Source organism: Pecten maximus, chromosome 11, assembly GCF_902652985.1.
Source record: "Pecten maximus chromosome 11, xPecMax1.1, whole genome shotgun sequence".
In the NCBI taxonomy this organism is placed as follows: Eukaryota; Metazoa; Mollusca; class Bivalvia; order Pectinida; family Pectinidae; genus Pecten; species Pecten maximus.
Genome location: NC_047025.1, coordinates 35,036,091 through 35,108,179, shown reverse-complemented (window position 1 = coordinate 35,108,179; position 72,089 = coordinate 35,036,091). Strand labels below are relative to the sequence as shown.

The 72,089-nt window shown below is 37.4% G+C and overlaps 1 protein-coding gene and 1 long non-coding RNA gene across 2 annotated transcripts; one reads left to right on the top strand and one right to left on the bottom strand.

Annotated features, from left to right (window-relative positions):
• The first annotated feature begins 12,551 nt into the window (after window positions 1-12,551).
• LOC117338141 (acid phosphatase type 7-like) lies at window positions 12,552-21,398 on the top strand. The gene is made up of 8 exons (XM_033899360.1): window positions 12,552-12,760; window positions 14,197-14,289; window positions 14,899-15,054; window positions 15,262-15,337; window positions 15,744-15,861; window positions 19,580-19,783; window positions 20,120-20,310; window positions 20,495-21,398. The coding sequence occupies exons 1-8, from the start codon at window positions 12,608-12,610 to the stop codon at window positions 20,899-20,901; spliced, it is 1,398 nt and encodes a 465-aa protein (XP_033755251.1). The 5' UTR covers window positions 12,552-12,607; the 3' UTR covers window positions 20,902-21,398.
• A 16,389-nt stretch (window positions 21,399-37,787) lies between these two features.
• LOC117337699 lies at window positions 37,788-66,977 on the bottom strand. Its single transcript, XR_004534900.1, has 4 exons — window positions 66,799-66,977; window positions 48,665-48,892; window positions 44,686-44,768; window positions 37,788-40,287 (listed from the first exon to the last, which is right to left on the bottom strand). It is a non-coding gene; the product is annotated as an uncharacterized LOC117337699 (long non-coding RNA).
• Window positions 66,978-72,089: the final 5,112 nt, after the last annotated feature.

Here is a 72,089-nt window from a genome sequence, read left to right as displayed (position 1 = left end):
CGTCAGACGCGACCTTACAAACAGGACCGAAGAGCTTTGATATAATACTTGTATTTTAATCTTTGGACAACGAAGTCACCTACTTGTAAAAAGGTATTGTCAAAAGAACAATGAGATTGATATATATGGGGTATTCTGTTGTAAGATTTGTTAAGTGACTATCGGTCATGTAATGTATCGTATTTAACATCCTAATCATGATTGACAGCAATGGTCGTTTAAGGATGTGTCCTCCATGTGTCGGCATTACTTGCATGCGTTCTACCATTTGTTACAGTTTGGAGTGTAACAGGGTGGTCTGTTATGTCCCATATTGTTCAACAAGTTACGTGGGCGACACACATCAAAGCCAAATACAATATCAACACTTTGCCGAATGGTAAATATTTAATCTTTGGGCAGGATTTAGGTACGTGATAAAGCTCTCCATACGCTAAATGATTTTGAATGGACTGAATATTAATGATGTCGTTTGTTATAAAAAATTTTTTTTTTTTCACAAAATGCTTAAAAATAAATATTATCGGTGTTCTAATTACTGTTTTGTATTTTAGTATTTAGTTTGCGGTTCAAAATTTTGTCAAAATAAATAAATATTATTTATCTGTTTCGTGAATATCTGCGTTCTTAGTTTACTAATTAAGTGACGCGAAGTAATGTATCGGTGAGTGGTCTATAAGTGTAAAACCCCACCTTTTTGTATTATGGAGCTATTGCAACTCTCCTTTCAGATTTCATTTTGACTTTCCTTTCCATTTTTCCTCAGGCGCCTCCTAGATATCAGAACTTTAGGCACTAAGCATCATTGAGGTGTACAAGGGAGACAAAACGTTGGCTCTACTGTACTTACTCTGAATTGGTATTGAAATGTTTTTATCTCTAATCTGCCTTTTACGACTTCATTCCCTCGGAATGTTCATCTTCAAGACCTTTCGAGACTCCAAAGAGATGTGGGCTGATTAACACCGAGGCATATTAACGACTCAACAGAGAAACATATCAAGCATACTAATAAAATTTATCAACTCTTTGATAGCTATATCCTTCCACCAACTTATATTACTCCCGACCAACGGGTCCCGTTGCTAGTGCAGAATATTCCTGATTCACCGGTCGCTTGACGTGGATTGACTACATCCGATCTATCGGTTCCGTACCAATTACAGACTTTTCCTGATTTACCGGTTCCGTACCAATCACAGACCACTCCTGATCTACCGGTTCCGTACCAATTACAGACCACTCCTGATCTACCGGTTCCGTACCAATTACAGACCACTCCTGATCTACCGGTTCCGTTCCAATTACAGACCACTCCTGATCTACCGGTTCCGTACCAATTACAGACCACTCCTGATCTACCGGTTCCGTACCAGTCACAGACCACTCCTGATCTACCGGTTCTGTACCAATTACAGACCACTCCTGATCTACCGGTTCCTTACCAATCACAGACCACTCCTGATCTATCGGTTCCTTACCAATCACAGACCACTTCTGATCTATCGGTTCCGTACCAATTACAGACCACTCCTGATCTACCGGTTCCTTACCAATCACAGACCACTTCTGATCTATCGGTTCCTTACCAATCACAGACCACTCCTGATCTACCGGTTCCGTACCAATTACAGACCACTCCTGATCTACCGGTTCCTTACCAATCACAGACCACTTCTGATCTATCGGTTCCGTTCCAATTACAGACCACTCCTGATCTACCGGTTCCGTACCAGTAACAGACCACTCCTGATACTACCGGTTCCTTACCAATCACAGACCACTCCTGATCTACCGGTTCCTTACCAATCACAGACCACTCCTGATCTACCGGTTCCATACCAATTACAGACCACTCCTGATCTACCGGTTCTGTACCAATCACAGACCACTTCTGATCTATCGGTTCCGTACCAATTACAGACCACTCCTGATCTACCGGTTCCGTACCAATTACAGACCACTCCTGATACTACCGGTTCCGTACCAATTACAGACCACTCCTGATCTACCGGTTCTGTACCAATTACAGACCAGTCCTGATACTACCGGTTCCGTACCAATTACAGACCACTCCTGATACTACCGGTTCCGTACCAATTACAGACCACTCCTGATCTACCGGTTCCGTACCAATTACAGACCACTCCTGATCTACCGGTTCCGTACCAATCACAGACCACTCCTGATCTACCGGTTCCGTACCAATTACAGACCACTCCTGATACTACCGGTTCCATACCAATTACAGACCACTCCTGATCTACCGGTTCCTGATCTACCGGTTCTGTACCAATTACAGACCACTTCTGATCTACCGGTTCCTTACCAATCACAGAACACTCCTAATCTACTGGTCCCACGTTAAGTGCAGTCTATTGCCTGTTGATATCCTCAATATCATCCCCTCGTAACGATATAGGGATAGCCTGGTACGTGCGTACATAACTAAACAACTTCCTGGCTCTACAGACTTCATTAATGGTCCAATTGTCATGAATCTTCTTATATTGACTCAAAGTCATCACCTCTTCTACAAGTTTGCATATCAACCACATGGAATCACAAATAAGGTCACTGTTGCTTTAAATAAATTTTTGAAATCCCTCATCATGAAACTAAATACAGTTAAGTTCAGTTCGCTATCATCCACTGGAATGATGTAATTCGATTGACTATTTCTGTATTCACCCCCTGGAACATCAAAGTAAGCTGGGCATTCCATGGTGTGACAAACTAGGGTACATACGTATTTTGATAACAATGTCACAAACTCAACGTTGTACCACCACCTGTAGTCAAAAAACAACCGTGCTAGTTGTGAGTGTCGTAGGGTCGGTTCTACCTAAACTTAAATCGTAAATTGACACAGCGATATCTGATGACGACTTGTTGTGTGTACACTTTGATGTATGGTGGCTTTACACAACCCATGTCAAAGAAAGTACATTTGTTTATAATCAGAACCTAAAAAGATTGGTATGACGAACATTTAATAAAACACATTGTCCTAATTCTAGTTCATAGACGAACATCTATTATATCAGATAGTTACAATGGCTTTGTAACCATAAGTTTAAAATACAAATTTAATAGACATTATTATATAAGTACCACCACGGTCACTGGAAACGTCGCACAAAACTGGTGTGGTGGTGTTGAGGAGTGGTTAGAGTTATCTCAATTAAAGTGCATGATAACTCTAGGTAGAGATGGCTCGTACTCGTGTTTAACTCATAGCAATGAGGCCATGGCCAGCTCAAATAACCTGAGACTTTTTTTGTAAAGAACTACCGTGGATCTATAAAGTAGGTCACACGGTACTTCAGTATGTCGGGGTTATTTTTTTTTATTTTTGGCCTATTGTTTACATGACCTCCTCTCTTTACAACTATTATAATGTATGCTGTCACAGCATATAACTTTAACACCATGACGCTTGGTAGTTCAACCTCAATAACCAGTCATTGGGATACGATCTGTGACTTATACAATGAGTTTTACATGTGTTACGTACATTATACATCTATTCTCTTGTTTGCCCCCTTGATAGCTATCAATAGGTAATGGGCGATGACGATCATTAGGTCATACATTCAGGACACAGTCCCGAGATAACTAGCCTAGAGCTACACCCGATATACAGTGATTACAAACAACACATGCTATAATGTAAAGGTTTATGTTTTTCGGCATAGCCGTATAATATTCTTTTGGCCCCGGATATTTTAAGATTTAAGATGTTAAGATTTAATGCAAGCTGAATAAGTGGATGTATCTTTTCAAATGACACATTAATAAAATTATATTCATGATTCAAAGCAGTCTTATTATCACCAAAAATGATTCAAACTGATATAATTTCGTTATCCGTGCTGAAACGCATTAGTTCGTTAATTTGTTTCACCAGCAGTTTTACATTATAACCACCAGCATTAAAACTATGCCGTTTATCTTTTTTTTTTTTGTCCTGGTTACGTTGGCTGTTGTGTGTCATTTGGTTTTTCTCCACAAACTATTGACAATAACGATTATCACCATCTTCACCACTTTCTCCTTTCCGTCCTCTGCCTACATAGACGTGTCTAACCTTCTGCTTAAATTTTGAAAGAAGAAAAAGGTGTAACAGATTATCACGGGGCAGAGGGACTATTTAATTCCCTATGAGGTGTTTCCTTATGGCTGACTTGACTGCAGTTTCAGCGGTCAATCTGTGATTGCCAAGAAATAATTGTCACCTTGATCAGAATGTATCCGATACGTGTTGTAATACACAGTTCTGACGGCTAGTTCGACCGCTGTCAGTATAATGTGACCAGATGGGGTGTTCTGTCGGATGCCTTCGGCAATATGCTTCAGTGAGGTAGCACTCTAAAGTAGGAATCACAAAGAGACAAACATCATCACGAGTGAGGTCCTTAAATGGCCATAGCTGTGGATAGGACGATTACCAATACCTAACCAAACCGACGTGTCTAAATAGTTATAGTTTCTGTGTCGAGCCATGGTTTGCTCTCCCAAACAATATACTCCAGACGGTTTTCGATAGTGTCCCGCTTCATTGCACCGGTGACACTGTGCTATATAGTCACCGGGGGTGCTGTATTTTATAGTCTCTCGGTTTTAGTACACAAACTTACTATCACGGCATGCTCTACTTCATCTATGAAGCTAAGCAACATTGTTTATTTCTCCAGAAAGGACAACGGACCAATTGATATTTAAAGGTAGGTTGTAATTGGTGACAGTTTGTCTCTGATGCCAGAGCAGTTTCTACAGGTGTGTCTTTAATTTAAAGGGGATTTGATCGATTAAATCTAAATCTGACTTTAGACAGGATATCACGTATATAGTCCTAGCAGTCCTAACACTGGAGACTGGACACTTAAACGTCCCGAATTTTCTCCTCTGATGTGCTGTTATATTTATTTGATAAGAGAAATATAGGGAAAAGTAGTTTTCTGTACCCAACAGAAATTGAAACGATAATCACACCTACATGTAAAAATGCGGGATTTCCGTACTTCGCATGTAATATTTATGTGACACATGATTTGACGGCTTTGATTGATGAGTGGATATAGTGACTACACATATGTGGATGGATAATAAACTACACGTGTGTGGATATATGATAGACTACACGTGTGTGGATAGATAATAAACTACACGTGTGTGGATAGATAATAGACTACACGTGTGTGGATGGATGATAGACTACACGCATATAAATGGATGATAGACTACACGTGTGTGGATGGATGATAGACTACACGTATGTGGATGGATGATAGACTACACGTGTGTGGTAGATGATAGACTACACGTATGTAAATGGATAATAGACTACACGTGTGTGGATGGATGATAATCTACACGTGTGTGGATGGATGATAATCTACACGTGTGTGGATAGATGATAGACTACACGTGTGTGGATAGATGAAAGACTACACGTGTGTGGATGGTTGATAGACTACACGTATGTAAATGGATGATAGACTACACGTGTGTGGATAGATGATAGACTACACGTGTGTGGGCGGATGATAGACTACACGTATGTGGATGGTTGATAGACTACACGTGTGTGGTAGATGATAGACTACACGTATGTGGATGGTTGATAGACTACACGTATGTAAATGGATGATAGACTACACGTATGTGGATGGTTGATAGACTACACGTGTGTGGTAGATGATAGACTACACGTATGTAAATGGATGATAGACTACACGTATGTAAATGGATGATAGACTACACGTGTGTGGATGGTTGATAGACTACACGTATGTAAATGGATGATAGACTACACGTGTGTGGATAGATGATAGACTACACGTGTGTGGATGGATGATAGACTACACGTATGTGGATAGATGATAGACTACACGTGTGTGGATGGATGATAGACTACACGTATGTGGATAGATGATAGACTACACGTGTGTGGATGGTTGATAGACTACACGTATGTAAATGGATGATAGACTACACGTGTGTGGATAGATGATAGACTACACGTGTGTGGATGGATGATAGACTACACGTATGTGGATAGATGATAGACTACACGTGTGTGGGCGGATGATAGACTACACGTATGTGGATGGTTGATAGACTACACGTGTATGAGAGATGCATGTTTGAAAAATGAAAAATGTAAACTTTCTTTATTTTACAACAATTGCGGAATCAATTATATCAACTTAGATTAATCACGCTTGTTTGTCCGAATGGAAGTGCGCGAGGGGTCTTACTGTGGGAGGAAACTGGAGTACCAAGCAAAAACCCACGTGGTTGGCCAGGGGACCCCATACCTTTTCACGTCCGATCGAGGAATCGAACCCCGGCCGCGTATGTTAAAGGCAAGTGTGTTTCCACTGGACCACCCATGCATCCGTCTGTATAGTGCAATTCTAGGAGCCCGCGGCATGTTCATGTTTTGTCTCCTTGTGATAGCGCGAAATTCATGCCGACAATATAGTGCTACCTCACGCTCAACCAAAGAACAAAAGGCTGACATAACGGAGACGACAGCTAATTAGAAAAACAAAACCATATAAAATGATAAAGATAGTCACTTCTCATGAAACAATTTGAAAGACTGGGAGCAACAAGTTCATTTTTTTCAATTCCAAAACAAGCTGATATACATTTTCATTTCTGAATTTTGTGGCCAAAAAAACTAAAACTGGAATGCACAAAATGGCAAACGATCAGCCACATTCGCATTTAACTTATAAGAAAAAAAAAAGGATATCGAACTTTTGGAGGTTGGATGAAACGGATGCAACGTAAATGAACCGCCAGTGTTCTCGTATTCCTGAATTCTTTAATTTGAATGTATCCCTTATATTGCCCTAATATTATTATAATTAACACAGGTTTTATCTAGGAGAATTCTGTGTGGTTGAAGAAGCAATGACTACATTTTGGTAACACTGTTCAATTTCGGTTATAAATGTATACGTAAAAACAGGGCACACACCATAAGTTGTCCTTGTTTATTATATATGAGTAAAGACAGAGTCCATACGTTATAAGTTGTCCTGTTTATTATATATAAATAAAGACAGAGTCCATACGTTATAACATGTCCTTGTTTATTATATATAAGATGTCCTTGTGTATTATATATAAGTAAAGACAGAGTCCATACGTTATAAGATGTCCTTGTTTATGATATATAAGATGTCCTTGTTTATTATATATAAGATGTCCTTGTGTATTATATATAAGTAAAGACAGAGTCCATACGTTATAACATGTCCTTGTTTATTATATATAAATAAAGACAGGGTCCATACGTTATAAGATGTCCTTGTGTATTATATACAAGTAAAGACAGAGTCCATACGTTATAAGATGTCCTTGTGTATTATATATAAGTAAAGACAGGGTCCATACGTTATAAAATGTCCTGTTTATTATATATAAGTAAAGACAGAGTCCATACGTTATAAGATGTCCTTGTTTATTATATATAAGTAAAGACAGAGTCCATACATTATAAGATGTCCTTGTGTATTATATATAAGTAAAGACAGAGTCCATACGTTATAAGTTGTCCTTGTTTATTATATATAAGTAAAGACAGGGTCCATACGTTATAAGATGTCCTTGTTTATTATATATAAGTAAAGACAGAGTCCATACGTTATAAGATGTCCTTGTTTATTATATATAAGTAAAGACAGGGTCCATACGTTATAAGATGTCCTTGTTTATTATATATAAGTAAAGACAGGGTCCATACGTTATAAGATGTCCTTGTTTATTATATATAAGTAAAGACAGAGTCCATACGTTATAAGATGTCCTTGTTTATTATATATAAGTAAAGACAGAGTCCATACGTTATAAGATGTCCTTGTTTATTATATACAAGATGTCCTTGTTTATTATATATAAGTAAAGACAGAGTCCATACGTTATAAGATGTCCCTGTTTATTATATACAAGATGTCCTTGTGTATTATATATAAGTAAAGACAGAGTCCATACGTTATAAGATGTCCTTGTTTATTATATATAAGTAAAGACAGGGTCCATACGTTATAAGATGTCCTTGTTTATTATATATAAGTAAAGACAGAGTCCATACGTTATAAGATGTCCTTGTTTATTATATATAAGTAAAGACAGGGTCCATACGTTATAAGATGTCCTTGTTTATTATATATAAGTAAAGACAGAGTCCATACGTTATAAGATGTCCTTGTTTATTATATATAAGTAAAGACAGAGTCCATACGTTATAAGATGTCCTTGTTTATTATATACAAGATGTCCTTGTTTATTATATATAAGTAAAGACAGAGTCCATACGTTATAAGATGTCCCTGTTTATTATATACAAGATGTCCTTGTGTATTATATATAAGTAAAGACAGGGTCCATACGTTATAAGATGTTCTTGTTTATTATATATAAGTAAAGACAGGGTCCATACGTTATAAGATGTTCTTGTTTATTATATATAAGTAAAGACAGGGTCCATACGTTATAAGATGTTCTTGTTTATTATATATAAGTAAAGACAGAGTCCATACGTTATAAGATGTCCTTGTTTATTATATATAAGTAAAGACAGAGTCCATACGTTATAAGATGTCCTTGTTTATTATATATAAGTAAAGACAGGGTCCATACGTTATAAGATGTCCTTGTTTATTATATATATAAGATGTCCTTGTTTATTATATATAAGTAAAGACAGAGTCCATACGTTATAAGATGTCCTTGTTTATTATATATAAGTAAAGACAGAGTCCATACGTTATAAGATGTCCTTGTTTATTATATACAAGATGTCCTTGTTTATTATATATAAGTAAAGACAGAGTCCATACGTTATAAGATGTCCTTGTATATTATATATGAGTAAAGACAGAGTCCATACGTTATAAGATGTCCTTGTTTATTATATATCAGTAAAGACAGGGTCCATACGTTATAAGATGTCCTTGTGTATTATATATAAGTAAAGACAGAGTCCATACGTTATAAGATGTCCTTGTGTATTATATATAAGTAAAGACAGAGTCCATACGTTATAAGATGTCCTTGTTTATTATATATAAGTAAAGACAGAGTCCATACGTTATAAGATGTCCTGTTTATTATATATAAATAAAGACAGAGTCCATACGTTATAAGATGTCCTGTTTATTATATATAAATAAAGACAGAGTCCATACGTTATAAGATGTCCTTGTGTATTATATATAAGTAAAGACAGAGTCCATACGTTATAAGATGTCCTTGTTTATTATATATAAGTAAAGACAGAGTCCATACGTTATAAGATGTCCTTGTTTATTATATATCAGTAAAGACAGGGTCCATACGTTATAAGATGTCCTTGTGTATTATATATAAGTAAAGACAGAGTCCATACGTTATAAGATGTCCTTGTGTATTATATATAAGTAAAGACAGAGTCCATACGTTATAAGATGTCCTTGTGTATTATATATAAGTAAAGACAGAGTCCATACGTTATAAGATGTCCTTGTTTATTATATATAAGTAAAGACAGGGTCCATACGTTATAAGATGTCCTTGTGTATTATATATAAGTAAAGACAGAGTCCATACGTTATAACATGTCCTTGTTTATTATATATAAGTAAAGACAGAGTCCATACGTTATAAGATGTCCTTGTTTATTATATATAAGTAAAGACAGAGTCCATACGTTATAAGATGTCCTTGTGTATTATATATAAGTAAAGACAGAGTCCATACGTTATAAGATGTCCTTGTTTATTATATATATAAGATGTCCTTGTTTATTATATATAAGTAAAGACAGAGTCCATACGTTATAAGATGTCCTTGCTTATTATATATAAGTAAAGACAGGGTCCATACGTTATAACATGTCCTTGTTTATTATATATAAGTAAAGACAGAGTCCATACGTTATAAGATGTCCTTGTGTATTATATATAAGTAAAGACAGGGTCCATACGTTATAAGATGTCCTTGTTTATTATATATAAGAAAAGACAATTTCCATGCGTTATTGAAAAAATCTTTGAATGTGTTGACTTGAGCAGTTATGAGTTTAATTTTGGCTTGCAAAAACTTATATTGTATATATGTTATTATCAGAGACATTATTATGAAAAAATCTGTATAACATCCCTGAATTAAAATTGACGAATGGCATTTGGTGTCCCAAACGGGTAGAAATCGATTCTGAGCTGGCATATAAAAATTGTATATCATCAGACATTGCTTGAATTACTTCGAAATATCTTTTTGTCTGGAAGGAAACGATTTTATCCGCGACTTGAGAAACATTGAAATGACATTTTTGTTGGATTGGCCATATATGTATTCACACAGAAACATCAAAGTAGGATGATACTGCGGTTTAGTCCGTGGTGTGATTGAGTCATGTGCATTATAATCACAATGTCTGGGCCCAAGTTAAACATGAGGCCATGGCCGTCTCAAATAACCCGAGCCGTTTTTTAAATGGAACACGGTCGATCTATAAAGTAGGTCACACGGTACTTCAGTATGTCGGGGTTATTTTTTATTTTTACCTATTTACATAACCTCCTCTCTTTACAACTAATATAATTGCGGCTGTCACAGCATAGAACTTCAATGCCATGGCCCTTGGTAGTTGGATTTCACATTCAACCTGAATTCTATCAGCTGCATATGTTCGGTGACCTATACAATGGGTTTTAAATATGTTATACACATGTCATATGTATTTTATCTACGTTTTTGTCCCGGTGCTTGTTGATCAATAGACCTCCAGTGAGGCTATAACCACAGGTACTAGGGAGAAGGACCAGTAACAACCAATCACTCTCAGGGGATCATAATTGATGCTGATGCTGATCACGTGCTGATCCGAAATTGTATTGTCTTGATTTATCTATTTAAGTCGCTTACAGTAGTACATGGACAGGGTACATGCTAATTAGTAATATATATTAACATATTAATGACCATATACATATCATGTAGATATGTAAATGGTCCTACGGTCGATTTACATCTTGGTTGATAATGTCATACCTAACTGTTGGTCTAATGAAAGGTACCAATTGTATTATAGACTAATGACCCATGTGACAGTGACCATTCCCAGATCATCTCTCACCACACCATACCAAACCCGGGTAAGAGAACAGCAAACAAAATAAACAACGATGAGAAGGCAGACGATTTGGGCGATGATGTTTGTATATATTTGTAAGTAGTGTGATGTTTAAGATTTAACAATAGCTTACTCATAAAATGTGATTCGAGTGGCCCTGTTTTACCTGTAGGATATAACAATACTGTATGTTGTCATTGTAGGATTTGATAATACTGTATGCTGTCATTGCAGGATTTGGTGACATTGTGTTTTGTCACTGTATGGTTTGGCGACATTGTGTGCTGTTATTGTAGGGTTTGGTGACATTGTGTGTTGTCATTGTATGGTTTGGTGACATTGTTGTCATTGTAGGGTTTGGTGACATTGTGTGTTGTCATTGTATGGTTTGGTGACATTGTTGTCATTGTATGGTTTGGTGACATTGTTGTCATTGTATGGTTTGGTGACATTGTGTGCTGTCATTGTAGGGTTTGGTGACATTGTGTGCTGTCATTGTAGGGTTTGGTGACATTGTTGTCATTGTGTGGTTTGGTGACATTGTGTTGTCATTGTGTGGTTAGGTGACATTGTGTTTTGTCATTGTAGAGTTTGGTGACATTGTGTTTTGTCACTGTAGGGTTTGGTGACATTGTTGTCATTGTAGAGTTTGGTGACATTGTGTGTTGTCAGTGTAGGTTAAAGTGACATTGTGTTGTCATTGTAGGGGTTGGTGACATTATGTGCTGTCATTGTGTGGTTTGGTGACATTGTGTTTTGTCATTGTAGTGTTTGGTGACATTGTGTGTTGTCATTGTAGGGTGTGGTGACATTATGTGTTGTCATTGTATGGTTTGGTGACATTGTTGTCATTGTAGGGTTTGGTGACATTGTTGTCATTGTAGGGTTTGGTGACATTGTTGTCATTGTAGGGTTTGGTGACATTTTTGTCATTGTAGGGTTTGGTGACATTGTTGTCATTGTAGGGTTTGGTGACATTGTGTTTTGTCATTGTAGGGTTTGGTGACATTGTGTGTTGTCATTGTAGAGTTTGGTGACATTGTGTTTTGTCATTTTGTGGTTCGGTGACATTGTGTGTTGTCATTGTAGGGTTCGGTGACATTGTGCGTTGCCCCTTTAGGATTTGGTAATGTTATGTGTTTCTCATTTAGGTTTTGTGACATTGTGTGAGTCTGTTCGTTTGATTGTTTTTAGGACATTAAGCGTTCTGTGGATTCTAATGGTATATGTACTTAGACGTACACTGTACATGTTATTAGAACTCATGTGGCGGTTATGGCCTCTCGTTTGATGACTTGTTAAACATTGCAGGGACGGATTAAACAGTTGAATTATTTTTGTTTTGTTAGCTTACCAATAAACTTCTCAAATGGAGTTTACAATTTACAAATAAATGTTGATATTATTTCAGTAGGACCCGTGATAGGGAAAATATCCCAGATTCACTTAAGCTTTGGCTCAACGATTGACGCCATGAAAGTCACGTGGTCAACTAATGATGATGTCATATGTCATGTGGAATATTGGACAACAAATGAAGAACGCATGCGCACAGAAGCTACTCAATCGGAGTTGCTAAAGGACAATTGGAGAGCTATGAAATATATACACATGGCAGAAATGCTGGTGAGTAGTTTCCTGAAGGAATTTCTGCGTAAAAGCTTAGAATAACATCACGATTCCTCTCTGTCGTGATGAAGATGATTATGATATATATATCTTTTCTTCGTTCAAAAACTATCTATACGCCTTCCATGTTGTATTCTGGCGTCACCCTGTCCATTCGACCGTCAACATTTATCTTGTTTTAACATATCAATAGAGGTACTTGATTAACTATGATGAGGCACCAGTAAATAAGCGAGTTGATTTGTCTGGATTAAGGTTTGTATTGTTTAGCGTGCTTTCAACAGCTATGGTTATTTAAGGACGGGAGCTTGGTCAAAATTGCAAATGCATGACAGCGTTTAATTTGTAGTCATGTTTCTAAGCTAAATTGCTGAACTGGTAAGCATTGTAAACACCATGCTGAACGAAATATTCTCCGGTTACACTTTGAAGTCGATTTTGAAATTTTGATACAATTTCTTTATTGGGTCTGTGAATTTCAGATGACTGACAGGGTTTAAGCAAACCTGATTACCATTATTTCTTACTGATATGAAACTCTTTTGTTTTGTTGGCCTTCCAATGACGTAATGTAGTTAGAAATAACCAACAGCACATGATGTATGGTTTTATGTGCATAAATAAGAAAATGACCATAATTTCACAAGGATTCTAAACATCTCAACTTCCGGAAAGGACTGTACAACAACACTTCCACATCAGGAATCGTGTTAACTGAGGCGCTTGTGTTACAAGATATCGACTATTCTTAACAGAAGTGACAGATGTGGTTGTACGTGCTTTTATGCAAAATGTTAACATGCAGAGTAAATGTGAAAGGTAGTTGTGTTATTCTCTTCTCACCACTCACCACTAGGGTATATTCATTATCATTTATTCAAATGTATAAAATTCTAATCGGCAGGACAACGTTTAAGGTTTATTTTCTTTTTGTTTTAGCAATTCTGATGAAATTCTGTCATCCCCGTTTTTACCATAACTTCTCTATCGTGAGTAATGTAATTTTCGACTCAGTGTTTAATTTGATGGCAAACTGATCTGAGGTAGGTATTCGTACGCTCGTGAACTCTGATGTATGCATGTGTGTTCAGAAGTTAAGCGATCGCCTGTGACCGCTCTGTATTCTAGGCACACATATAAACGTTGTTAACGAGCGGTTTTTTAACATTCGGTTAAAGTATTACTATCAAAAAAGTATCAATGAAAGTCAAAATACGTTTAAGCTACCAACCCTGACCCTGTGACCCTATCTATTAGTATCCCCTTGGCCATCCGTCCTACAATGACCCTGGCTGCTGGTATCCCCTGGGATACCCTTTCTACAATGTCCATGACTGTTTTTGGGCGTAATATTAAGTAACAAATTAACAAAAACGTCCAGTTGTGTTCAAGGGATGGCACACATTCTAATGATCTATTTGATGTTTTTTTAGGGCCTGTTACCTCAACAAAGTTACAAATATAAACTTATCTGTACTAACGAAACGAGCGAAGAATGGACCTTTACAACGCAACCCAGAACACATGTAAGTTTATACACACGAAGCTTAGGATTCTTGAAGTCAATCTTAAATCTAGTTTGTTACGTTATTGACTTTCTTCCTTGTTTGTTTTTGAACGTTTTTGATTCCTTCTCTCCTGCCGACATCTGTTTTGTATGTTATTGACTACATCTGATTTGTATTTTATTGACTCACTCCCTTCCTCCCGACATCTGTTTTCCTTCCTTCCTTCCTTCCTTCCTTCCTTCCTTCCTTCCTTCCTTCCTTCCTTCCTTCCTTCCTTCCTTCCTTCCTTCCTTCCTTCCTTCCTTCCTTCCTTCCTTCCTTCCTTCCTTCCTTCCTTCCTTCCTTCCTGTTTTATACGTTATTGACTCCCCTTCTTTTTTCCGACATCTGTTTCATAAGTTATTGACTCCCTTTATGTTTCCGACATTTGTTTTGCACGTTATTGACTCCCTTTATGTTTCCGACATTTGTTTTGCACGTTATTGACTCCATTTCTTCCTCCCGAGATCTTTTTTGCACGTTATTGACTCCCTTTATGTTTCCGACATTTGTTTTGTACGTTATTGACTCCATTTCCTGCTGCCGACTTTTGTTTTGTACGTTTTTAATGATATTTCCTGTCTACAGGATCGACCTGTAAAGGTAATCGTTTACGGCGATATGGGGTACGGTTATAGCCAGAAAACAATCGACGTTCTTGAAACGGAAGTGATGTCAGAATACTACGACGCTATTTGGCATATCGGAGATTTTGCCTATGACTTGGAGGCTCAAGGTGGTTGGGTAAGTACTTATAATGTATTTAATTTTCTCAACCGACATAATAGTGGAAGTTATGACATGAGATCGGTGTTTGAAAAAGTCCCAGGTATTGTGTAAAGTAGCTAGTACTGGATAGCGTAGAGAAACCATGTTTTGTTAAATCACTATAAAACGTCTAACTGGAGCCTAATGGTCTCATTTTGAACACGGCCATGTCCTCTTTTGTAGATTGGTGACAGATTCATGGAACTTATTCAGCCAGTAGCAGCTCGGATCCCGTATATGACGTCACCCGGAAATCACGGTAAACATATAACAAGGTAGTAACCCTGACAACAGAACAGTTTCATAGATCTTCTATTTATCGACTATGTTGTGGATCATTGGCTTATGTCAATACATTGGTGTTGTTGATTACCCTATCAAGATTTTATGTATAAACTTGCTAAACTATTTTGAGGCTTGGAACTTTGAACAAGCATAATCAACTACCAGTCCTCACAGTTTCAGCTCGGTTATTACTTATTCCTGATCGTACACTGGGGCATCCCTATAACACAATTTTCTAGTGTGAGGAAGGCTGTCACAGACAAAGTACAAACTTTCAGTTCAAAATTTACCATATTCACAATATATTGAATATAATTGAGTATCATCGTATTTGTAAACATATATTGGAAGTAGTTTATTTTTCCTTTTGTTTTATACAGAATTGAAAAATAATCTCCATCACTACCGCACTCGGTTCTCCATGCCGGGTGTCGACTGGCCTATGCCTCTTGATCGCCTTTGGTACAGCTACAATGTCGGGCCTGTCCATTTCATCAGGTCAGTTGACTTGTTTCCTGAGAGCATATTCATGTTTATCTCATGTGGTTTTTTTAAGAAGGAAGAAATAGAGTGCAAATGAAAACCTCACGGTGGCCTGTAAGGGGTCATGTTCATATGACATTTCAACCAATCAGAATCCAATAGAAAAAAGCCAAGTCAAGTTCCCTGTCAGTACCCATTCTTGATCGTTATTCAATCAATTATATCAGAATGTGCAGAGGGACATCCAAATTAAGATGGCCGCGCCTATTGCAAAAATAAAGTAATGACTAATTAACATATATGGTCAAAAAAGTGATGATCAAGATTCTTAGAATTGTTTTTTTTATTTTATTATGAACCAATAAATAATGATAAATACGATGTAGATCTGGATAATTTTTTCAATGGTTTTGATTTTGTTAAACTAAGTGACACTCAGAAAGTAATATTAGAGGGGGAATTAACAGAAACAGAAATATAATGTGCTTTAAAAACATGAAAAAATACAAATGGCAAGGTTCAGACGGTTTTACAACCGAATTTTTAAAGTTGTTTTATTGTTATATCATTAAATGTTGGTAACTAAAATGAGGAATGATCTACAACACAAAGACAGCGAATCATCACTTGCTTACACCAAAGGGAGATTAAGCTAGACATTTCAAAAAATAAAATTTGAGACATATAACTTTGTTAAATGTTGTATAGAAATTAGCATCAGCATGTATAGCAAAAAGACTTAAAACAGATCTAGACTGTTTTATTTCTGAAACACAAACTTACGTGGAAGATATACATGTATTGGTGAAAACACTAGACTAATATATGACATAATGAATTACTCTGAACTAAATAATATACAAAGTCTTCTAATATTTATAGATTTTGAAAAAGCATTCGACTGAGTTCCATGGAATTTTCTACATAAAGTTTTTTTTTTAATTTTGGAGAAAGCATTAAAGATTGATAAAAAACTTTACATAGTAAAACCTTTTCTGCTCTCTACAAGGGGATCCTGTCTCTCCATACCTCTTTTTGCTTGTTGCTTAGAAGATTATTGGTATAATATCTGGCTTAAAAGGCAATAATGAAAAACTAATGTTATTTGGATTGGACAAAAATATTTTGGTGCTGATGTGTACCATCACAGATGGGAAACTCAAATTGGGAGAAACACAATTTACCCTGCTAGCAGTTGAGTTTTTAGTGAATCTGGATGAGATTGTAATGTAAACTACTCTTAAAAAACTAAATGATATAAAAAACAACAGTTTAAACCATTGGTCAAGAATAATTTTAACACCTATTGGAAGGATAGTAGATTTGAAATCAATCATTATACCAACACATTTATCCTGCAACTGAATACTTCATTTTATTTTTCGTCTATGACCAGTTGACAAAACCAAAAGAAAAAAAAAAGAAAAATGTCCATAGATGTCTCAAAATGATTGATATTTACTTCAAAATTATAAGAAAGGTCGGATAAATATTTTTAAAGCGGAACACTTCACAATAAGTCATTTATCAGATATAGGTACTGATTTCATTAAATATTTTAGAACTACAGGTGTAATAATACCTTTTGAAAACATGTTTTCGAGGCATGGGTTATTGTTTCAGAAGCAACAAAGGTGCAGACTCCATGTAAATTTCTTTGTCTTCCTATCTGGTACAACCCAATTTTTCGCAATGGGAATAATTCTCTTTTTTTTTTTTAACAGAAAGTGGTTCTGTAAGTGTGTCAGAAATGTATCTGATTGCCTGGATCATGAAAACAAATACATGTCTTTTATCAATTTTAAACAGAGATCTGGTATTGAGTCAGGAAACTTTTTACTTTAACAAAGTATATGTCGTACAATCAATCAAACAGAGTTGTAAAAACTTAAATGTAAGCATAAGGGCAGCTAGTATTATAGAAAGACCCTGATACCAGTCATATTCATTTTCTTAAACAAAAAGGGTTGTAAATATATGTATTTATGTTTTATTATAATAAGTAAATGTGTGACAACATCAGAGCAAAAATGGAAACAACACGATGCTTTTAGAAACATACACTGGAAACAAATATACGCAATTCCTTTTCAAACCACTAATGAAACAACAATACAATAGTTTAAATACCGACTACACTATCAACATCACTGACAATAACATTTGTAATATCTGTAATACAGAAATTGAAACTATAGAACACATTCTTTCGGAATGTCCGCAATCTCCTCAATTATGGCAAGAATTCAAATAAAAAATACATGAATGGAAACATTATACAAGTTATATTAGAAACAGTTTCCTACAACCATCTAATTTTCTGATTCTTTATACGAAATTCTATAACTATTTACATCAAGGAAAAGGCAAAGACTAAATATAAATAGCTTGAATGAGTTTTTGGTTTCTAGATATGATATTGAGAAAAAAATGAAAATCAAAATTCCACGTACATGTATTGAAAAACTTTATCTTTAATGAGTAGATGGGAAAGCGATGTTTGGCAACTTTTAAAAAAAAATGTATTTAATGCTGTTGTAGTTCACATGTTGATAATGTTTTTAATATTGCATGCATATCTAATGATAAATTGGGAAAAAATGAATACCAACCTTCTCTATTTTCGTAGTATAATACAATTTCCACATTGCATATAAGCATAGGTATTTGAAATAAGAAAAATAAGTATGTGCATCAGTTGTGAATTACAACAGCAAGATAAATAAAGTTAAACACAGGTATGTGTATTAGATTTAATTGAAATACTTGCCAAATTGACCAAATATGAGGTGTTCATTCCTGTACCTGTATTTGTAAGAAAGGCCGTGTGTCTCTATTATTATTTTTTTCTTTTCTTCTTCTTGTCTATGATGTTTGGAGGTCTATTCTGTTAGAGTCTTGTTTTGTTTTTGTTTTTTTACAAATATTTTGTTCTCCGTGCATGTAGGAAAATGTCGAATTATCAAGATAAACATTCGATTTCCCTACTTTTATTTGTCAAAATTGATTGAGCAAATAATTAGAATCCATACCTTTTTACCGAATTACTTCCCTTTGTTTGATTACAGAGCCCAAAAAAGTTGCTATTCTTTAAGCATAATAGAATTCATTTTTCCAAAAGAGTTGCTTCCCTCTGGTACATTTTAGATGCACATATATATAATATAGTGATATTATTACAAGTATAGTATGCTGTGTGAGAGCCCGTCTGTGTTAACAGTATTGTTCGGGAAGATGAACCCAGAACTCCCCAACCCTGGCAACTCAATTAATGATGTGTGTATACAATTATTGCTTAGCCATAATTGTATAGACATATTTATAGTTTTCCAGCTGGGGGAATAAAAAATATGTACAAAAAAAGTGTTGCTCGAGTATTATTATCAAGTGGACTTAATTTGTGTTAATCTTTGTTTTAGCGAAAACTACCCCCTGAGGAAATAAATAGCAAAACGCAGATAGAGGCTTTAACGTTTTCAACACTTTTTCGATTGGCCGTTCCCGTTGTGTGTAGTAATCATTAAGGTCAACTTAACATGACCCCTTACAGGCCACCACCAGATCTTCATAACGTATTGTATGATAATGATATGTATTTAAATGTTCTATCTTAAATGTTTAATCTGTTAAGCCTGTGTTGCAGTGTAACTCGATAACTATAATGCGTTTATCTCACTTTCTGTGAGTGCCGCTGAATTGCGAGGAATACCACTGAGTATGTTGCTCGTTTCAGTTTCTCGTCGGAAGTATATTTCATGCATAACTCTGAATACATCTGTATGCAATTCTATTGGCTATTGGATGATTTAACGAAAGCCAATCAGAACAGAGACAAACAGCCATGGATAGTCGCCATGGCCCATAGACCGATGTACTGTTCTAACGACGACGTGGATGATTGCACTGGTGGGATATTCGGTTATCGGGTAAAACATGGGTAAGTTACCGAAACTTGCTGTCGAGGTTATGTTCAAACACTATCTGAACGACACCATAGTTATGCTTCATCCGGGCAACTTGTTTACATAAGACAATCGAAGTCATTTAAAATGATAAGAGATTGTTTGAACATCAGAATAAAATATGTATTCTGTCCCTTTTCCATTTGTCCTCATGGTAAAAACTAAATGTTATAACATAGTATGCCACTCGGAAACACGTTAATTCACATTTTCGACGCAAAACATAGGCATTGATGATGATATTTATATGCAAAATAATATATTACACTGAAATGAACTTGCACACATATCTGTCATGTTTGTGTTTTTAGACTTGAGGATCTATTTTACGCACAAGGTGTGGACCTAATACTACAAGCACATGAGCATTCATATGAACGTCTTTGGCCTGTCTACAAAGACAGAGTGGTTGCCAAGGACTACAATCATCCACAAGCCCCAGTACACATTATTTCCGGTGCTTCCGGAAGTAGTGAAGGAACAAACCCTATGGGCGATAGAGGTAAACAATCTACCATCCATAATTTCACGTCTGCAATATAAATAATATGTGCTTGTGAGTTTTTTTGTGATTTTTGGTCGTAGCAACACAAATTCCGTGCTCAAGTGAGAAAGACATTTGCTGTTAGGGTGGTACTATTTTGTGTTCAATCCGTTCTACCAATCTGTATTCATTTTTGTTACAGAACCATGGTCAGCGTTTGCATCAGCCGAAGGTAGTCTAAATTCCTTCGGACGTATCCACGTGTACAATTCCAGTCATCTCTATTTCGAGCAAGTAAAGGTAAAAGATGGACAGCCACTGGACAGTGTATGGATTGTCCAGTCTCTTCACGGACCAAACGTACCAAATCTGAATTGCAATAGTGAGCATGCGCACTTTTCATGCAAATGTCCAGTGCTGTTTCCTGCTTTGGCAGTGGTAATTGCGAGCGCAGTAGTTCTAGTTATCATTATACCAATAAGTGTTTACTGTTGTTATTCGTGGAAGAGGAACAAGAGACCTGTTTGTTTCAAATTTTTTTGCAGAGATACAAATTCGCATCGCGTACCCTTCCGTAGCCTCGATGAAGACGATGATTTTTCCATCTGACCACTCTGGATAGGTCTCCAACTGTTCATAAAATATTCAACGGTATCAGTTAGTCACATCTGTTGCTGACATGTAAACAGTCGGGATATTTGCATTTCCAGTTAAAGTATATTGAAACTTACGAAGAAAATATGTAAAGAATAAATCATTTTTCACGTACTTAACAAAATATTTAATTTTCCAATATATTTAAGTTAAAGTTAAAATAAAAGTCAGTGTAAACTGGTCTTGTTATACATTCTGTATACATTCTATTGTTTTTGTGATGTTATGTCAATTCCGACGTGATAGAACCAGACAGACTGAAAACATGTTCGGGTATTGTCGGACATCAAAAGACTTCTGACGATTGTCTGTAACAGGGTCGAAGTAATCGTGTCTAAGACATTATTTAAAGTTTGGTGCTATCAGAACATGCCCATGTGATGAAGAAATGAGAGATGTACCTGGTTATCCAGAAGCGATACTGTTCTTAGAACATTGGATCAATACAAATATAGAAACTACCCAATGGTCAAAATCTTACGGTATTTTATGATTGGTATATAACACTATTAATTCTAATGAGATCACATGGCATCAATTATTTCCTTGGAAATACCTCGTGATACCACCGAGGAGTCAATATAATGTTTTGACAGGTCCATGGAATCTTAAACTGACTCCTTTTTAAAGGGGCATTCCTTCGTTCAGACATCAGAAACGTGCACACTTTCTATTGATGAAATCTATGTCCGAAGAATGATTGTATAAATGTCTGTGCCTACATGTAATATAATTAAAATAGATTTAAGAGTTTGGGGTTCTAAGACCTTCTAAACTGGCTAATTACATTGATTAATTATTGACAAACCCAAACATAAGGACTGGCGGCGTTATCACGCCTTATGTTTACTTGATAACCGCTAAATAAATATAAGTCTTTTCTCGGCGAGTGGTACACGAGCAACAAACTAAAGTTCCACCCGACGGACTGCTAATAAGTTCTTAGTGGTCAGAAGCATGCAAAACCTGTCAAACAATTAGATGTTGGATGTTTGATTTGATTTGAAATGTGTTGCCTGAATCACATAACAGGGTGTTAATCGCTGTTTTACAGCTTTCTTAAAGGCGATACGAGAACGCCAAGAAAGGTTTGGTTATAACATCACTCCAAAGTATTCCAATCGTTAAGCATGATCAATACGCTTGTTTCCTACATAGAGGTCCGGTGTATACCATCTTGAAAAAGACATAGATACAGTTTTATTTTTGAAACGTTAAGATCCTCATTCATCTGGTCATTAACCACGCCCGATTATCTATTGACTGGTAGGTACTCTTACATATATTTACCCTTACTTGTATTTTAGGTCCTTTAGGAAATGAGTGATAAATTCATATTTTCTATTAGTAAACGACCTTCGTGCAAGATTAAATCTATACTTTCTCTAGATCTAAAAATACAGTTGTTGCTTCGATTTCTTTGTTAAATGATTTTTGATTTAATCCTTACAAGTGATTCTAGAATATATCTTCTTTTTCTGAATCCCCTTCGATTATCACATTTCGTTTTTCTAGATAATACTTCAGCCTGTTATTTATCATGGTTTCTACGGTTTTGCATAGTTGGTATGCCTATATCTAATCTGGGGCTTTCAACCAGAGTCGCATGTAACATGAGTGAACAAGTTCCATCTACGCCTCAAAATACCATGTCTATGAGAATAGTCCTAGACGGACCAAGGCACTCATGAACATAGTTAGATGTCGCCGTACGATATTACGAAATGTCTGGGTAAATTGGAGTCAATAAGTAGATTAACATCTTCCCCTGCCACGGGAGTCAGTGTGACAAAAATTCTCAACCCGAGGGGAATTTCATAAATGTCCAACCCGAGGCTTGCCGAAGGTTAGACATTCATGAATCCACCCTCATCCATCGCCGTCAAAATCTGAGACTTCTTCACTTGTGATAGCTATAAACACGAACACTTTTTATTTTTGAACATTGTAAAATACCTGTAGTTGTTGACACTGTTACCAATGAGTTGTTTTGCCCGAGTGTCTGGCACGTCCATTAACTTTTGACACAGATGCTTTCTGACGCTGGTGTTCGCCAGTCACCAGTTGGCAATTCCCGCTCACATCAGTTGACAATACTTTCCAATTATGTCGACCAACATGACTCCGTAGTAACCACTGCTTATTAGGATTAGGTTTGGTTCGTTACAAGAGCGAGATAAAATGAGTGGCCATTGTTACAATAGTTTTATCGTCTTTTGTTTCTCACTTTGTAGGTTACAACAGGGCGATTTATTCTATTTTTCGGTGTAGCATACATTGTACGTAAGATAGGGGGGGGGGGGGGGGGGGGGGGGGGGGGGGTCATTGTTGTAACAAAGCTCATCCCTCATGGCTGCACCGGAGTCCTTCATTTGTACCTTAAGTATCACCTATTTACCAATAGAGCGGGATGTTCTAATAATGTTGCCTTCTCTCATATTTCAAACGTCATCCTTAGGGATATAAATAACTAATTGGTATATTTTCGCTCTGTAGACGACGAATTGTAAAGAAAGTGTAGATTTCTGTGCGTTTGAGGAACTAAAGATATAGTAGACCTACTATCAGAGGTAAAGGACGGTGTAGAGTACCTTAGCTTTGGAATCTGAAAGTCGATCTATCAAATAATAACCATACTGCAAAGCTTGGTCGACCAAGAATAATTGGATGTTTGCAAACGAGGCTGAAAGTCCAGATGATACTCCGGAAACAGATAACTACAATTTACCACACGAAATAGGGTTACCCAATTCCAAACCAAACTAACAATTGATTTTGATATCTATACAATATTAACCGTGTCCAATATTATTAAGTGGAAATATTTGATTTCCTTGTTTTTTTATCAATGGTTCTCAGTTATATTTGAAACGATTAGCTGATAAAAATTGTTATATATCGTAAAAAAAAAGAAACAAAAGTAACAAAAAACAAAACAAAAAACCGTTAGTTGCACGATCTTATTTGGGGACATGCATATGATCATAAACTATATCAATATGAGCCTACATGTATATTATCAGAGGGATCAAAACATTTTTAAAATTGTAGAAATACCGATTGCAATAGTTAAACATCCTTACCTTAAACAATATACGCCCGTCCAAACGGTGAGTCGGCCAATCAGTTTAAACAAAGTTAATTATATGCAAAACTGTCTATACTGTTTTTTTTCGAATGACCAACGAAAATAAAGGCTTTCATTTAAATATCCACGCCAATGTCTAATACCGCCGGTGCCGCGATAATAAGCATTCAGAATGCCTCTACATTCTACCTCATAATGTAGAAGCATACAATATTCCTCTAGATTACACAGATGAAAACAATGGATGGATGAGTCTTCTCATTGCTGTTTAATTTGCCAAAACCTCCTAGGTACTCATCTGGTACTCATAGAGTCTGTCCCCTTCACTGGGGTCTACATGATTCTGAAAATAGTCATATACCATATGCCCGTCATAAACGACCCATTTTTTTCTCAATCCTTGGGAAGCGTCGGAGAGAAAAGTCAACAAGTTAAATCCTCGTTTGCACAGTTTAACAACAAAGAAATCATCTAGATAAGCACTGAACTGATGCGATGTGGGCACAATTACCAGCTAGTCTGGTACTAACCTTACACTGACCATACCAACCTGGTATTGGAATTAACACTGAATAAAGTAACATGGGTTAATAAGTTCATTCTGACCGTCCTCACACAAATGCTCTGCAATACACAATTTCGCTTGTTTCAACCGATAGATTCCAATTGTGATTTCTCAACTCAGTTTTTGTCATTTTAGGGGAATCAAGTAAGCTAGCCTCATTAAGCTTTCCTATATGTTCGTTTCCTCGCACAGCCTTCATGTTCAAATTAAGCTCGCAGTTTAATAGGGGTCCTTGCTTTCCATTTAGTACTATACATGTTTAGAATAATTCCACAATCATAATTCAGTTTCAAATATTTATTATTGCAAACGACTAGAATAATTTAAATTGCCCTAAAACAGTTCTGAACTCTATCAAATCACATAGTGATGGCAAAATGGCGTCGGAGCTGGACGTTCGGTTTGTCGCTCTGACTTTTTCGTCAGATTTTTTTATATCAGATTTGTCAAGGCCTCAGAGATTTATTCTTCAATCAATCATTGAATTCTCTCAACATATCTGACTATATTCTTAATAAGAATTGGGAAAATGAAAGTCCAGGAGGTGTGAAATTCGTTCTGCATAAACTTTTTTTCGATCAAAGTTTCTGCCAAAGGTACCATGGACTACAAGCACTGTTGTAAACAAGGTGGAAATTTCCAGGCAACATTTATTGTGGCAATCCTGCCGCCTACAACTAGTGGTAACTGTTCATCTGTGAACTGTTTTTGAGGTGGAAGACGACTCCAATGTAAACAAGACGTTAGGTGAACTCCAGGAGATGAGATAAAAGTTAAAAAAGCAACGTTTTTGTTTTTCTTAAACATTAACTATCCCAAGTCAAAGTTTTGCGAGGTTTCTGATGTTTTAATGACAAACTCATTGATATTTTCTTTATCGTAAAAAACAATACTGAACTCAACACAGCCTATACGTCCGATATACAAGTCTTTTCGGAAGGAAATGACCTCAAACAGCGGTACCTTAAATAAAAACTAACCTACCGGTTAGACAAAGAGATGACTGTGAATTTCAAAATCCTATTGAATCTATTGTTTTAGATGTTTTAAATGACAGAAAATGTGCGGTGGTTGGAGCATATATACCTCCTTTCAAGGACAATGAACCTTTTAGAAATCAAGTCACCATTGGGCTTAATACGTTTGTAAGGAAAATCGGTTTTCTGTTGGAGTTATCTCCCTTTTACATACAATTGTTAAGCGCTGTTTTATCTCATTGATTATCGGATGATTACTCATTAATGGTTGGATTGTATAGATTGAAAATAATTCCTAAATATACCTTGATTGATAAGAAAGATAATATACCATGTAAATGTGTTTGACTATAAAGATGATACAAGGTTTTAGAGCGAAATGTGCAATATGCAAATGAATGGTACCACTGGCTCGCCGAATAGCCTGGCAGATAAATAGCCAGCTACAAACTATGATCGGGGGGAGAATATGCCGCTGAAGAGTGGGCGTGATTCTGACTGAAACTGACACAGGTTTCAAACCCCGGTAGCTACGAAGGCTGAGTAAGTCTTTGTGGAGAGACTGAGAAGTCTCTCATGTAGCGATTGGTGGTCGCTGAATAAGTGCCCATTAGTCGTGAGGTAGTGTGTTGTTGCGCTGTACGAGGCAGATGCACAAGGTTACAGTGCCGGGAGCACTTGTATTGCTGTGGGAAGCTGGTGCGCAAGTTTAACCACTACCAGGTTCCAGTGTCGGGAGCAATTGTATGGTTGGTGCGCTGAAGGAAGCTGGTGCGTAAGGAAGCCACTGCGAGGTTCCAGTGCCGGGAGCAATTGCATTGCTGTTGCGCAGGGCTGGATAAGCCAGTGCGCAAGGTAGACACTGGGAGCACTTGCATTACTACTGCGCTTCATAAGCTGGTGCGCAGGTAGCCGGTGCGCTGTGCAAGTGCCGGGAGCACTTGTAATAGGCACGCACGACAGCCACGGCTTGTACCAGTGCATGGCGAGAGCACATGCGTTAGGCATTTGTGGGCGTCAGTGCCTACTATAGTTAAATTTGTATGGTAGTTTTAGAGGTCCGTGGCAAGCAGCACGACCGTTTTATCTGTTCTTATATGTCATATATAGATTAATCATTTGTAAATATTACTGATTCCATACCGATTGAGATTGGACTAGTCAAGTGCGCTTAAGGCACAGCGTATCCCAGAAGACACTTGGGACGGACTAGGTGCACGTTACACGTTTAGCACTACCTTTGACAATATCTTACTTCTGAATTAAAATATAAGCGTGATACTATTAAGTGTCAGGTGTTAAATGATTTATGTGACATTTAAAGTCTTTTAAAGTCAGCTACTTGGAATGTTTTAATCTGTATACCATCTTTGATTAATGTTATTGCAACAAACAGACCAGAATGGTGTGTTAACGCATTTAATTGTAGATGTGGTATAACGATTACCATGATCTGATTGGTGTTGTGACCAAAGGTCACACACCAAGATTCGAAAACAAATCCTGTAAATACCGTAGTTTTTGAAATTTTTTTTGATGAGAAAGTGTTTGAAAATGATGACCTGTTTACTGGGCTCACGAATAACTTCTTAACGACATCATAGAAACGTAGGAACGAAGGGCAAGGCCAAGCAAATCACCGTACATGAACGGGGAGCTCCGGCGTGCTATATATGGGAAATATAAGAAAACATTTTTGAACAAATACTGTAAATCTAGGATAAATGAGAGTTGGGAGCTTTATCGAAAACAAATGAACCTGGTCAATTAGATTAAAAACAGTCCCCATCTTTTTACCTCCAGGAAAGGTGCAGTGGTGGACTTAAATCCAAGGACTTTTGACTCACTATAAAACGTTTCCTCGCAAAGAAAGCAGTTAAGGGCGATAACTCTCTCTTAAAATGGACAGGTTCAATCTGACCATAGTAAAGTGTGGGAAACTAATATTGCAAATGATATAGGGAAAGTCATTCCGATCTTAATGATCAGCCTAGTGATCAAAAAATGGATGAAAATTTTGAAACACCAGGTAGTTTTCTCTTAACCCAACAAACAGTACTGAGATTACCGAGGTAATCGAAATTATCAGAAGTGAAAAACAACAGGTGCTGATGGAATTTCTGCCAGGGTGCTAAAACTTGCTTTAACACCCTCGGCTTCGTTTTTTCAAATTTCGTATTTTTTTCAACTTATAGGGGTGTCTTCGAAGATCGCCTAAAACTGGCTCAGGTAACATCTATTCAGAAAAAACGACACCATAGACAAAAGCAATTACATACCTGTTACCATTTTTCCATACTTTCGAAAATCCTTGAAAGTAAGCAGTAGTACAAAAGTGAGGGTTCTGGCGCAGTACCTCCCCCATATAATCCTTACCACCTCCCTGGCACCTCCCTAGTGGCACCCCCCTTGACAGGGGGGTACCGATGACGTCACAAATGGAGGGTTATCCAGTGCAGTAGTAGGGAAAGTGGGGTTTCTGGCACAGCACCACCCACTATATATCAATAGTACTGGCTGGAACCACCCCAGGGTGGTTCCAGGGTGGTTCCTTATGTGACGATGACGTCACGGGATTTCCATTTCAGATCTATATTTAGACGGCGGATTGCATGAATAAACAAACATGTTTTGACATGTTGTAACATTCACACAGCCTGCCACGTTACTACATATCAGGAGAAAAAATAATAATCTCCCTGTGCAACCGTTTTATTTCTGTCGTCGAAACAAGTTAATTTCCTGCGTTGTATATACTGAAATCTTACGCTATGCTTATCAACACATACAACTCGAGTCGAAACTAGGTCAAACACTTTCAATGTATATCTAAACGTATAGTATACGTTATATTTCGTTAACAGAGATTAAACAAACGACAGTGTATACGATAACCTATCGTGTATCTGAAATAGCCAACCTTTAATGGCCCAAATGATTATTCCTCCAACGAATATAACAAAATACAAAATGTAGTATATACTGTAGGCCTAGTCCGTATGTTGGACATACGTATGTGTGTGTGTGTACATGCGTATAAGATTTTAAATTCCTTAGTATACACACATGTGCTAGCCTTGCGGGTTAACGCTGGGTCTATAGATAATAGAATAAAAAGACTGGGTTTTTTTTTAATATGTACAACATTTTATTTTCCCCGTCGCGATGGAATGAATATAGGTCGGAGAGCCATCCCACATCCATCCTTACAAAGAATACCTACTCTAAAATGGACAACGTGATTTATTTACAACTAATTGAGAGCCATCTATCACCCATATTATGGTACTCAGATGATCTGTGTCGATTGTTCATGCAGAATATACAAAACCTTAGTAGAATGTGCCAGAGGAGAAGATGTTTTTCAAAATAGTTTAATAGATGCCTCAACTAGTGTAAAATGTATGCATTGTCGTTTTCTAAAAGATTGTGTAGTCCAGAATCTATTGAAATCTCAAAAAAATGAAACAGCTCTTGAGCTTAAAATTATTGAGGGTTTAAAATCTTGTGTGGAATCATTTGTGACTTTGAAGGGAAGAAATAATACAAGGAAGTTTTCAGTATCTAACCTACCAGATGGAAACCCTTCTTTTGTACACATAACTTTTAATGCATCTACAGGTAAATATGTTATTTCTTGTTTAAATGGATACTGCAAATCTATAAAAGGGGCTAAACGAAATATTGAATTATTTGATAAATCTGATTCACTATGTGAGCATTTGAAATGTATTCACGAGTCTCAAGAATGGCAGCAATTTAAAGGAGAAAATTTTGAAGACTTTAATGAAACAACTTTTGATGACCCTCATGGAGACCTTCCAGAAATTGAGCTATATATTGGGTCAGAATTATTGGCAGGCACCAGCAACAACACGGAATGTTTTGATGTTTCCTCTGGTTTATGGAAATTTAATTGTAAAAGTTCTCATTCTCCAAGGAAAGAATGTTCTGAAGAATTGGCTGCTGCTATCCAGTCAAGGGATTTTTTAACTGATAAAAATGAATATTGTGTCCCTCGTGTGGACGGATGCCTAAAAGGTCCAATACTGGTTCCGTCTGTACCATTAACAACATGTGCTTGTGGTGCAGGTTGGACTAGTTCTCAATATCCAGATGGCATAACCATATTTAAAAGACGCATTCGTCTGTATACCGAGATTGCCCCAGTTTTATGTAACATACATGACCGTACATGTACAGCTTCTTGTTGTCTGTTACCATGGGATGAAGGGGAATCATCATGCATCCATGTGTACAGCTCTGATACAGCTGCAGGTGATGAAATTGGTTGGATGTTTGTCCATCAAGTTTTGAATTCAAAAACAACATTTTCAGGCTTTTGCAAAAGTATGACATCTACTTATATCAGACGTTGCCCAAAATCTCGAAGTTTTATGGACCCAGGAGTGTTTCTAAAATGGTGGTTCAGCTGGGCATCAAACATGCATATAGACTTCAGGAAACCATGTGAGGTTTGTAAATTTACACCAAGCCAGTTAGCTTGTGATGGAACCAAAATAGGAATAGGATTTCGAAATGCTGTTTTTGAAACTATTGAAAAATCAACAGAACCCACAATTAATCCAACATTACATCGTAGATTAGATCGTTGTTTCTTAAAAGATTCTGATATTAGCCCAGCAAATATGAAAGTGTGTAGAGAACACCTGTTTTTCCTAGCAAATAAAGTTATAGGGGATGGAAACAAAATAACAGATGATCTTGATGATGAGGTTATTATTGCTAGGACAGAACTTCTCCTGAGTGTTTTACCTGAAGATGTGAAAGATTCATTTGAACGCTTCCTCAATGATATGCCAGATGTTGAAAAAAATGCCTTTGGAAAGTTGTTAATTATGTTATCAACGACTGCACCATTGTCTACTATTGTTCCTAAGTGTATTGTGGCATCATTAGATGAACTACTTGATCATATAAGTGGTAATAACCCTAATGAAAATGGTGATAGATATTTCAATGCTGCCATGCAAAATTTAAGGTTTTATTGTCCCGAGGTAAGAGATCTAATTGCAAATTCTATGTATTGCAATTTGAATTACAACTCTTTACCCCAAGACATTGTTAAATTCATTAAATACATAATAACGTGTGTTGATTCTTTGGTTTCTTTCCCATCAGAAGAAGCAGTAGAACAGATGGGCACTTATAACCCACCAAAATATGGCCGGGCATATTACTTCACACCAAGTGGAAATTCATTGAGAAGTATTCGTAAATTTACTATTTTTATAGTTTTGTCCATCACACGGACATTGCTATGGATTTCACATGGCTTATGCTGAGGGTAGAAAAGACCCGTATGCATCTCTATATAGTCATTTAAAAATCCCACCGAAAGACATATTCTATGATTTTGGCTGTAATTTGCAAGAATATTGTCTTAACAGAGAAAGTGGATATTTTGAAAAAGTGCGATTTTTTCATGATATATTTCATGGATTCTCCCACAAATGTTCGAAGGGTTATAGATCCTCGAGGCTTCTTGGTTTGGATACCATAAACTCTGAAATTTGTGAACAGTTTAATAGCTTTCTACAATGTATTAAGCCAGCTGCCCGCCAAATGAATCAAACCAATTTCGTTTTTTACCTGCAATTTTTCTTGCATATCTGGAATGAGCAGAAACATGAACGATACAAGAAAAGACTTGCTGTTGCTCTTGCTGGCTCCTTTTGATGAAACTTTTTTTTTCATGTTTGTGTTTTATGTCCTATAACTACAATGTATGGCAATTTAAGGATGTGTGAGAGACTGTGGTCGTAAAGTCAGAGTACCTGGTAAATACATCAATTCAGTAAGGGTTGTTTAACATAGAATAGGTCAAGAAATATAAAGCTTTATTTGGAATTTTGACTTGAGCATCTTGATCAACATGACATATGAATGTGTAATCTGCATTAGTACCTCCTGGGCATAGGGTCGAGGAGGCCTGCTGATGTACTAGTTCATTAATTTGCTCCTAATATTGTTTATGATATATATACCCCCCCCCCCCCCCACCCCTTCATTATTGGAGACTTATTGATTATCTTCGGTTCTAATCATTTTTGATATTGATCTCAATCTATCCACTTTACTCATATTGCTTTATAAAAGATAAAAATATCAGTGTTGTCAGGCTAATGGATTTACATTCTGTATCATGATGATTTTGTATCTTTACGGCCATTTTAAAAATGGTTCTTCTGATGACAGGTATTTACAGTAATTGGTTTTCAGATTGAAAATGTAACCTTTATGCCCTGTATGCTTGAAGAATGACTCTATAATGATCACTGTTGAATATTCATTAAATCTATTATACAGTTAATTAAGTAATATTTATGATAGATAAAACTTTCTGTATTATGTTAACCTTGTTACTGGTGATGAAATATGTTGAATTGAGAAAGGTTCAGTTATAAAACTTCTTATTTTACAGATATCTGAATTAAACAGCAATTATAGATTGGACCATATGCCATTTTATCAATGTAAGAAGTTAAATAATTTTACTTTTATTACATTTACATTTATTTTTTGTAAAAGTTTTGTTTGATCAGTAACTGTGCTGGTACAACACATCTATATGTACAGTGTACAATATATATACGTACCTTCCATCAATTGAGACATTTTAGAATCACTTTGAACCAAACAGAATCTCTGTTTTATAGTGATTTTGTATCATGTGTTAAGAATATAACTTAATTAGTTTATGTTGTACTATATATTGTATCTTTGTAGTTTGCTGTAGATTCGCCAACAAATGTATTTTGGCAGTTACATTAAGTATGTACACTGTATGGTTTCAGATGTATCGTTGTCAGTTGTATATCTTGTTGTTTAGGAAAGGTTTTGATATCTAATTATTTTGAGTACTGGCAATATGGTCTACATCTGTACATGTCTTATATTTATATGTAGACTTTTCCCTCCTGGTTCTTTGTGTATATTACATTTTTGGATGGATTGAAAATCATGATGGTCGACAGGCAGCCATATTGTAATTTGACAATTGAATATTTTTACTGATTAAGAAGGGAGAAATAGATAAAGTATGATTATATATCATTCAATGATGGGCGCCAAGATCCATCTGATTTGAAATTTGATATGGAAGATTTTTTTTGAAAGTGAAGAGTAAATACTTTATTACAGAAAGTATACTTATGTATATAGTTGATAAGCATAAGAACCTAGATTTGCTACAGTACAAGCTTTACCACTATATCTGGCTAGGTGATTTATCAGATGTTTTCACTTTTGATATATGTACATGTACTATCATAATGTAGCTTTTGAACAAGTTGCTGTATATTGCCAGGAATATGCCTGATTTTATACAGATCCATAAATCAATATATTTAATAAATATGTATTATGTAACTGAATTTCTGTGTGTGTTGTCTGTTGTCTGTACACAACCTGTCGCTGGAACTACATAATTGGGTCAGAGGTTTATATGATTACCTATAGGCAGAGACATATATACAGATATATATGTCTCTGCTATAGGTAAGACGGTGTGTAGCATACCCAGAGAAGTTACTGTGACCTACATTTTGACCTTCAAAGAAAAAGGTTCTGGCAATACCGTATCTCATACACTAATTTTTCCTTTAACTCCATATTGTGTCACATGTTCGTCTATATGTGAGGAAGTTTCTAACGAAATTTAGGACACACTTGTATTTTGACACAAATAATACACGCTGAACATTTGTCTAACTAGGTTTTAATAGGTGCTCAACACGTCTAGTTATTGATACTTAAGGAAATATGTCAATGGTGTCAAAATCCAAAATGTCTGAATATAGATTTCAAAATATGACAAAACTAACTCGCTCATCGAATAAATATTCCATTTTGGAGTATGTCCGTGAAAAGTACATCTAACACTGTCATATATAGAAAACTAAATTAGTTAAAATCTCACGAAAAATCGTGGAATGGGGACAACCCTTAAAATATCGATCAGCTGTGTCAATTAATGTCCGTGAAATGGGCATTGATCACACATCGTCAATGTCTGTGAAATTGACATCGATCATACATCGTCAATGTCCGTGAAATGGACATCGATCATACATCGTCAATGTCCGTGAAATGGACATCGATCATACATCGTCAATGTCCGTGAAATGGACATCGATCATACATCGTCAATGTCCGTGAAAAGGGTTTTGAACATCAATATAAACCAAATGAATGTGAAATTTGGCCTCAATTGTCCGTGAAATGGGTATTGATCATACATATAAACCAAATGAATTTTAGAATCGGCCTCAAATGTCTGTTAAATGGGTTTTGATCATACATATAAACCAAATGAATGTTATAGTCGGCCTCAAATGTCCGTGAAATGGGTATTGATCATACATATAAACCAAATGAATTTTAGAATCGGCCTCAAATGTCTGTTAAATGGGTTTTGATCATACATATAAACCAAATGAATGTTATAGTCGGCCTCAAATGTCCGTGAAGTGGGTATTGATCATACATATAAACCAAATGAATGTTATAGTCGGCCTCAAATGTCCGTGAAATGGTGTTGATCATACATATAAACCAAATGAATGTTATAGTCGGCCTCAAATGTCCGTGAAATGGGTATTGATCATACATATAAACCAAATGAATGTTATAGTCGGCCTCAAATGTCCGTGAAATGGTGTTGATCATACATATAAACCAAATGAATTTTAGAATCGGCCTCAAATGTCTGTTAAATTGGTATTTATCATACATCTAAACTAAATGAATGTTATAGTCGGCCTCAAATGTCCGTGAAATGGGTATTGATCATACATATAAACCAAATGAATTTTAGAATCGGCCTCAAATGTCCGTGAAATGGGTATTGATCATACATATAAACCAAATGAATGTTATAGTCGGCCTCAAATGTCCTTGAAATGGTGTTGATCATACATATAAACCAAATGAATTTTAGAATCGGCCTCAAATGTCCTTGAAATGGGTATTGATCATACATATAAACCAAATGAATTTTAAAATCGGCCTCAAATGTCCGTGAAATGGGTATTGATCATACATCTAAACTAAATGAATGTTATAGTCGGCCTCAAATGTCCTTGAAATTGGTATTTATCATACCTATAAACCAAATGAATTTTAGAATCGGCCTCAAATGTCCATGAAATGGGTATTGATCATACATATAAACCAAATGAATTTTAAAATCGGCCTCAAATGTCCGTGAAATGGGTTTTGATCATACATTTAAACTAAATGAATGTTATAGTCGGCCTCAAATGTCCGTGAAATGGGTATTGATCATACATATGAACCAAATGAATTTTAGAATCGGCCTCAAATGTCTGTTAAATGGGTATTGATCATACATATAAACCAAATGAATGTTATAGTCGGCCTCAAATGTCCTTGAAATTGGTATTTATCATACATATAAACCAAATGAATGTTATAGTCGGCCTCAAATGTCCGTGAAATGGGTATTGATCATACATATAAACCAAATGAATTTTAGAATCGGCCTCAAATGTCCGTGAAATTGGTATTGATCATACATATAAACCAAATGAATGTTATAGTCGGCCTCAAATGTCCTTGAAATTGGTATTGATCATACCTATAAACTAAATGAATGTTATAGTCGGCCTCAAATGTCCTTGAAATTGGTATTTATCATACCTATAAACCAAATGAATTTTAGAATCGGCCTCAAATGTCCGTGAAATGGTGTTGATCATACATATAAACCAAATAAATTTTAGAATCGGCCTCAAATGTCCGTAAAATGCCAAGACAGTGATGTATGTATGTGTTTATTTACTTGGAAAAGGATTTATTTAAGTTGCTTCAACTATTCATCGTATATTGTCCTATTTTGTCATTGTTGAATTATAAATTTCTTTGGCTTCCATATAAGTTTATTTTCCTATGTATGGAAGCCAATTCCATACATAGGAAAATAAACTTCCAAATGTAACTTTTCTGCGCTGTGATAATCACTACCTTCAATTTGTATTCTGCTAATAAGAAATGTTTTGAAACTTTTCATTTCATTTTTCATGAAGGCTCATAAAAATAACAGGAGTTCTGAAATACTTACCGATAGCCGATGATATTACTGTTGCAGTCGACATTATCGACCCGTGACCTTGAAAGAGCATTCGCTTGAAACAAGAAGCCCAGATGGCCTGTATCGCTCACCTGGTTTATTTGATCAAACATCAAATAATGTTTATGTTCCATTTGCTGATAGCTTTATTTGTTGATGTATGATTAAATTTGAATCCCAGCCTACTTGGGATGTTACCACAGAAAAAGCAATGTAATACATTACTAAGTTCCAGAAAAGAAGTCATTAATATCAATATTGCCAAATGGACCCCTTTAAGCCCCGCCCCTTAGGCCCTCAGGGGGACAGCCCCACCATTTGTACAATTTTGAATCCTACTCCATAAGGATGCTAACAGTCCAATATGGAGTGGTACTCATTGCTTATGTAGTTTCAGAGAAGAGGCCTTCTATATAAATTAAGCAAAATTGACCACTTTCGGCCGTGCCCTTCGGGCCCTAGGGGGTCAGCTCTCACTATTTCTACAATTTTGAATCCCTACTCCATAAAGATACTACCAGTCAAATATGAGTGATGTTGATTGTTTAGTTTCAGAGAAGAGGCCTTCTATATCAATTTAGCCAAATTGGCCCCTTTCGGCCCTGCCCCTCAAGGCCCCAAAGGGTCACCCCTCACCATTTGTACAATTTTGGATCTCTACCCGATAGGAAGTTGTTTATATCAATTTAGCCAAATTGACCCCTTTGGCCCCGCCTCATGATTTGTTCGATTTTGAATCCCTACCCATAAAGATGCTACCAGTCAAATATGAGCGATATCCATTGATAAGTTTCAGAGAAGAAGTCGTTTACCATTTGTACAATGTTTAATCCCAATTTTATAAGGATGCTTCTGACCAGATGAGGTGACAAGAGGTCCATGGGCCTTAACGGTCACCTGAGTAATGATATATTTTAGCATATTTGGTCCCTGCGACCTTCAAATGAAGGTCAAGATCATCCATTTGAACAAACTTGGTAGCCCTTCATCCCAGCAAGCTACAGACCTAGTATCGTGTCTCTGGGCCTTATGGTTATCACAAAGAAGTTGTTTAAAATTGTTAAGTATATTTGACCCCTGTTACCTTAATTGAAGGCCAAGTTCATATATTTGAACAAACTTAGTAGCCCTTCATCCCAGCATGCTACAGACCTAATATTGGGTCTCTGGGCCTTTTGGTTAACAAAAAGATGTTGTTTAAAGATTTTAGCATGTTTGACCCGTGACCTTGAATGAAAGTCAAGGTCATTCACTTGAACTTTGGGGCTACCACAACATAATTATATGTCTGTTGTTTTCCGATCAATCCCAAATGTGAAAGATCACCTCAGTAATATGCATAACAAGAGATAAAAGGGAACCTAGATATGAAATATGAGAAATAAGGAAAACAAACTTCAATTATCGATATCCCAGATGGCCACCTGTCGGCCATGTTGTTTTCCGTTTGGTCCCAAAATCCAATATCCATAGTCACAAAGAGGAGCCTACATATGAAATATGAGAAAGATCACTTCAGCACTTTTTGAGAAATAGCAATAACAATAATTGCTTACTGAGGGACGGATGGACCACAGACACAGGGTGGTTTGAATAGCCCACCATTTGTATAAAAGATTATTTATAGTAAGAGACCTTCACAGTTGACCCCAAAGTCCATCACACATTGTCCAATAATATTAGAATGCATTAAGTTTCAATATAATCGGTCAACCTTTTCATAAAATGTTATGTGGAAACTAAAATATGATGAAAAACTATTTTAGTAACGATGACCTTCATAGTTAACCTTTTCATCCAAAACTCAATCCTACTCTATGAAATGTCATAAGCTAACATTGAATACCACTCTGTATAAGGTCATAAGCTAGTGTATAAGGTCATAAGCTAGTGTATAAGGTCATAAGCTAACATTGAAACCCACTCTGTATAAGGTCATAAGCTAACATTATATGAAGTTTTATCTAAATCCATCAAAATCCTATATGAAACTATCGTCTGGAAACTAGCATCCTGATAGATGGCTGAAAACAAACATTATAAATGGTTTCCCAAAGTATTCTGCTGAAAACAGACTATAAACAACATAAATATATATTGATGCAAGTAGTTTTTATTAAAAAGACAATTAGATTACAGGGCTTACTGATTCTTTCTTCTTTTCTGTGAAAACACAAATATTATCAAAGTTATACAGGTCACATTGGGACAAAAGCACAACAAAATGTGTGTTTTTTTAAATAGTGAGTACTTGCACAATAACAAAAAAACTGGTGTCAAGGAAATAATTTCATTGCTTTACAAGACCAATTTGAATTGAAAACAAAGTACAGAGAAAACTCCTTTAGCCACTTTGGAGTGAGACAAAAGTACATCTAAACCCTTGGACTGAGATTCCCCCGTCTCCTGTATCAACATCCTAAAGGGGTGTAATATTCTACATGTATATGTCATGTTTTGATGGATTCATCCCAAAATTAAGAATGCACTACTCTCAGATTTATATTTATAGCAAGCTTAGTACATCTGAAATATGTGTCTAAAATTTATACTTCCAATGTTTGTAGAACTTTTTAAAAGAATTTAAATGATGACCTATTTGAGGGTCATTTTGAAAATGCTTAATTTCTTTCCTTTTTTTACTAAAATAATTTTCACTCCAATCATCATTACGTTTGCATTTTTAACTGTATCTAGTTCATCTTTGTTGTACAGAATTGTAATGTTCAATACAATTAAATTTCAAGTAACTAGGTATTGAGCAACAAATTGTGAAATTACACACTTTTAGCAGTTTATTTTCACATTTTAGAGCTAAGTGTAGCACTTTGAATTTTTCCTGAAAAAAGCGAAAAATAAATATCATAATGGACAAAAAATAAAGACCAGACCCCACAACCATTTTCATGTTGATATTTAGAAAGAGCAACATTTTTTCTGTTGATTGTCAATAACTTAATAAGTTCATAGTTGAATATACAGCATTAAATCTGAAATAGAAAAATGGGAGTGTATAAATTACAGTGTTTATGTTAACTAAAGTGCTATTCACAGTAACATTAATACAGTATGCTTATAAGAATAACTAAGAAAACATAAAATTGTGTTAATTTGCAAACATTCATATACATTTGAAAGAAATTAGTGGAAGTCATCACCTTGATTTGGTAAAACAATGAAATTAAGATATATCACAAATTAACATTAGTATCTCTGATCGACATTAGCTCCAAAAAAAGGACATCACATGGACACGTTTTTCCTCACATTTTCTGCTATGTTATAAACTCCCATTTCCAAAAATTACATTATCATAATTTTTCTGCTTTTTTTCTTTTTATGCTTATAGCTCAGTATGCTCTAGTACCTATACCTACCTAGTAGCTTTTATACTTTGACACGCCACCATTGCCCAAGGCCAACAAGAGTGATAAGTATCAGCTGGAATAATTTGTTTTACAGTTGTTCACCTATGTGCTGCCTTTCTGACATCCGACGTAAGCGACACAAAAATGATCTTACAATTAAATATTTCACTTCCATTTTCCAACAAACAAGAGACCCACAGGCCTTAAAAGTCACTTTTATAGTTTTGAAATATTTCTGTGACTTTCACCCTTTTTTGACTTTTCTAATCAGCCCCTGGTAGTCAGTTGGGCCAACATTTGCGTACCATCAAACTGCTTTCAAAAACTGCTAATTATAACAAAGTTAGAAAGAATTTCAAGAAGAAATCCAACAAACAATAGTCAAAATGAGATTTACTTACATAAACTATAGCAAAGTTGCCTTCTCCCCCAGGTGCAAATATTAGACCCCAGGGTCATGAAATTCACACTTTGGTAAACCATCTTAAGACCCTTTTATCTAGAAACAGTACTTGATTCTACCTTATTTGGGTTTTGATAAAATGATTTTTGAAATTTCAGTTAATCTGACAATTTTTAGCCCCACCCATCAGCCACTGGGGGTCATCCAGACTTAAGAATTTGTCTTAGGTGACGTAAAAACATTCCAAAAGGTACATTCTTTTGCTTTGAAAGAACTCATGATTGGAAAGTTAAAAAAAAATGTGTTGCAATTAATATGTCCCAGTTAAACCATAATTTCACTGGACAAAATATTAAAATGTTTAAGATGTATCAAGGAATAACAACACCTGTTGAAGAACAATTAATGTATACAGATAAAGGGGGACTTGTACAGCACAGCACCAGATAATGGTGGACTAGCTGGATTATCTATATAAAACATCTATTGCCAGGAAAAATCTACATTCATCAAACAATAATATTGTCTTAACATCTATAATTTTTTAAATTATACACCTGGTATCACCACTTTGGAACAATATATATGACAGCTGTATAAAAAAGACAATATGTAATGTATTTTTCTAGGCTATTGCAATTACCCAGTCTTATAACCTGCAAAACACAAGTACATTTATAATCTCAGAAGCAGTTCTAATTCACACCATACATTATACAAGAACTGATATAATCCTCTTCTCAGCTAAAACATTTCTTGCTGATCAATGTATTTCTTTTGCACTCAATCTCTGTTTAGTGATGATTGAAGTTTGGCCATAGAATGCCTGAAAAATGAAAATCAAAAATAATAATTTAGTAATAAAGTAATGGCAAATAAAAATGGTTACCGGTACTTATAAATATCATCATATAATCAACACTTGTTCAAATTCCCTGTTCAATAAAACCTTAGCTCATGGCTAAGTTACAGTTTTTACTCAAGATCAATATCACTCCTGTGAAAAACAATCTCCCTCCTCCCCACCATGCAGTTTTTATTGACTAAAAAAATTTTCAGAATGCTGTTTTATTGATTGTCTCTCCTCATTGATACTTTCGACACAACTCATCAACTGTGAGTCTATAAATACTTAGTATTAATATTTGACTGCAGATTTAACAATCTGACATTTATCGACTGATAATGATATCTAAAGTCAAAAGATGCACACAGGTCTTAATATAAATATGAAATGTAAATTTACATGTTACATTATGCATATATAACACCATATTCTAGTGTTTCAAAAATATGAATAAAGAGAAATAAATAGAGGTTACACAACAAGTGGTTGTTGGATATGGGATTTATTTCACACGAGTAAGTTATTTTTTAAAAGTTACAAAAGACACGAGCTTTAGCGAGTGTTTTTTGCAATTAAAAAAAAACAACTTACGAGTGTGAAATAAATCCCATATCCAACAATCACGAGTCGTGTGACCTAGCTGTTTCTACCACAATAATATCGGCTTGAATCAAAGTGAAACGTGTATAATTTCGCGTATGCAAATAAAGTGTACCGGTGACGTCCGGGACCTGGTGATGTGACGTCATTATATTATTGATGACGTCAATAACAATTGCAGCTTGGGTCAAAGTTCACCGTGTTAGCCAATCAAAATGCGTACAGAGTATATACCACGTGTGGTATAAACAGATTGTTAATCAACAGCTGTAATGATTAACTGATGGCCTGAGAGTTGAATAACACAGGGTATTGTGGTAGAAAAAGTGTTTCCGACCTACCCATCCTGTACTTTTTGGGCACGTTATCGGAAAGACAGCTCCTTTTTTTGGCCTAAGTGCCTCGACAGAAATTGACCCAAGACTCTTATTCACACTTTTTGTTCATGAACTAAAGAAGCATACAGTATTTGACCAAATAAGCACCCAGGGTCCTAAAAAAAATTAGGGGAGCTTATATTATTGGGGCATTATTCAAAGATGACTAGTTTAAAATTCCTGGTCTCAGACTCCACAATATTGTAAGCTGCTGTACATTTGGATACGTTGCTTTATAAACCAGTTGATTTCTCAGAAAACTAGTAGACAATTTTAATGTATTAATAGACTATAAATATATGAAGAGTGTATTTTAATTGGTCAATCCCTACATATGACTCCACATTGTAGCACTGACATGTTTAAGATCTTGAGGAGTCACAGAAGAAAGCATAATGGGGTTAAATGAGTAGTTGTACATGGATATCCTTGCTGAGTGTCGAGTCAGGTCAGATACCCATTTACCAACAGTATACAAACCTGTAGCCACACCATGAACCTATTCTTTGTTTTGGAGCTGTTTTCAATTTATTGAACGCATCTTAGTAATGACATTCATTGACGTTTGCAAATGTGGAATGTGGAAATAAATGCTTATAATGTTCTGAACACTTCATTATAAGCTCTGGAATTCAAAACCTAGTTCGATACATACTGCTACCGATATATTATATTTCCTACTACACAAATTGAAACATTTCTGAATTGTTCTGTTTCAAAAATAACTTTTTATGGTCAATATTGATAAGCACTCTTGGTGGGAACATACCTAATTAAATCATATAATTAGATTGGATTGGGAGTTTGTGACTAATTTTAATTTAATACTACAAAACAAATGTATTAACCATGTCATTTGTGATACTTTACACAAGAAATCGATAATGCAGGTTTAATATACCGGGCATACAAATTTTCATAATAGTAATATTCGTTTATGAATCTAATGCTTGGGACCCACAAAGGGAGCGTTTCATTAACAGACAATACAATGTACACATATGAAGTATAAATGCTTCATTTGGGCACCACAACTTCATATGTGCCTGGCCGCTTTCAGCAATCATATTTGACTGTATATGTTTCTTATAAACAATGATCAAATGTAGCTTTGCAGCAAAGGCAAGTCATTTCCTGATAGGATGTAACACAGGTAATAAACTGCATCCAGTGAACTACATTATGTTGCATGAATTTTAAACTAGAACTGTCGTCCGTTGGCCAAACCCATAACCTTCGGGCTTCCCCCCACTACCAACGAGGTTATTTGTAGAAAAATGAAATTAATTGCAGTCTTGTAAAACAGGGTCGTGGGTCAATTAACTTTCCAAAATGGGGAGGTAAATTCTACCTCTTATTGAATTACTCACATGTACAATGTATAAGGATTACTGCTGGTAAGTTGAAATTCCATTGCATTTATAGAAGGACTAAGTAATAGTAATTGAATGCGAAACAATTACAGAAGTCCCAATAACACCTTCCCATACTCCTGAAGATGCAAATGTGGTCTGTATACCGATGTGGATGAATTTGAAGTCCCTAAAACCCCTCTAAACCAATTTTCAAAGAAATCAAACAATATCTAAATTTTGAACAATCAGAAGCTTCCATGTGGTTACTATGGCAGCCAAACCCATACATTTGAATTTGCAGCCCCTTGATAACCCTTACAAATTTTCCTTGAAAGCGAACAATACGTACATTTTGGCCAATCGAATACAGTAAATGGCAGCCATTTGATTTAATGTGAAACTGAGGTTGCAAAAGTGAACAGTTTTCCGTGATGAACATACATTTTAATGAACTTAGATATATTGAAATATTGCTTAATTTGAAATAAAATAAAATCACCAACGAAATGCCTTCCTTGTCTTAAATTTGCGTTGTACATGTATTTGTATTGTCAACACAAGACCATTGTTTATATTTTTCTTAATTTTGAAAGTCAATTTTGACGATGACTGGCTGTTATGGTACATGCATCTGATCAGTAGACAGGTGAAATATGTAATTCTGTTGTAATCATTAAATATGTTTGTTATGAGCATGAAGCTATATTAGTTTATGTGTTAACCTAGATGGAGACGGCTGTGTTTATGTTGACTTCTAAGACTTTTGTTGGACACGCCACTTGCATCAAAATTGAGACAATCACGAATGATAAGGACATTCTTATTAGGGATTTAAATGACAGACAATGATAATAATGTTAACCAGGACAGTGATATAGACAACAACCTTCAAATGATTTGTGATAAAGTAATTATCAACGACACACTAGACAGACTACAAACGGTATCAAGTTTCATGGAAAGTACCCAGATGTACAGGGAACAGCTGTTTGACATGTGTCTGCGCATGCAGATTTAATTCTTTTATGTTAAAAGAAACAAAAACAAACAACAGTTGAATACTTCTCCCATCTAATTTAACTTATTTCTAAGAACATGATATGATATGTTCATCTCAAACCAATAGTAAAATGAAATGTTGACTAACCATACAATGTTATGTTATTTGACGTAACGCAGTATGAAATATGTCGGCCTCAGGTTGGACCTCAGTTATATTAAAACCAGTTAACTTGGAAGTATTTTCCCATTCCCCAAGGATTTCAATATTATGGAATTCATCTGCACCAAATATAATTTCATCAAAATCGGACATCGAAATTTCAACCAATCAAAAGTCATCTCTATGGCCGCCATTTTACTTTTATTTTCGACTTTTTTTAAATACAGAATTAAAGTTTGTCTTGTAAACATCTTCTACCAAAGAGTTTGATTGAATTCTATTGAATAGTAAAGGAGTAATAGCAAATTAGTTTTTTAGCCAGTCAGAGGTTGTGCTGGCCATCTTTGATGACTGAACAAAAAACCCAATATAGATTATGCACATCTACAATGAAAATGATTCAATGAACATTTCCGCATTTCATTACAAATTATACCATACTGAAAAATACTGGCCTTGAACATTTCTTCTACCACAATACCCTGTGTTATTCAACTCTCAGACCATCAGTTAATCATTACAGCTGTTGATTAACAATCTGTTTATACCACACGTGGTATAAACTCTGTACACATTTTGATTGGCTAACACGGTGAACTTTGACCCAAACTGCAATTGTTATTGACGTCATCAATAATCTAATGACGTCACGTCACCGGGTCCCGGACATCACCGGTACACTTTATTTGCATACGCGAACTTATACTTGGCCACGTTTCCCTCTGATTCAAGCCGATATTATTGTGGTAGAAACAGGTCACACGACTCGAGATTGTTGGATATGGAATTTATTTCACACGAGTAAGTTATTTTTTAAAAGTTGCAAAAAACACTCGCTACCAACCACTTGTTGTGTAACCTCTATTTACGCCAGACAACCTACCTTCACACGAATTTTTCATAATCCACAGGGTATTTTGATCAAAGGATGTGGTGGTGTTCTGACTTCCGATGCATATTACCAACCTGAATTTATATGAAAGATAACAATTATTTCATAATGGAGTAGCAATGGCAAACAAGGGAAGATAACTCATGCATGATAACCTACTCAAAAGGGTGGAAGAAACAAGGAGATCACTCACCACAATTCCACTTCACATGTATTGTCATTGATCACCTGCTAGACCAGAATTTATAAGGACATTGCCCATCATGTTTATATTGCTTTCAAATGAGCAAAATTTCAAGACCTTTTTTTATCGTCTTGTGGCATCATGATTTTATAGCTTAAAAGTTCCAGTTTGAGTAGGAATTAAGGAGTGAAATGACAGAGTATGGTCCTTTTTCAAAGTTTTGATAACCTTAATAATTCATTGAATGATGCCAAATGAGTAATTCTACCAAAATGAAGAAGAAAGAATAGCCATGCTATGCCTATTTAAACGAAGTGTGTATGACAGTAATAATCATCAAGAGATCATCAATCGAATCACATGGTTTTGTATTTGCTTCAGAACAAGTCATTTGCATTGGAGATAAAAAGCCCTATTGTTGATTACATTAAAGTATCTGCACATCTTGTTATCTTTCCAAAACCTTTTTATTTTGTCAACCTCTTCCCAAAATGTAAAGCCATGAGCCAAATGCAAAATGTATAAGCAACAGACAAAGAGAATGAATAGCATAATGAAATTTGAAATTTCGGCCTACAGTTGCCAGGCAACAACCAACAATACACATGACTCATAACTATCAGGAGTATAGAAACAACAAAGGAGTCATCAAATGTGAAGATATATGGACCCACCAATGTGGACCCACCAAATTAAAGCCCTGCTACAATTTCCTATTATGCAGTATTTGATTCTAACATATTTCTGTCTTCAGAACAAAAAAGAAACTAAAATATTTGTCAATTTGGTCAATTTCAGTCATTGCTTCTGTACTGAATTTGATGCATATGAAAGTTATTTTGGTACTTCTTCTGTTATATATACATGCAAAAGTTATTTTTTATGATGATGAAAGTTGTTCTGGTATACTTGCGACAGGGATTTCAGTACAAATTTATGGAAGTTGTTTCGCTACTTAAATGGATAACATTTTTACTACCATTACTATTTTAATGTTATGTAAACTTATTTTTGGTACTGCACATACACATTCATCTAACTACCAACTACGAAGTAACTGCCATTCTCTGTTTTCTGTTTCAGTCATGATATTGACAAACTATAGATTTCTTGTTATTACTAGGTACAGTCCAACCTAGTTAGAAAAAGAAGATTTTTGAAATATTACCATTAGTCAATTTGACCCTTTTTGGACCCACCCCTCTGTAATATCTGTATATAGTTTCAACTCAAAATGGCCACATGGTAGGAGTTATTTTGTGTTCCGATTAGTCTCATATAATTGAACATGAACCAAGGGGAAACTTACCTAAGAAATTATAAAACCATCTATTCAGTGTATGTTTGGGAAATGGCAGTAACATACATGATCTTTATAGGTTCAACGTAAGATTGATCTTCTCTCTATTTTTCCCTTCCTCTTACTAATCTGTGTAAATTGAGAAACATCCCTTCAGTACTTTTCAAACAAGGGAAACCTATATATGAAATTTAAGATTTAGCGATAATGACTGTCTGTCGGCCATGTTGTTTTCAGATTGGTCCATAAATACAATATGAGGGACCAAGGGGAACATACATATGAAATTTGAGAAAGATCCTTTCAGTACTTTCTGAGAAACAGCGATAACAAACATCAATTGTCAAAATCCAAGATGGCTGCCTATCAGCCATTTTGTTTTCCGACTAGTCAAATCAAAGGGCCAAAGGCCCTGAAAAACATCAAGGTCTGAGGTCATATAATAAGAAATTCAAAATTGGATTTTATAGTCAGACAGCTACATTGGTATCAGATGAAAAGTTTTAATCTGGTTATTCCTATTCGCAAATATCTATTTTATGACCCCCTAGTAACATCGAAAATGCAAATACTTTATCTCAGATAGGAAACTGCGGTCGCGCTGTCCGACGAGACAAATATAGGCCTAACTGTTTTGACAAACAAGATGCCAGTACATCAGTCACGGATCATAATCGTTATATTCTTTTCGGTAAACAAATGATAATCTTATTTAACATAACGTCTAGTGTTAGGTTTGTAAATGACGATGACGTCATTTCTCTAACCAGGGGGTGAGGGGGTTAATATTGGAATTAAGTGTTTGATTAGACTGCTGTGAAATTGTAGTATTTTAATATTGGAATTAAGTGTTTGATTATGCTGTGAAATTGTACATAGGAATGTCCAAATTATACAAGTAAGTATAGTAAGTAGATTAAGTATAGTGGTTGGCTTACAGCTGAGTTATACGGTAAGTGTATCTGTTTGTACTAGGGGACATAGTGTATAATTATACTATCATATATTGAAAATAAATGTCGAGGACATCATCCTTTTATCAGGGGATGTATGTGGCAGGCTAGAAATATGTATATATGTATATAATATGTATACATATTTATGCTTAAGTTCTTAGCCAACTATATTTTAGGTATATATATATAGACTTTTCATTTCATCTCTTTCCTATACATCTTTCATATCCATTCTTCATATTCTTGTTTATGTGTTTCATTTAAATATTATATTCATTACTTTGTATACGTCCATGTCCCATTGTACAGTCAATGCGTGTTATCCGTGTAGTGTCCTGTTCACGTGCATTACCTGTTCTACCTGTCTAGTATGTCACGTGGTGTCCTGTTCGGGTGCTAGAGCGCTTGGGTCGGGTATCGTATTGCGCACTCAGACCAAATACTTCGACAGTATAGGACGTGTATACGTATCAACTAATAAGCCATCTGATACAAGCTGGAGAACTACATGTATATAATAGCATTTCGCTGTTACACAGTGGTAAGTGTTCTATGTGAGAAAGTGTTGCCTGTATGTATGTTTTAAATAGGATTTATTATGTACAATTTATATTAGATACAATTGTGTATATATTAATAACTTTAAAAGCACATGGTTTTGGAGACGTGCATGTCAGTCGCTAATTTAACCATGTTGGAAAACGTTGTATTATTATTTGTGTTTGTATTTGTCATTTGTAGATATGCGTTTGTCTGGGAATTTATCCCTAAACAACAAAGAGAACCCTACTGAAGGAGTTTGTGTTTCCTTGCCCCTGGCATTGAGAACGGCTATACATACGAGCTCAGAATGAACATATGAGTCTAAGGCATGTGGGTAGTTTCTTTGTGGACGCATGTAAATTTCCATGACGATCAAACTGAATTTTTTTACTTTCGTTTTCAAGGCAGGATCGAGACAGAATTACCTACCAATCATACATGAACAAAATTGCAATTGCAATATACTGATGAGGAAAATGTTTCTATTTATAATCTAAAATAGTCTAGAAAGAGAAGTTGTTAACCGGAAACAAAAATGTGACTTACAAAATTTACCCACCACGACTATAACGGCAGGTGCCAAAGGCATCCTGACGTTAAAAATGAAATATGCATAACTACAGACCAAGGGGGCCTACATATGAAATTTGAGGAAGATCCATTCAGTACTTTCTGAGAAATAGCGAGATAAAAAGAATTGTTTACGGACGGACCATGGACGCAGTGCAATTTAAATAGCCGACCGTCTGATGATGCCAAAAATTAAGATAGCCACCTTTAGGCAGTTTTTGCTTTGAAATGGTATGAAAATTGAAATACCACTTTATAACAAGAATTGTTCAATTATAGATGGATGGCAGAATCAAAGACTGGCTATAGAAGTAAAATTTTCGACACATTAACCACTTCACCACCTCAGCCACTAATAAAGAAGAATATGTATGGCAATGCTATATATATATGTGTACTGTGTTTTTATGCTATTACCTTCATACAACTATGAAGTCACCGATGCTACACCTTTAATGTCCTCAGCCTGTATTGGGCCCTAGCTCGGTTCACTCAGTGTAAGGGGTCCACATTGATCAATGATCAGTCTGTCGGTGGTTGATATCCAGTTACTTGTGCCCTTTTTCACCAAAACCCAGGGTGAAGATCTTTCTGCTGTCATCCCCTGCATCGCTGACCTTTTCGATCCTGCCAGTGCCAGATTGTCTGTTAAATGTTAAATATATTGAGTGCATACATGTATTTAATAACTATTTTCTTTATTGTACATTCGTAGTTATGATTATCCCATAGGTTTGGTATTGGAAATTTTTACATAATGTTATATGTAAGGTACTATGTACATAATCAATTTATTCTGTACTCAACTTCAGTGCAACTGTTAATGAAACATGTTTCTTAAAAATGTGCAGAGGGCCTTTATTGGTTGCCTCATTTTTTTATAAGCTTTTTTTTTATCATACTTGGTTAACATTTTACTCAGTTACTAGTTATTGTGTTTACAAGGTTCAACATGTATTGGCCTCCCAAAAAGTTATTAAAAGAAGGCTACAATACAACATTATTTATCAGTAAACATTTGAGAATTTATCTAACAGAGAAATAATTTGTTGGCTCAGCAAGTCCAAAGACACTGCATTCTATGTAAATCACAGGTGCTAATGTAATAGTCGGAAATTAGGATAATAATTGTTTATGTTGTGCCCATATTTTGTGTTAATTTGATAAAAAAAACAAAAAAACTTCTACATGCTATATAAATACGGTATATGTAGACCTTATATCACAAATAAAGGTTTAATCTATAATTACTAGACCTCCCAAATGTCTTAAAGACACTAGGATAGGTCAAAATCCAAAATTACTGTAGAATCATTCCAAGTTTGGAACTTGCCACAGATCTTGTTGATAAATGGCTACATAAAAAGTTTTGTCAAACTGAATTATATCCAAAACAGTTATTGTGTTCACAAGGTCAAATATCAATATTACAATAATAATAACTCTGCATGTTACTGTCAAAAAATTCCAATTCTTCAATTCATCCAAATCTTATTAATATATGACTGACTGCATGCATATAAATTTTTAATAAACAATTTACATGATCGATATTTACTGCAGTTTTCATGTTTACAAGGTCCAACAATAATGTTATCACAATGGACAGACAGTCTGACACAGATCAGTACTAGCTCGGTAACTGTCGAACAATTTTCAATTTTCAAACTATTGCGAGATCATGTTGATATAAAATGGCTAATGAGTATAAACAATATAAGGACCATGGGTTGGAAATGTGTGTGAAGTCTTTGTGACTCAATACAAATTATGAGATATGGGAGTAGGACCCTACATTGAGTTATACACTGTAGATACCTTGGTATGTGGTAGCACAGGTGTTCTGCTTCTGGTTAGTATAGAAAAAAATGTTTGTAAAAAAATGTTTTTGAAACAAATCAGCACTCAATGCCATCCTAATGGAAGACAATTCAGCACCACAAGGGTTAATAGAACAAGAGGCCCATGGGCCTTAACGGTCACCTGAGATTTGAAGTATTTCAGTTAATCTAATTGAACCTTTTGAGCCCATCCATCAGCCCCAGGGGTCAGTCAGGGCCAACATGTGTATACCATTAACCTGTCATTCAATGCTGATAATGTTAACAAAGTTAGAATGAATTCCAATAGAAATCAAACAAGTAATAGTCAAAAATGTGATTTCCCTATATAAACTATAGTAAAATTTACCCCCTCCCCAGGGGCAAACTTGTGACCCCAGGGTCATGAAATTCATAACATTAGTAAAGCATCATAAGACCCTTCCACCTATGAAGAGTGTTTGATTCCACCATATCTGAGAGTAGAGAAGAAGATTTTTGAAGTTTTAGTCAATTTGACCCTTTTTAGCCCCACCCCTCAGGCCCCTTGGGGGGGTGGGGACCATATAATTCACAATTTTGGTTGACCTTTAGCCATAAAAGCTTCCTGCCAAATTTCATTGAATTTGGTTTAGGGGTTTTGGAGAAGAAGTCGAAAATGTAAATTGTTTACGGACGCACGACGACGGACAAAAGGCAATTAGAATAGGTCACTTGAGACTTTGTCTCAGGTGACCTAAAAAAACTACTCCTACTTTATCAATGTACAAGGTGTAGGACTAGAAAAACCAAAAAAAAAGGGGGTGTGTGAGCTTTGATTCACTTGAATGTAAGTTTAATCCAACTCAAATCTTAAATGCACACAAACTTCAGTAGGCCTAATTAACGTACCTTGGTTTAGATTGTGATTGGCGACAATGCTCGACTGTGGAACGGAAGTACAACATGTAGTCTGTATGTTTTAGAGCGGTATGCAGACAATTTGATTGGTCGACAGCTCTATAAACAAGTGTGAAGCTCACTGGCAGCAGCAATCACACTATGTATTGTGTGAGGTGTACACATTTAGACTTACAAGCTTTCCAAAAACTTAACCCAAAACTTTAAATTTAAAGTGGGTTTTGGTGCCAAAAAAGTTAAGTCAACAAAATGGATAAATGCAAAAAAAATCAATTTTTTTCTTCATGATCTGCATGATTTTACCATAAAATCACTCCTAGATGGCTAATGAATGTATAAACCAAATTAGAAGGGCGTGAGGTGTGTACATTTGGACTAAAAAGCTTTCTAAAACCTTGATCCCAAAACTTTTAAGTGTTGATGTTGGACGGGGACGCCGACACCTGGGGTACAGCAAATTATATTAGCTGTACTCGAAACTAACAACACTATTTATAATTGTCGACCAATCAAGTCTACTTCTGTTATACAGCCGAAGAATTTGTAGATTTTCAAGTTTTACACCTTGTTGATATAATAGTCTTTGGTTTATCGAATTAAACGTGTGTGCAGTGCTATCTGTTGAGGGGGGAGGGGGATCACGTAACAGAACACATTATATTAAATGAAAAGGTCAAATCAATACAAAATATCTATAATAAAGCTAGAGCACACTGGGGTATTATCGACCATTTAAGGGTAAATTCACTGCATCCGAGAGTTGCACTGTCACATACTGCTCAAACATCGATGATCCGATAGCCTCATTGACGAGCCATATTAATTGACCAACTGGATGCACAGACGTGTTATGACCTTGAGATAACCTTCGGTGTTATTCAATAATATACGCAGGGTATTATCGACCACTTCCGGGTATTATCGACCGTAAGAAAACTTTTTAAAGAATTGATAGTATAATTTTTTTTTATCGACAATATTTTCATCCAAACTTGCTATAACACACTCCTCGGTCATATACGAATCTTCTTTTAAAATCATAGTTGTAACTACAGAAATGTATAAGGTATAGGGTGTCGAAAACAAACTATGGAAACAAATACAAAATGTAAGTTGTTTCAAGCTACATGTATATAGGCCTTACAGACAGAAGTTGCACCAGGACCTGCAGTATGCCTGAATATCAGCATCCCGATTCAGGTTTATGAGAGTTGCATCGTTGCTGTACGGAATCTACTACCATAAACTGATATTTATCATCAATCTGATACGTAACCAGGTGCTAATTATTTTCAACTGTTTTGTTGATATGTTAATATGTTAGTGGGATTAAAGCTTGTATCTGATTCATTAGGGACTGTTCTGGTAAATAAATATTAATACAAGTGTATATAAAAAAGATATAATCTAATAAATAAATCCTTTTATTGTAAGTTTAAATCCATCAAATTGCCAATTTGATTTTGAATATACGGGTTATTTTGGTTACAATGCGCTGCATATCTTAATTCTAATTGATCAATTACAACAGAAAAAAATGAAATACGTGCTGGTGAGTGTATTCGAACTCGTATTCAATTTCAGAACAAATTCGTGGAACTATCACTTTATTTTCTCTTTTTTAACCATGACACTATCGAACAAATAGTTTACTAATGAGTCAAATATTTATATAGCCTGTATAATGTCAAATCATACGTGCGGAACTCCCATTTATTTTTTTATTTAGTCAACGGTCGATAATACCCTGCGATTATAATTTCATCAGGGTATTATCGACCATCCCATTTTTCTTTTAGCTGACATGACTATCCCATTTTTCATAAAAAACATTAAAAATACTCATTCATATACAGTTCAAACAATAAAAACTGGCAGACTGTCTGCGTGTGCATGTTAAAAAAAAACACTTTCATTTTCCCTTTCCAGTTAAATTATCCCGTAACGTTACGTTGTTTTGAAAGACCCGCGCTTGCCAGTTTCAACAATGTTATCCATTAGGAATTTAAAGGCTCTCAGAAATCTAAGGAAAACCTCAAGTTATTCCGAAGGGAGTATTCTAGGTGATTTTCGTTAACCACTACAGCGGGTTAACCAGCAAATCCGGTATGCATATTCATGAGGAAGATAATGATTGACGTACAATGTTGTTTATAATGTTAAAGGCAAAATGACCGATTATCTTTGTTACAAATGTGTGTTTGCAGTCAAAAAATGGACAAATCTTGTGGTTTGCATAACGGGAAATACCTGCGCGACCTATATTCTGTGCGATCCGTCCTACAGTATATGGGATAGACGACTTACAGGATTGGGCAGAATCGGGCAGGATCGGATCGTTTCTTACAACTGTTTGGTTTTTTTATCACATGATGACCTAAATCATGCATAATTACACAAAATATTGCATTTTTTTCACATCAACGAACTGCGCGAACAGAACTAAAATAATTTTGTATATGTATGTATATAGTATAAGTTCTGAAGAATAATAATTATTTTATACTAAAAATGTATTTCCCTTTAGCAAAATCCTAAGAGAATTCGGACTTCATAAAAAGGCTTTATGTTTTGAAGAAAGACGTTTGACCATCAACTAGATTTTAAGTATGTATATATACAGGACGGCCTGAAAGGGCGTGCGTTATTAATTGGGAATGTCTGGACATCATGTTCAATATTTGTCGTTTATATATACGATCGTTTTAGCTACACATAACATGATTAGAACCAATTCTTGGGCTACACAAATGATTTGTTTTTTTTATTATTATTGCAATTGAAGAAGATATCAGTTTTCAAAATGTAGTACTTTGTTAAACACTATGTGTTGCTGATCCAAAGATGTAGATTTGAAATTCCTATGACTGTATCGAAACCTTTGATTATCACTTGCAAGTTAAATACTTGTATTTCTCTGTGAAAATGTTTAACTGGATGCTTGACTCCAATATCTCCAGATACTTTATATTTGTATAACTGCAAGCCTTAGTGCATGGTGGCGTTTCTTATGAGTCTAGTATGTATATTATTTCTGATTTTTACAATGTTTTATCAATGCAATTTATTTATTTATTGATGTAAGAAATCGGAACACTCCATATGTTCAATGACAGATTGGTGTAGAACATTTTAAGGAACAAAAATAAGATAATGCAGTCGGTATTGAAATTATGGAAGAAGACTTAGGTATTTAAATGCATCAATGATACTAAATTAGTTTATCATGACAATGTAAACAATGTAAAAGAAAGAAGGGGGAAAAAAAGCAACGTGTAAACAATTTTACCAGTAGAATTTGTAAATAGGATATATGATACCAGGAAACAGGTAAATCTCACTAAGCTGCTGTGTTGTTAAGTGTGCTCAGAGTGTTGTTGTACACAACAAGCAAGTAACGGTTTTATAAGTTGTGCATAATAGTAATAGTATTAATCTTGTTATAGGGAGAACAACTATTGCAATACTACAAAATACAATCGCAATAAGAAGCCATCTCGGAAAATTGAAACTGTCCCTTGTGTACACAGCCTTTAGCGAAGAACATATATTTTGTAGTGGCCACTGATCTCAAACAGCTTTGGTGGTTAAAACCTCTTCATACACTTACATATATGTACCATATACCAAGTATTGAGTATAATGACCTCCACCAGCCGTGGTGGTTAACCCCGATTTATACACTTACCATACACCAAGTATTGACTCTACCGACCTCCGCCTGCTGTGCTGGTTAACCCCACTTTATACACTTACCATACACCAAGTATTGCGTCTAATGGCCACCACCAGCTGTGCTGGTTAACCCCACTTTATACACTTGCCATACAACAAGTATTGCGTCTAATGGCCCCCACCAGCTGTGCTGGTTAACCCCACTTTATACACTTGCCATACAACAAGTATTGACTCTACCGACCTCTGCCTGCTGTGCTGGTTAACCCCACTTTATACACTTACCATACACCAAGTATTGAGTGTAATGGACTCCACCTGCTGTGCTGGTTAACCCCACTTTATACACTTACCATACACCAAGTATTGACTCTACCGACCTCCACCTGCTGTGCTGGTTAACCCTACTTTATACACTTACCATACACCCAGTATTGCGTCTACTGACCCCCACCCGCTGTGCTGGTTAACCCCACTTTATACACTTACCATACACCGAGTATTGACTCTACCGACCTCCACCTGCTGTGCTGGTTAACCCCACTTTATACACTTACCATACAACAAGTATTGACTCTACTGACCCCCACCTGCTGTGGTGGTTAACCCCACTTTATACACTTACCATACATCAAGTATTGACTCTACCGACCTCCACCTGTTGTGCTGGTTAACCCCACTTTATACACTTACCATACACCAAGTATTGACTCTACCGACCTCCACCTGCTGTGCTGGTTAACCCCACTTTATACACTTACCATACACCGAGTATTGCGTCTACTGACCCCCACCTGCTGTGCTGGTTAACCCCACTTTATACACTTACCATACACCAAGTATTGACTCTAATTGCCACCACCAGCTGTGCTGGTTAACCCCACTTTATACACTTGCCATACAACAAGTATTGCGTCTAATGGCCCCCACCAGCTGTGCTGGTTAACCCCACTTTATACACTTGCCATACACCAAGTATTGACTCTACCGACCTCTGCCTGCTGTGCTGGTTAACCCCACTTTATACACTTACCATACACCAAGTATTGCGTCTAATGGCCACCACCAGCTGTGCTGGTTAACCCCACTTTATACACTTGCCATACAACAAGTATTGCGTCTACTGGCCCCCACCAGCTGTGCTGGTTAACCCCACTTTATACACTTGCCATACAACAAGTATTGCGTCTAATGGCCCCCACCAGCTGTGCTGGTTAACCCCACTTTATACACTTGCCATACACCAAGTATTGACTCTACCGACCTCTGCCTGCTGTGCTGGTTAACCCCACTTTATACACTTACCATACACCAAGTATTGCGTCTAATGGCCACCACCAGCTGTGCTGGTTAACCCCACTTTATACACTTACCATACACCAAGTATTGACTCTACCGACCTCCACCTGCTGTGCTGGTTAACCCCACTTTATACACTTACCATACACCGAGTATTGCGTCTACTGACCCCCACCTGCTGTGCTGGTTAACCCCACTTTATACACTTACCATACACCAAGTATTGACTCTAATTGCCACCACCAGCTGTGCTGGTTAACCCCACTTTATACACTTGCCATACAACAAGTATTGCGTCTAATGGCCCCCACCAGCTGTGCTGGTTAACCCCACTTTATACACTTGCCATACACCAAGTATTGACTCTACCGACCTCTGCCTGCTGTGCTGGTTAACCCCACTTTATACACTTACCATACACCAAGTATTGCGTCTAATGGCCACCACCAGCTGTGCTGGTTAACCCCACTTTATACACTTGCCATACAACAAGTATTGCGTCTAATGGCCCCCACCAGCTGTGCTGGTTAACCCCACTTTATACACTTGCCATACAACAAGTATTGCGTCTAATGGCCCCCACCAGCTGTGCTGGTTAACCCCACTTTATACACTTGCCATACACCAAGTATTGACTCTACCGACCTCTGCCTGCTGTGCTGGTTAACCCCACTTTATACACTTACCATACACCAAGTATTGCGTCTAATGGCCACCACCAGCTGTGCTGGTTAACCCCACTTTATACACTTGCCATACACCAAGTATTGATTCTACCGACCTCCACCCGCTGTGCTGGTTAACCCCACTTTATACACTTACCATACACCCAGTATTGACTCTACCGACCTCCACCTGCTGTGCTGGTTAACCCCACTTTATACACTTACCATACACCAAGTATTGACTCTAATTGCCACCACCAGCTGTGCTGGTTAACCCCACTTTATACACTTGCCATACACCAAGTATTGACTCTACCGACCTCCACCTGCTGTGCTGGTTAACCTCACTTTATACACTTACCATACACCAAGTATTGACTCTACCGACCTCCACCAGCTGTGGTGGTTAACCCCACTTCACAAACTTACTATACACAAGATATTCAGTCAAATGAGCCCTACCAGCTGTGGTGGTTAACCCCACTTCACACACTTACTATACACAAGGTATTCAGCCAAATGAGCCCTACCAGCTGTGGTGGTTAACCCCACTTCACACACTTACTATACACCAGGTATTAAGTCAAATGGACCCCACCAGCTGTGGTGGTTAACCCCACTTTATACACCTGCCATACACCAAGTAGTAAGTCTAATAACACCCGCCAGCTGTGGTGGTTAACCCCACTTCATACACTTACCATACAAGAAATATTGACTCTACTGAGGCCCAGCTAAAAGAGAAGACAGCCGACACCCTCAAGGTCTGATTCCGTCAGTGCGTGAGACACACACACACACGCCTTGATCAGAAAAGCGACGATGGTGCCCCAGACCTGACTGAGAGAGAGGAATGGATCATCTCCAAGTTCGGCTTCTTGAAGACGGTCACTTGCCACCGTCATGAGCCTCTCCAGGGTGTAAGTACACAACTATTCTACTTTTCTGGAGCTCATTAATTTGCATTCATTGTTGCATTCACTTTGCTTATGATTTATTATCTGCCTTTGCAGGTGAAGGCAACCATCCAACAACACAGAGGAGACATTGATGCTGCAGACGGTCTGCGCTGAGCTGAAGATTGGCCTGAATGAGATCGCCCTTAGCCCCTTATCCAGCCGTTCATTGTCACGCAAGCAGCCTCAGGACCCGGAAAGCGCCCTCCTTGAGTCCCTACAGAATAGACTTGTTGAGTCCGGCAAATTGAATATCCTCAAGGACCTCTCCAAAGCCCAGCAGCAGCCCATCACAGCCCGAATAGCCTTGCCAACTACGTCAGAGTCAGCCTGGTGACCATGTCCGATGCCAAGTACAAGAAGGCAAGGTCCACCATCAACAGGTTACTGTCTGACTTGATGGATAAGGACGGTGATGATGCCATTTGAGCTCCCCCATCCCAGCAACCCAAAAACCCAGCCACCTAGACCCACCTCCACTGCGCCCCTTTTCAGCATCGTCCTTCGGCTCGTTCGGCTCCTCCTCATCATCACCCTCCGAGCAATATCAGCCACCTACCCACATGTGGAGACACGCGCCTCCAGCATCATCAGTGTGGGGATCACAGTACATGGAGTACCTGGAGCAGTACCAACAGCAACCCTTCCAGCATCCACATCACCATTCAGTACTGAGGGAGCAGCCCACTCCAACCCAGCCCAGTCCAGACACAGCCTTTGAGGACAGCCTCACGAACATTTAAGGTCTGTTCAACCTCTCAGGACTTAGTCCCATTGTAGGCTAGGAGCTCATCGAACATCTCGGGTGGAACCCGCATGAAGTTCTTGAAGGATCTTTGGTCCTCGTTTAGGAACTCCACCATAAGCTGGTCGTGGAGGCGAAACTGCCGTCGCCTGCTAATCCATGGTCTAATCCAGACTTCACGTCTTCTTCTGTTTCTGTTATCTTGGATCTGGTGAAGTGCAAAATTGATCAGATCATACTGGAGTTGGGTACGTGTTACATCCATCCTCTGTCGTTGGAGGTTCATGAAGAACTTAAGATGAGCTAAAAATTGGAGCCTATATATACACTTTATCAAAAGACTGGCAATACACTGGCCATACGCCAATAATACGCTAGTTGTATGTTAAATACGTTACTCCATCGTCTGATATGCCAAGATGTCTATATACGTTGCAGATACGTCAGAAATACTTTAGAAGTGCGTTAATTACTCATGATACACCTTCCGCCAACGTATGTATCGTACCTCTAGCGTATTCAGCGTATGCCTAGCGTATGCTTAGCGTATTAACCATATGTCCGCATACGCACAAAAGGTTTGAATTGAAGTGTTTCAGGTTCAATTTGTATCATTTTGTGGTCTAGTTGACCTCTTCTACAAATCCCCATACAAAAGTTTTGGCTTGTTTGTCACTGCTGTGTATTTACACGTGGTGACCTACATGTATATATAACTCACCTGTGATTTTCATTATGTGGTATACCACTCACAGGTGGTTTTTGCTATTGTTTTGCAACATAACTGTTTCTTTCATTCTTGCAGTGTTTTTTTTACATTGTAATTATTTGAATTTTCAGCAATTTATTAAATTTTATTCTAAAAAACAAATTGTTGTCAGTTTTGTTGTCTTTAGGTATTATTTAGATATGATATGTCCTATTCTCGTCTCCGGCGTGGCTCTGCTCATGGGTGCACTCACTTTTTCAGTGATATGGACCCTCATGAGTCTCGTCAACAGTGCCAGTCCAGTAATGAAGAGGCGCCATGTGATGTTTGTTTGCTGGCCCCTCTTCAGGAATCTCTTGATGAGTTACCCAAACCCTCTAACCCTACTAGGAAACCCAGGGTTTCTAAGAAGGTTAGGGGTAAGGGTAAACGTAAGGTTTTCCTCAGAACCCTCCAAGGAGGTACCTTCGAGGGACCATATTTCTGTCTCCTGTCCGGTGTCTACAGGTTTAGTAGGTGAGTCTCAGGCGGCCCCTTCCTCCCAGCCTCAGCCTGGTTCTTTGGAGGGTCAGCCTAGCATGGGGTTCGCACGCCCTTTGGCTGAATGGACTGGGAATCCTCGTAAGCCTTTTAAGAGCTTGCCTTTGGGTAAAGTGATGTCCCAGTCACCAGTCGCTGGTCCAGTTGCTTCTGGAATCGGGGTAGGTCCTTGTCAGGACCCTGGTTTGGCACGACCAGGCCCAGATGTTCTCTCTTCCAATCCTTCTGGTTTGCAGTTCTCCCCCCAAATTATTCGTTGCCTGATCCTAGTCACACTGTGTCTGCTCCAGGTTTATCGATGATTGGGAACCCGGTGTATTCGTAGGGCTGCGAGTCTGTCGGTCAGTCGGGTGTTGTCCACCCGACGCCCGCCCCAGGCTTTCCACAAATCTGCCTGCGTGTGGTTTGGCATTCCAGAATCCTAGCAGTTGCGGACAGGGTCCGTACATGTCTGGGTTTGCAGCCGGAGGGAGTGGCGGTTCCCCTTTATCCTTTGGGCAGGGGTTCCAGCCCCAGTCTCAGGCAGGTCAATTTGACCTTTTCTAGGGTCACTCCCAATCCTTGGGACCTCCAGCCTGCCCTCCGGGGTTAGGTTTCAACCAATATGTTTTTCCTCAGTGGAATCCTTGGGCTTTGGTCCCTCACTCACAGCAGCGTTTTAGTGATTTGTTGGTTCCCCCTCCCTCTCCCACCCCTCTAGTTCGGGAGCCTTTAAGGCTGGCTCCAGTAGACGACACCGGTCCTCTGGTGCTTTCGCCTCTCAGGCGGTCCCTGCTGCTATGCAGTCTCTAGGAAAAGATGTGACTCGGACTAAATCAATTTTTTGTCACGTTCCAAGGCTAAGGTGGGTAAACGTTTACAGAAGCGTTCCTATTCAGAGGCTATGTCTGAGCCACAGCTCCAGATAGCCCCTTTGGCTACTTCGTTATCTCCTTTTTACAGTCCAGACTGACGTTTTGGACTCTCCGGAGCCTATGGATTGCGAGGGATCGGGTCAGGCAGAGCATGACATTCTGCATCTGTCCCCTGGTTCCGATTTGGACAACTCTCAAACGGTTGCTCCATCTTCTGATGGTCAGTCTGCTGATAATGAGTCTAGGGAATCAGATCAGGCCGAGGATGTTGTGGCTGAAGCCTCCCATCGTGTTGCCGGCATGCGTCATCTCCGTGATGTTAAACCGTCAGATTATGCTATCCAAGATGGGAAGCTTTTCCCTCATCAAGCCAAGCTAAAATCGAGGGACTTTGCTTCTTGGCCCGGGAATCAAGTTGAGCAGGTGGTCCTCCAGCCTAAGGAACACCACAAGATGGAGAGAATGCTAAGGCTTTCTCTACATGTCCTGTCTTATGTGGACTTTTGCACGGTTTCCCTCTATAGAATATCCGATCTGCCTGATTATAGGTTATCCGAGGAAGAAAGACAGGATATGCAGGACAGACTTACATCTGCCCTGAATGCTGCGTTGAGGACAGTAGCTGCTCGGCAGTGCTCCCTCCTCCGTAATGTAGTGCTCGCCCGACGCTTCTCTGTCTTGAAGGGCATTGAATTGAGCGGTCCTTACCGCTCACGTCTCTTGACGGCCCCCTTCACAGGTTCCTTGTTTGGGGGCACTTTGCCTTCTGTTCAGAAGGATTTGAAGAAGGATTCTTTTTGCCAAGCCTAGTCAGACTCCTAGTTCCTCGCAGGCTGCTGGGTCTGCCGTGAAGAAGGCTAGACCTAATCCCAGATGTCGTGCCTCTAGAATTAAGTCTAAACTTCTCCTCAAGGCCAAGGGCAAGAAGCGTTAGGGTGGCAAGAAACCTCCTTCAAAGGGCAACTAGGGTTCCTGACTGTCCCTCCGTCCACCCTCCAGCTGTCGCTTCCAGTCTCGGTTCGGGTCCAGCTTGACTCGTTTCCGATTCTTGGAACGGGGTAGACATTCCCTTACCAGATTTACCGGTAAGCGGCCACCTAGCTTCCTGTCTTCCTCTGTGGAAGGAGATCACCCAGGACAGCTGGGCTTTGTCGATGGTGTCAGAGGGTCTGGGGATTCCACTCTTGTTGGAACCCCCTCTGTCAGCAGAGCCAATGTTATTTTCTCCGCCAGGAGATCCAGAAAAGTATCTTGCCTTGAGGGAGGAAGTAGGGACCATGCTTCTCAAAGGTGCGGTCAAAAAGAATTCTTTGACGGACTGCACACCCGGTTTCTTCTCAAGGATGTTCCTGGTTCGCAAGAAGTCGGGTGCTTGGCGTCCGATCATTGACCTCGGTGCATTCAACACGCACGTTGATTCTCCTCACTTCAAGATGGAGACCCCAAGGGGCATTATTGCCGCCGTTGGGGATGGAATGTGGGAAACTTGAGTAGACCTGAAGGACGCTAACTTCCATATTCCTATCAAAAAGTCGGCACGGAAATATCTTCGCTTCAATTGCGAGGGCAAGGTTTTTCAGTTCCGGTCCATGCCTTTCGGGCTCACCACTGCTCCCCTGGTTTTTAACAAGCTGTTGCAAGGCCTGGTGAGTTACCTTCACTCCAGAAGCATAGATATCCATATCTACTTCGACGATTCCCTCATGTTACACATGGTTTGGGACTCGTTAGTGGAGGATACTTGATCGGTTGTGAAACTCTTGCTCAAGGTCGGTTTCATTCCTTCCAGAGAGAAGACAGAGGAGCTTCCGGAGCACATAAAAGTGCTGGAGACGAGGGCAGTTTTGTTGGCGCTGCAGCAGTCTCTTCGGTAGGTTCTGCAGTCTCAGGTGATCTGTCTTGCGACAGACAATTCGACAGTTGTGGCCTATCTGGAGAGGCAGGGAGGCACCAGATCTCATGTACTGTGCGCTCTCGCTATCCGAGTCCTTCGGTTGTGTCGGGAAATGAATTTGACCATCCAAGTCAAACATCTTCCAGGCAGACTGAATGTCTTGGCCGATACCCTCTCCAGGCGTCGTCAGACAGTTCTGACAGAGAGGCAATTGAAGCCTCCCTAAACTTTCAAATACCGACCTTCGTCTCCCCGATTCCGGATCTTGGCTTGGGCAGTAGAAGCCCTATCTCTCGATTGGAACGGGATGAGCGCCTATGCGTTTCCTCTCTTTAACTTGGTGGGCAGTGTGCTTCATAAGTTCGTGAAACATCCATGTTCTGATAGCACCGTTATGGCCGAGGCAGCCTTGGTTTCCACAGTTGCTGTCCCTTCTGGTAGACCAACCTCTACAGTTACCTCCCAGTTGGGACCTTCTGCGGCAGCCTCGGTCAAGGTCAATACATCCATACCCAGGGACCTCCACCTTCACGCGTGGAGGCTATCAAAGAAGGACTCTCTCAGGCAGGCTTTTCTTCAAAGGTGTCAGATTGCATCGCACGATCTCTTCGATCTTCCTCATCTGCCATCTACCAGTCCAGATGGCGAATCATCTGTGATTGGTGTGATGGACGGCAGGTTGATCCAGTTAAGGCCTATATTCAGTTGATAGCGGATTTTCTGCTTTCCCTGTTCAGAGACCGAAGCCTTGCCCCCGGTACCGTTGCTGGGTACCGTTCGGCTTTGGCTAGTATTTTTTCTGTTCTTGACAGACCAGACAGAAGTGGGCTCTTCTCCCTCTTTGTCTGCTATGATCAGAGGTTTTAGACTTGACCAGCCTAGAGTCAGGCAGTTGGCCCCACAGTGGGATCTGTCTTTCGTCCTCGATTCCTTGACTAAAGCTCCTTTTGAGCCTCTAGGCAGTGCTTCCTTGAAATTCATCACTCTTAAGACTGTTTTTCTTGTTGCCCTTGCCCCAGGTCGTAGAGGTAGTGAAGTACACGCTCTTTATTATTTTCCTTCCTATCTTCGATGGTCTCGGAATTTTTCTACCTACTCTTTGTGCACTGATACTGGGTTTTTTTAGCCAAGAATCAGTTTCTTGGATTTTCTCCTGAACCCATCAAGATCCCTTCTTTAAATACTGAAGTTGGCTCTGATGATGGGGGCATTTTGCTTTGTCCTTGTCTGTCCTTGAGGTTTCATATTGATAAAACCAGGGGGAAGGGCGGGGCTCACGAACTCGTTTGTTCTTGCTTAGTAAGCAGGGCCAGAAGAACATTTCTTCGCAGTCTATCTCCAGATGGATTTGCGAAGTAATTCGTCTGGTTTACGAAGATTCAGATGAAGGAACACTTGATGGCGTTAAAGTTAGAGCTCATGAAGTTAGGTCCCTTGCTTCTTCTTGGGCACTTCTTTCTGGCTCTTCTTTTCAGGAGATTATGTCTGCCGCCTTTTGGGGTGGCCAGACCACTTTCACTGACTTTTTTTTAGATCTATGGCATCAGTTTCTGATGACCTATTCTCTCTTGGTCCGGTGGTAATTGCACAGCAGATTGCAGCTCCCCCTTCCTCTAGTCAGTAGGTTTTTGCGTTTGCATGTCCCACGTTGTTTATCCACTGGCAGATCCAACATCTGGGTTGGCTTTTTGGTTTCCCCTTTGTTGGCCTCGGAGTGCTGTTATTTTCGGCTGATGGCGCTGGGAATCGGAGTCTCCTCTACTGTAATACGAATTCACATAATAAAATTATGGCAATGTATTACTGAAATGAAATTGAGGCTTTTCTTGTAAAACCAATTTTCATGATGAAATACTTACCATAACTTTAGTGAGTCCCTCCCTTTTTCATTCCTCCCCTTGACTCACTTTACCTGGGTATGTGTGCACATCTAAGGATAAGAGGGGCCTCCCAAGGGGTGTGTGAGTGGAATTTCTACCTTGTATTTTCTTATACAAATGTATGGGGTACTGGTGGACTAACGCATGATAAAGTTATGGTAAGTATTGCATCATGAAAATTGGTTTTACAAGAAAACCCTCAATTAAAAAGTAAAGTGATATATAGCTAGTGTATGAATTGGGGTTAATCACCACAGCTGGTGGGGGCCAGTAGACTAAATACTTGGTGTATAGTAAGCGTGTGAAAAAGGGTTAACCACCACAGCTGGTAGGGCTCATTTGGCTGAATACCTGGTGTATAGTAAGTGTGTGAAGTGGGGTTAACCACCACAGCTGGTAGGGCTCATTTGGCTGAATACCTGGTGTATAGTAAGTGTGTGAAGTGGGGTTAACCAGCACAGCAGGTGGAGGTCAGTAGAGTCAATACTTGGTGTATGGTAAGTGTATAAAGTGGGGTTAACCAGCACAGCAGGTGGGGGTCTGTAGAGTCAATACTTGGTGTAGGGTAAGTGTATAATGTGGGGTTAACCAGCACAGCTGGTGGGGGTATGTAGAGTCAATACTGGGTGTATGGTAAGTGTATATAGTGGGGTTAACCAGCACAGCTGGTGGGGGTCTGTCGAGTCAATACCTGGTGTATGGTAAGTGTATAAAGTGGGGTTAACCAGCACAGCATGTGGAGGTCAGTAGAGTCAATACTTGGTGTATGGTAAGGGTATAAAGTGGGGTTAACCACTACAGCTGGTAGGGGTCATTAGACGCAATACTTAGTGTATAGTAAGCGTGTGAAGTTGGGTTAACCACCACAGCTGGTAGGGCTCATTTGGCTGAATACCTGGTGTATAGTAAGCGTGTGAAATGGGGTTAACCACCACAGCTGGTGGGGGTATTTATACTCAATACTTAGTGTATAGTAAGCGTGTGAAGTGGGGTTAACCACTACAGCTGGTAGGGCTCATTTAACTGAATACCGGGTATATAGTAAGCATGTTAAGTGGGGTTAACCACCACAGCTGGTGGGGGCGCCAGTAGACTAAATACTTGGTGTATAGTAAGCGTGTGAAGTGGGGTTGACTACCACAGCTGGTGGGGGTCATTTGACTAAATACTTAGGGTATAGTAAAATAAATGGCATTGTTTAATTCATAATTATTTGTCTAAGTATTGATTATTTGTCAAATTACACCAGCATGGCGATTGGGGCATTATTTTCAGTAAGTAGTAACGATCTAGCTATTTATAATTGTTTTCACTGTCTCCGATTTTTAAACAGAAATTCCAATTAACTCACTAAAGTACAACTTGAATGACAATTAATCCGGTTAAAGTTCAGTCTCAAATTGGAAAAAAAGAAGAAAAATACAACAGCTGCACCAACACATGAATAGTAATCAATTTCGTAACCAAAGCATGGCCAGTCGCTGTGCGGATATATACTGTACTGGGATACAAAACGCACGTATCTATTGCTGATTTTTGTTGCACGTCAAGAATGAAATGTAAAAAAATAATCTCCTTAATTATTTCATTATGAACTCACTTCTTGATGTAGCAATCTGGTTAATAACAGCATGCGAAATGACGGGGTCAAAACGGTGAATCGTGCGAACTTCTTCTAGGAGAATACTAAAAAGGTGGTTCCAGGTCATAACTACACATATGAAAATTCAACTTCATACTTGTAACGAATGACAAATAATACAGATCGGGTGTGGGTATTTGATTAAAAATTCTGAGTCAAAGTTTGTTTGTAAGCTTAGGTTTAAAAAAATTGCGATCTAAAATTCAATATTTCAAAAAATTCAAGTCGATTCAAACAAAATGAATCTAAGCTTAATGTATGTACAGTACTGTACATGGATAGACGGAGAGTACAATCACATTCGCATGCTGAATTTGTCAAAAAAACCCCAAAAAAACCTATTTATTTGTAAGGCAGAGGTACGATTTTTCCCCCACAAATTAACCATGCGATTGTAATACAATAATTTACTCGTCAATAATGTAACATTTAAATTCAAAACAGCATAATCATGTCCACAAGTGCCTTGAGTACGATATAGCATGCGTGTAAAGTTCTAGACAAGGAAGCAGGCGTAGAAGTAGGCGGGGCCTATCACCGCAGTAGGCGTGTATCAAAACCGGACCTGCTGGTTAACCCGCTGTGCTGGCTAACTTCTAACATTATCGTTGAAAAGGTCAAGACAAAGCTTCTTACGACTTATATCAAGATTTAATGAGACAAATGGTCGATAATACCCAGTGGTCGATAATACCCCAGTGTGCTCTAATATCTTAATAACTTAATCCGAAGGGTTCTGATGGTAATATCGCCATTCAAGCTGCCTACGTACTAGTAAGATCGTCAGAAAATTCGGACTAGCCATGCCCCTGTGGCCTAAAAGAATGTGATCGAAACGACTGAGTACCGAAACCAAGTGCACCTCATGCCAGGGTCCGCAGTTAAAATCAAGCGGTGTACAGACCTTACACAATGACAGTATAGACTATGTAATTGATTAAATACTATATTAATAGCCTATCTCATACTTACAAATTTCGTGTTTACATCCGCAACAACAGGAGCTGGTCTGCATCAATCAAAAGCTTGATATCGTTTCTCGCGGGGATTTCCTGGCTGAGCATCTCGTATAAAACACGAGGCCTGATTGGTTAATCGCAGTTTAGACCTAGATATCTATATAAGGTCATTACACTTTTTCTCCAGTCTATCTACTGATAAAGGTAAATTCCACACAGAAGTTGAATATTACAAAATACAAAAGGTCTGATTTAATATAAAAAAAAAGCACAAAAAAAACAAACAAACAACAACACCGTAATACAGCAATAACGTTCAAACATTTATCACGGTAATAGAACAAGTTTAAGCACGTTCCATCAGGTATATAATACGATCGTATACTTTTTAAAGATTAGACAAGCGGACACTTTAAGTTGAGTCAGACATTACCAACTTGATACGGTCAGAGGAATTGAATTTGATAACAGTGCATGGCAAGACACAGTGCATGGCATATGTCATAACATTAGACTGATCGTTTTTAACCCCAAGGTATGTATTTTAAAACGTTTACATGTATGTGTGTATGTGTGCAAACGCTACATTGTATATATAGACATATATAATTAATGTGTGCGTGCGCATAGAATACTCTCTCTCTCTCTCTCTCTCTCTCTCTTGTTTGTATATAATCAATGATCTTTAACATATAATGTCACTTCATCTTATTTGATTAATATAGCAAGCACACGCTTAAGCTGGTGTCTTTTGTAACTTTTGAATATCATATCTTAAAACCACTCGTCATGTTACCATGATCTACCAAATTGAAATGTGGGTATGACATGTTATTACATCATTTATTGTACAATGGTAGATGTATTACACAATTTTTCGAAAGCTTTTATGATAGCGTATCATGTGTTGATCGCGATACTTATCTAATTGAACCGAGTTATCTCGTTTACATAAAATGATGGTCACGTTAAAACAAGTGAGACACCGCTCGTCAAAACACTATCTCGTTCAATAACGTCTGTATTCTCCTACAAACTAGTTTCTTTTAATATCTTTAAAATCATATGATTATTATTTTATTATGAGACAACAAACTTATTTTAGAAGGTAACCATTTTTATTTTGCCTTTTAAAATTAACCTTATTCAAATATTGTACTGAGACGGAATGTGAAAGGATCATTAGAAACCCAAGGCTATGTTGACCTATGCCTATTTGAGAAAAAAGTTGATTTCGCTCAAGTTAAAGTGAAGTTACCAACGATAACAAGATGTTTTCTTAATATAAAGTTATGTGTGTTTTCTGTTACGGAAATGGGAAGTGAAGACATTTTAGGAATGCATGTATAGTCAAGCATCACATATACAACAATATTGTGTTTGTCTTATGCTATACCTATCAAGGAAAACGCAGCAATCAGAAAAACTATTTGACAGAATTGACAAATCTGGACAAATATCAGAAGTTGCGGAAATAATTGACATTATATCACAGGCAATTAATTAATAAGCGATACAGTATTTCGATATCAACGTCATCAACAGTGAACATGAAGGAATTTTGTGGTTACATTTAAATTCAAAGAAAAATTGTCAAGACTTGTATGCGTGTGTTTGTTACCTCCCACCAGAAAATTCCACGAGAGCTGTGGATGCTGGTAATTTCTAAGAGAACTTATCGTCACAGCTCTATGAGCTTAGCTCCCGGAGTTCAAATACTCTGTTCTATATATGTGGGGATTTTAATGGACGATGCGGAGATATTGACGATTACATACCTGGCGTCGATGAATTGGAACCAAGGGAGGTAATTGACTTTAAAATAAATAAACACGGCATTTATTGTGCGAGTTTCTGACAAATGTTAACTGTTGTATTCTCAACGGAAAGAAATCTGTCAAAAATAATTTTACCAGTGTATCAACTAATGGTTCATCTGTCGTGGACTATTGTGTCATTCCGTATGAACAACTTCACGTTTTTAATTCGTTTAATGTAATTACAGTCTCGGAAATTATACAGAAACATGGTAGTCATTTCGTCACAGTTAGTAAGCCTGACCATTCACTATTAACATGGACACTTCACTTGCAGATTCCTGAACGGAATGCTGTAGGCACCGACTATGGTAGCTCCGCTAATTTCCGGCAATACGACAGGGACAGCATCCCCAGCACATTTATGGATGATATTAACGATCAATTATTTAGTTGTATAGCTAATCTGGAGGCACAAGTGGTGAATCAAGATAATATGGACACCTTATACAGTGAATTTTTAGTAAATATAAAGCAGGAAATGGATAAGCATCTTCGATACAGGGATATACCTACAAGTAACGGTAAATCTAACAAACGCCGGAAACCACGTAAGCCATGGTGGAATGAAAAGTTAACGTTATTATGGGATCGTACTTGTTATGCAGAAAAAGCATGGTTGAAACCTGCTAAACGTGATAAGAACCGTTTAAAGTCGGTCTTTGTACAAACACGTAGAGAATTTGACAAACTCACACAGAGAGCGAAACGACAGTATTGGTTTAAACGTCAAGCCGACATTGAAAGTTTTCAATCTGGTGATCAAAAACAATTTTGGAAGGAAATCGGTAAGATAGGTGTTGGTAATGAACGGCAAAAATCTATTTCAATAGGAAGTGGTAAAAGGAGGATGGATCTGTTAGCTCCAATATCAACGATGTTCTTCATACCTGGAAAACAAGCTTTCAAACTCTTTTAAATCCAATTAACGCTCAAAGTATAGATAAGAGATAGAGAAGTTAAGGACACTTTACTCCAAGATTGTCTACAAAATACTATATCTAGGGACGAGATAGAAAAGGTTTTATTACTAGCTAAATGTAAAAAAGCTGTCGGGATAGATGAAATTCCATTGGAGGTACAACGTAACAGATCTGCTATAAACTGTCTGCTTGTTATTTTTAACAAATGTTTTAAATTCGGGATTATTCCTAGCTTGTGGAAAAAAGGAATTATAAATCCTATTCCAAAATCGTCAACAACGGATCCGCGGGACCCATCTGGATATCGTGGAATAACCCTAGCTTCTGCTGTATATAAACTTTATTGTAGTGTTTTGAATCCGCGCCTCGTTTTATGGGAAAGTGCGAACTCTATCATATGTGACGAGTAAAACGGTTTCCGGAAAGGCCGTAGTACTATTGACCATTTATCGACATTGACATCTATTGTGGATACGCGTAAGGCTCAGAAAAAATCAACTTTTGCAGCTTTCATCGATTTTCGTAAGGATTTTGACTCTATGGATAGGATGTTACTTTTCAAAAAGCTTCATGACCTAGGTATTGGAAACCGAATGCTTACAGCTATTACGTCATTGTACGAAAACGTATCTTGTTGTGTTCGCGTCAACAATTTGAATACAGATTTCTTCGCTGTTAATTGTGGATTGAAACAAGGTTGCTTATTATCCAGCATTTTATTCAATTTTTACATCAACGACCTCATACATTTACTAAATTCACAAGATATTGGAATTGATATAGGACGGTGATAAATTGTGTGTATTGGTATATGCTGCTGACGTCGTACTAATTACCGAAACGGAGGACGATCTTCTAACCTTACTTGAAACCTTTGAACTTTTGGTGTGGAAATAATAGAATGTCTGTGAATAATGCTAAATCTAAAATCATGCATTTCAGACTACCGTCAGTCCCTAGGACAACCCGTTGTTTTACATGTGGAGTTGTTGTGCTCGATGTTACCGACAAATACTCATACCTCGGTCTCGTTATTACGGAACATTTGGATTACGATATCATGGCGAAGGCAGTTGCTAAGTCAGCAAGTCGTGCGCTCGGGCTAGTAATAGCTAAATATAAATCATTTGGAGGTTTTCAGTTTAAAACTTATTCTAAACTCTACGAGTCACTGGTGTGGTCGGTTATCAACTATGGTGCAGCTATTTGGGGCTTTAAGTCCTATTCGTGCATTAACTCGATACAGAACCGCGCTGCGCGTGTCTTTATGGGACTTGGAAAATACGCACCTAATGCAGCTGTGCAAGGTGATATTGGTTGGGTCCCGACGGATGTAAAGCTTTTGGACTCAGTGTACACACATTGGAATCGTTTATACAGAAGTAATACCAACAGACTTAATAGAAAGGTTTTTGTTTGGTCCAGTAATAAAAGTAGGCGTAACTGTCGAAATTGGAATTTCCGGATAAAAGAACATTTTGGTACATTAGGATTTTCTGATAAACAATTAGATGTTTCAAATACCAATCAAGATTTTAAAACTACTAGATCGCTATTTTTACAAAGAATCTTTGACAAATATGTTAGCAAATGGAAAGAAAATATTAGTAGAACCTCATCTATCAGAGGAAACGGTAGAAATTAATTAAGAACATATCATACTTTTAAACGTGAATTTATAACTGAGAAATATGTTTATAATGTAATGGCACCCGGTACACGTGGTGCCCTCTCAAAATTCAGGTGTGGAGTTGCTCCTATTCGTGTTGAGACTGGTCGGTATGAACATTTAGATTTTGATTTGAGAACTTGTTTTAATTGTGCCATTGATGTGGAAGACGAGCTTCATGTTTTAATTCACTGTCCATTGTATAATGAAATAAGAGACTGTTTTAAGAGCCAGTCAACTAGATAGTAATTTTAATAATTATTGTGATACGGATAAATTTAACTTCATACTCCACAACAGTGATATGTGTTTTTACAGTGCCAAAGCCTGCAAACAAATTTTAGATAAAAGGAAAAATGTGTTTTATAGGATTTAATCGTTTACTGTATTTTTTTTTTATATCTTAATCATGTTTTTATAGTCTCTCATAACTCTATATAGAGTGGCCTCTATGTATTTTTTTTTTTTTTAAATGTTGTACATGTATGTTGATATTCTTGTTTATATGTAAATATTTATTGAGGCTGAGACTTTAATAAACTATTTGTTTAATCGTGTTGTTTATAATTAAAGCAATTATTGTATATGCTCTTATAAAATACACAATTAGATATACTCCACATCATTTTCTATACCTGCATATTAATTAAGTTACGGGGCCGCGGTGGCCAAGTGGTTAAGGTGTACCGACACTTTATCACTAGCCCTCTACCTCTGGGTTGCGAGTTCGAAACCTACGTGGGGCAGTTGCCAGGTACTGACCGTAGGCCGGTGGTTTTTCTCCGGGTACTCCGGCTTTCCTCCACCTCCAAAACCTGGCACGTCCTTAAATGACCCTGGCTGTTAATAGGACGTTAAACAAAAACAAACCAAAAATTAAGTTACATAATATCAT

Coding starts and splice junctions, on each gene's coding strand:
- LOC117338141 (XM_033899360.1), top strand. CDS start 12,608: ATGAAAGTCACGTGGTCAACTAATGATGATGTCATATGTCATGTGGAA. Junction 15,055..15,261: donor TGGAGGCTCAAGGTGGTTGG/GTAAGTACTTAT, acceptor CCTCTTTTGTAG/ATTGGTGACAGATTCATGGA. Junction 20,311..20,494: donor AAACCCTATGGGCGATAGAG/GTAAACAATCTA, acceptor TTTTTGTTACAG/AACCATGGTCAGCGTTTGCA.